The 72,089-nt window shown below is 38.2% G+C and overlaps 1 long non-coding RNA gene and 3 pseudogenes across 4 annotated transcripts in view; all 4 read left to right on the plus strand.

The window, feature by feature from the left end:
* Positions 1–16,673: 16,673 nt before the first annotated feature.
* Positions 16,674–20,659, plus strand: LOC149193153 (fe(II)/2-oxoglutarate-dependent dioxygenase 1-like; annotated as a pseudogene). Its single transcript, XR_016254415.1, has 5 exons — positions 16,674–18,122; positions 19,396–19,495; positions 19,594–19,637; positions 19,934–20,255; positions 20,375–20,659. The product of XR_016254415.1 is annotated as a fe(II)/2-oxoglutarate-dependent dioxygenase 1-like (transcript).
* A 19,777-nt stretch (positions 20,660–40,436) lies between these two features.
* LOC149193154 (fe(II)/2-oxoglutarate-dependent dioxygenase 1-like) lies at positions 40,437–43,214 on the plus strand (annotated as a pseudogene). Its single transcript, XR_016254416.1, has 4 exons — positions 40,437–41,085; positions 42,024–42,128; positions 42,386–42,705; positions 42,827–43,214. The product of XR_016254416.1 is annotated as a fe(II)/2-oxoglutarate-dependent dioxygenase 1-like (transcript).
* A 6,004-nt stretch (positions 43,215–49,218) lies between these two features.
* The window catches only part of LOC149193155 (fe(II)/2-oxoglutarate-dependent dioxygenase 1-like), a 35,079-nt pseudogene continuing 12,208 nt past the window's right edge, over positions 49,219–72,089 (plus strand). The window contains exon 1 of the transcript XR_016254417.1: positions 49,219–51,337. The product of XR_016254417.1 is annotated as a fe(II)/2-oxoglutarate-dependent dioxygenase 1-like (transcript). The remainder of the gene's footprint in view (positions 51,338–72,089) is intronic.
* Positions 51,246–52,354, plus strand: LOC149193156 (uncharacterized). The gene is made up of 3 exons (XR_016254418.1): positions 51,246–51,352; positions 51,595–51,915; positions 52,037–52,354. It is a non-coding gene; the product is annotated as an uncharacterized LOC149193156 (long non-coding RNA).

Genomic DNA, 72,089 nt, shown 5'->3' on the forward strand with positions numbered 1-72,089 from the left:
GCTTCTTATCACATGGCCAAAAACAAAGCCATGTTTTCTTCTTTAAATGATTGTAACACCAAAAATATATATGTTGGTGATGATAGATCTCTTAGTGTTGTAGGGACTGGAACTATTCATCTAGACAATGGTCAGTTTAATGATGTATTATGTGTTCCAACCTTATCTACAACCTTCTATCTGTGTATCAGATAATTCATTCAGGTGAAGGTAAAATCATTGAATTTTCACCTCATGATGTTGTAATCAAGGACCTAAAAGATCCTAAACAGATTTTAGCTACTGGCATTGCTGATGATTCTACAAGGTTGTATAAGTTCCACAACTTTGGGTCATCAAATCTTCCCTCAGTATTTGTTGCTCATAACGATGAAGTGAGCAAACTTTGGCATGAGCGATTTGGTCACTTAAACTATCGCTCCCTTCATCATCTATGTAAAGAAAATATGGTGACAGGTCTTCCTATGGTATCTTGCAGAGATGGTGTTTGTTCCGGATGTGTACTCGGAAAACATCATCGGGACAGTTTTGAAAAACGTGCCTCTTGGCACGCCTCAACCCCTTTACAGCTTGTGCATAGTGATTTATGTGGTCCACTTCCAGTTGTTTCATTCTCTGGCTGCAAGTATTTCTTAACTTTCATTGATGATTTCTCCAGACGCACTTGGGTATACTTAAAACTCAAGAGTGAAGTATTTAACACATTTTTGGCCTTCAAGGCCTTTGTTGAAAAACAATCTGGACATCAAATTCTTAAGCTAAGATCTGATAATGGCGGAGAATATGTTAAAAACACATTCATCAACTTTTGCACTGAGAATGGAATTCAAATGCAACATATTGTTCCATATACTCCACAACAAAATGGTGTAGCTGAAAGGAAGAATCGCACCTTAAAGGGAATGGCTAATTGTATGCTACAATCTAAAGGACTTGGTCTTAGTTTTTGGGCAGAAGCAATTAACTGTGCAAATTACATAATAAATCGCACTCCTACTAAGGCTTTAAAGAATATCACTCCAGAAGAAGCATGGAGCTCAATCAAACTAGATGTAAGTCACTTTCGTGTTTTTGGAAGTGAAGCGTGGGCCCATATTCCAGATGAAAAGCATAAAGCTTTAGAACCTAAGAGTGAAAAATGTACTTTTGTTGGATATTCTGAAGATGTCAAAGGCTATAGACTTATTCCATTTAAGTCCAAAAATGTTATCATTAGAAGAGATGTAAAATTTGATGAAAATATATCGGCCTGCGAGCCTAGTCCGGCGGATGTGCCACCTCTCCCTATCTCTTCTACTTTTGAAAACATTTCTTCTTCAGATGATGAAAGTGAGGATGACAATCCTCCCCCGCCATCTCAGGATCCTCCTTCAGCTCCTCAGCTTCCAAAATGGGTTCGTGCTACTCGAGATGCAGCAGGTGATCTTGCCGGTGATCCTACAGATCAACGACGCACACGTTCTCAGTTTGACAAAGCCTCTTCTTTACTGGCTCAAGCTCCAGTAAATTATGATCCCGACACCTTTGCAGAAGCTTCAGGCCATCCAGATTGGGAAGCAGCTATGAATGAAGAGTATCATTCATTATTGGCAAATGATACATGGGATCTTGTTCCTCTACTGAAGGGACGAAAACTTGTTAGATGCAAATGGGTTTACAGAACCAAGTATGGACCATATGGGAAAGTTGATAAACATAAAGCTCGTCTTGTTGCTAAAGGTTTTTCACGGGTTGAAGGCATTGACTACACTGAAACCTTCTCCCCTGTTGCCAAAATGAACTCTATCCGCCTTGTTCTTTCCCTTGCTGCCTCGTTCAAATGGGAAGTCCATCAGATGGATGTTAAATCTGCCTTCTTACATGGGGACTTGCATGAAGAAATCTACATGGAAATACCCATTGGCTTCATAAAAACAGATTCCAGCCTTGTATGTCGGCTTAAGAAATCCCTTTATGGTCTCAAGCAAGCTCCTCGAGCTTGGTATGCCAAAATGGATAGCTTTGTTTTAGAATCTGGCTTTTCTAGGTGTCATTCTGACAATACTTTCTACACCAAGAAAGTGGGCAAGTCTCTTATCATTCTTGTTCTTTATGTTGATGATCTTATCCTTACCGGTAGTGATCCCAACCTTATAAACCATGTGAAGTCCAACCTTAAAAAGAAATTTGAAATGACAGACTTAGGACACTTACATTATTTTCTCGGTCTTCAAGTCTTGCAATCCAAGGAGGGTATTTCCCTTTCCCAGTCCAAGTATGCTTGTGATATTCTACGCCATTTTCACATGGAAGATTGTAAGCCAGCCCCTTCTCCCTTCCAGTCTGGAGTCAAACTTTCAGTCACTTGTACTTCTCCTGAAGTTGATGCTACCTTATATCGTCAACTTGTAGGAAAACTTTTGTATCTAACCCATACTCGTCTTGACCTTTCCTTTGTTGTTGGCCTTGTTGCTCGGTTTATGCAAAACCCACGTGAAAGTCATTGGAAAGCAGCTAAAAGAATACTTCGTTATGTTCAAGGTACAGTTCAGTTTGGGATTCATTACAGTGCCGAAACACCTCCTCTATTGGTTGGTTCCACTGATTCTGATTGGGCTGGTGACCCTGATGATCGGAAGTCTACTGCCGGTTATGTGTTCACTTTTGGTTCAGGACCTATTACATGGGCTTGCAAGAAACAAGGTGCCATTTCTCTTTCTTCAGCAGAAGCAAAGTATCGTGGTGCCATAGAAGCTAGTAAGGAAGCCTTGTGGCTTCGTCAGATCCTGTCAGAGTTTGGCTTTCAGCAGCAGCATCCGACTACACTTTGGTGTGATAATCAAAGTGCCATTCAGCTATGCAAAGATCCAGTCCAACCTCAGCGCAACAAACACATTGAACTGCACATGCACTTCATCAGAAAGCTCATCCATGACCATGTTCTTGAAGTGCAATATTGTTCAATAGATGATCAAGTTGCAGACATCTTTACAAAGGCTCTCACAGAGGCGAAGTTCACTAAACTTCGATTTATGGTTGGAGTTCAGGAAGTTGTCACTAAGGGGGGATAGGCTCTAGTGCCTCCTTCCTTCTCCTATTGTGTGATATTTGTAAATCCTTCAATCCTATCCCAATTTGTTCTTAAGGGGGGATGTTAGGATATTCCGACACATAGGAAATAGTTAAGTACAACTTGGTCTAGTATAGAGTTAGGTATAGAGTTAGGTAAAGTGTGTTTCTTTACCTTGTACATTTTGTAACTTACAATCCGACGGTCACGATATGTAGTGATCCGACGGTTCATTCTCTCCTCGGTATTACCGACACTTGATCCGTGGCTTGACACCCGATTGGTCCATGATTTCTATTTAAAGCGCATGGAGGGTCATTTGTAGGGTAATCCGTTTATGAGAGAAGCTTATGTAAATTTTCATTCTTTTATTAATAAATTGCTTGAAGTGGCCGCGTTGGCTCAGGCCGTGGACTGTTTCCCTCTTTGAGGGTTTTAACCACATCAAAAATACTGGTGTATTGATCTGCGATCTGGTTGTGAGCGGTGTCCTTTGGTGTTCTGTCTATGGAACTTACCCTGTAAATTCCTACAGTTGTACCCATGTAGTCCCCATATTGTTATTATTGTGCCCCATAGAAGCCCACTATTGTTATTATTGTGCTCTTACATTATTATTGTTATGTCAGCTCTGATTATATTATGACCCCTTAGACTTCTATATATAGAAAAGAGGTCTTGTCATTTGTATCATCCAAGAATTGTTTATTCGTGTAATGTAAAGGAGGTTTCCCCCTCGAAGAGGCTTATTTCTAAGGCGTTGATCTTTCTTTTCTATCATTTTGTGAGTTGGTTTCATAACATTTGATATCAGAGCTTTGGATTCTAGGGTTTCGCTGCTTCAAACAAATCATCATGGCATTTTCGCTATAACATTTTTTCTGCGACATTTCAGACGCTAAAAAAAACCCATTTGGGCTTAAATCGTTCTAACCTCAGGTCCAAATTTCAGAGATTTTCGTGCTATATTTGCGGAGATATGATCTGAGTAAGTTGGCCTTTTTGCAGACTTCTGAATTACATTCCAAACAGGTGACCTGGGGAAAATAGTCATAACTTTTGTTTTGAGCATCAGATTGAAATTTCATAAGAAGTTACAGAAAGAGGATGGACTGTAGTTTCCTGTATATATTTTTCGGATCCTAAGGTCAAAACAGTGACACGTGGCACTTCATACAAGTTCGCTCTTCTTAAAAGGTATATAATCAGGTCATCTTGGGAGATTGTGCATAACTCTTTCTTAGAGAATCTAAATTTGATTAGACTGGTGGAATTGGAAAGAGGACATAGAGGGCTACTACAGGTCGCAATTTCAGAACTTAAAGATCGAAAGTACAGAGTTACAGTGGTTTCAAGATCAAGCTCCTAAAATCAAGAAAAAACGAGATGAGGAAGTTTGATGGCAAGGATCCGGTAAATTGGATACTACAGATGGAGAAATATTTTGATCTACATGGTGTACCACTATTACAAAAGGTATGTATTGCATCTTTGTATTTAGAACAAGATCAATTTTTATGGTATAAAGGGCTTTGTTCTCATAAACAACTTGTTACGTGATCAATTTTCACAGAGGAAATTATAGCACATTATGAGAATATAAAGAGCAACACCTTCTTTAGAGCAACACCACAACAATTGGAAGAAAAAATAGAAAAAGGGCTTTGTTACAAAGTGGAAAGCAAAATTATGGCAACAAGGAATTCTACCCCTCACAACTATAAATATGGAAGTGTTGTTTCTCCTAGCCTTCCACAACCTACAAGGGTTACACCACAACAATTGGAAGAAAAAAGAGAAAAAGGGCTTTGTTACAATTGTGATAGCAAATGCACTAAAGGTCATAAGTGTGCTGAGAAGAAATTATTTTACATAGAGTATGAAGAGGAGGAAGAAAATGATCAAGAAACATCAAAAGAAGAGGATATATGCCAGGACCCAACCCCAGAGAAAGAAGAAATGAATCCGACCATATCTTGTAAAGCATTGGCAAGAATTACCACTCCTCAAACTCTCAAGATAGAAGGACATATCAAGAAGAAAAAGGTTCCAGAACTGAAAGATCACATCAAGAAAGAAGAAATGAATCCAACCATATCTTGTAATGCATTGGCCAGAATTACCACTCCTCAAACTATCCAGATAGAAGGACATATCAAGAAAAAAAATGTTCAAGAAGTGAAAGATCACAATGAGCATCAAGAAATGAATCCGACCATATCTTGTAAAGCACTGGAAGAAATTACCACTCCTCAAACTCTCAAGATAGAAGGACATATCAAGAAGAAAAAGGTGCAAGCAGTGAAAGATCACATCAAGCATCAACAACAATGATCCGGATTTAAACAGGAACGCAATAAAATATAGAGATAACCATAAAGACAGATATGCAACAGAAATAATACTTCATTTCATTACCGTAAAATACTGAAATATGCTTACAAACAGAAATGGAAATAAACTAGCTAGGGCGATGGTAGCTTATCTCTAAGAAGAGATGTGGTGGCTACATGCCTCTGAACTGTCTTACAATGAGGCTCAAGGGCCTTTTTATTATTGAACAATAAGAGAAAACCCTAAACAACCAAAACCCTAACCCGAGGAGATGTAACACCAAGAGTTTGTGGGCCCCGTTGGGGTGAGTTGTACAGCCAACTTCCCGGGGTCGCAAATTGGTCATATTATCTTCGTTTGACGCGCATGATAGCCTGTTGGAAAGATCTCTCCGAGGACTACGATCGAAAAGACGATTTTAGACAGAAGATCGCTGGCAATAGATTTCCCAAAAAACGTCTACCCAAAAAACATCATTTAGGGCCTCAAAATGGCTTCGGAAGTTTAGGACCCGAAAAACTATTAAAAATAGTAAACTGTGCTATAATTAAGGAAACTGAAAACTGAAAGAAGCCGTGGTGGGGATCCAAGTGGAATTAGCGGGTGGCCACCAATATCCACCTAGATCATTCCTCCCCCCTTAGGAAGCAATGGTCCCCATTGCATTGAGTTCCTCCATGAGATGAGGGAACTTCTGCTGAACTTGGTCCCTGGTGAGCCACTTGCCCTGGTGAAGGAGTTGGCCTACTTTGACAACTCGATACAGTTGGATATTCTGCTGGCGAGTGTGCTTGATCTGTGTGTCCATGATTTGATCAGTTGTAGCTTATTCCATGCAATCTGGATTTAACTCTGTGGGTGTGAGTTGTTCTGCAATGTCAGATATGTCTAGTAATGGTGGAAAGTATGGTTGAAGGTGGTCCACATTGAACACTGGGTGCAGGCCAAAGAATGGGGGAATGCTGAGCTCAAATGCATTGTCTCCCACAGCCTTAGTAATGGTGTAAGGACCATATCGGAGTGGTCTGAGTTTCCGATAGGCTCCAGTAAGGCGTTCCTTTTGCAAATGCAACCAGACTTTGTCGCCCACTTGAAACTTGTGTGGCACCCGCTGTTGATCATGTCGCTACTTGTACTTGGCATTTGATTTCTCCAAATGTCATGGACCTGTTGGCGAATATGTTGGATGTGCTCAATGAAGCCGTTTGCCTTATCTGTGTCGGACTGGACATGAGCAGAATCTGCGTGAGTAGCTGCAAATGGCATGGCCACATCGATGGGACATAGTGGCTGGAATCCCAAGCCCACCTGAAAAGGGCTGTGGCCAGTCGAGCTGTGGAGAGCCTGGTTGTAGTTGTGCTGAACATAGGGGAGGCTCTCGTCCCATGTGCGTGGATGCTTTGAGTTGTACATGCGCAGAATGTGTACGATCATCCTGTTGACAACCTCTGTCTGGCCATCAGTTTGAGGATGGAAGGCTGTGGACTTAGTGAGTTTGGTGTCCAGCATCGACCAGAGGCTAGACCAAAATGTACTAAGGAACCTGTTGTCCTGATCTGAAATGATAAACTGTGGGATCCCAAAGTGTACCCACACTCGTTCAAAGAAGAGTTTAGCAGTGGCTTCTGCTGTGATATTCTTCTTGCAGGCTGCCATAATGGCCATCTTCGAGAACCTGTCGACGACCACAAAAACACAGTCATTTCCATGCTTAGTGGAAGGAAGGCCTGACATGTAATCCATGGAGATGGATTCCCAAGGTCGACTAGGGGTAGGCAGCGGGGTATAGAGGCCTTGCTTCTTGATGGTCGGTTTGGCAATGGCGCAAGCAGTGCATGATCTGATGTACTTCCCGACATCTTGTCGAAGATTCGGCCAATAGAAATATTTCTGTAGTACTGCCACCGTTTTTTCGACCCCAAAATGCCCAACAGCCGACTCTAGTGTGCTTCCCAAATCATCTTGGCACGCTTGCTTGAAGGAACACAAAGGTGACCCAGGTGGCATAACAGGTCATCCTGGAGGTGAAAATCTGGAACATGTTGACCCTCCAAGAGTGTCTGGTATGTGTGGCCGAATTCCGGGTCGCTTTTGTAGAGCAGTGGCCAATCAGAAGTCTCATGCCCAAAAGAGTTGAGCACGGTGGTTAACGCCATGATCGGTGGTCGACTGAGGCAATCTGCAACATTATTGGTGCTGCCCTTCTTATACTTGATATTCAAATGGCACTGTTGTAGGTATGTGGACCACTTCTGATGGCGATCATTCTGCAATTTCCCTTGGGTCTGTATGAACTGCAGGGGTTGGTGGTCTGTGTGGATGACCGTTTCCTTCCCCAAAATGTAATGCTTCCATTTTCGGCAGGCCTGCACAATGGAATACATCTCTTTGTCATAAGTGGGATACTTTCGGACTGTGTCTAAAAGTGTATCACTGAGATATGCCACTAGATGCCCGTGTTGAGTAAGGACTGCCCCAATAGCATAGTCAAAGGCATCTGTCTCGACCTAAAATGGTTGTTGCAAGTCTGGTAATGCAAGAATTGGTGCTGTGTAGAGGCGATCTTTCAATTCTGTGAATGCCTTCTGTTGAGATTCGGACCAAAACAATTTTGCTTTCGCTCCTCCCTTGGTGACTTGACTCAAGGGCCAAGTGATATGAGAAAATCCCAACACGAACCTGCGGTAGAAGTTGGCAAGGCTTAGAAAGCTGCGAAGATCTGTCAGAGTGGTTGGAGATGGCCAATCCCGAATGACTTGGATCTTGGCTGGATCCACATGCACCCCCCGTTAATCAATAATGCATCTCAGATACTGAACCTGGGTCATGCCAAAAGTGCATTTCTCCAAATTGGCACATAACTTGTGTTATCGCAGTGTTTGGAGAACCTGTCGAATGTGGTGGAGGGGCTCTTCCCAAGTCTTGCTAAAGATCAAGATGTCATCCAAGTATACCACTACAAATGAGCTGGTGAATGGCTGCAAGATGCCATCCATTAGCCTCATGAAGGTTGCAAGAGCATTCGTCAATCTGAAAGGCATAACCAACCATTCGAAAAGGCCCTCCTTGGCTTTGAAGGCAGTCTTCCACACATCGGAGGGTTTGATTGGTACCTGGTGATATCCTAACTTCAAATCGATCTTGCTGAAATATTTTGCCCCCTTTAGTTGGTCCAGGAGGTCATCAATCCGTGGGATTGGGTACCTATTACGGACAGTGATCTTGTTCAGCGCCTGATAGTCAATACAGAGTCTCCAAGTCCCATCCTTCTTCTGTACCAGCACGATCGGGCTCCCACAGGGCGATGAACTTGGACGGATGTGAGATTTTTGCAGCAGCTCTTGAATCTGCCTCTTGATTTCATCGTTCTCCAAAACAGAGCGCCGATAGATTGGTCCATTAGGCAGCGGCGAACCTGGGGTCAGATTAATGGAGTGCTTGACCTGACAGTGCAGAGGAATCCCTGCGGGGGAGGTGAAGATGTCCTCATACTCCTCAACGACCTTGTCCATCTGTAGTTGTCGTGCGGAGGGGCCCTGTTTGGAGGTCGTGGCCACCGTCTTCTTCTTTTTTTGAGGGCGTATCATCAGGAAAACAAATTTCCCGGTTTTGGAAATGAGCTTACTGCATTGTTTTGCAGTAACCAAAGAGATGGCGGTAGGCGGTGCTACCTCTGGTATCCTGTACAACTTATTTCCCAAAGTAACAATAACAACACGGGGCTTTGACTCATACACAGCATGTCACTTCCACAAGTATGGTTGTCCTAATAACACATCACAAACTTCAAGGGGAGCAATGTCACACAATACCTCATCCGTGAAGGGCTTGATGTTGTATGGAAGGCGACACTGTTGGCTCACGCGAAGATCCCGTCCTTGGTGCAGCCACCTGATGGTGTATGGTTGTGGATGTGCTGTGGTCGGTAAGCCCAGCCATTTCACGACCTCTGCCAAAATGAGATTCTTTTGGCTCCCGTTGTCGACAATGAACTGTAGCAGGGAGCCCTTTACCCACATCGGGGAGTGGAAGAGACGCTCCTCCTCCTCTGGATCTTCAGGTTCCTCCTTCTGGATCTTCGTGGTGGCAACGGTGGCGTTGGGCTCCGTATCGATAATCTGCTTCCCTTTGTCATTCCTCTTATCGGGTTCTGACTCAGAGTCAGAACATGCATCTGATTCTGAAACCTTTAGCTTGGCCACCAGTGACTGCTTGGCCCGACACTCACTTGTGTTGTGAGTGGAGCTCTTATGGAACTCACACCACTTTCCTGTGTCCTTTTTCGGCTTCACGGAGCTGTTCTTTTCTTGCAGCTTTGGCGGGTTGTCTTGGGCCGCCCCGCCTTGGCTTTGTCCTTTGTTCTGCGGTTTGGGGGCACCTTTCCCTTGTTTCGTATTCACAGACCCAAAGTCTTGATTATTTTGTTTAAACTTTTGCTCGACCTTGACGGCATATCGATATGTCGTGCTGAGCAAGGAGATGTTCAGGAATTCTATTTCTTCTTGGATGTACTTGTGCAGGCTGCCACGGTATTTGAGTACCAAATGCTGCTCTGTATCCTTGATACCTAACTTTGTGCGAAGGGTATGGAAAATATTGGTAAACTTCGTTACGTCTTGGTCCCTTCCCTGCCGCAGCGTGGTCCACTTTATGTATTGATCCTCATAGCTTCCGACAAGGTAGTACTGCTCCTTGATGGCATCCCGGAATGAATTCCAAATCGGTGCAACTGAAAATAGTGAGCATGTACTTTCATCCTTCTGCTCGCAGTAGGTTTCCCACCAATCCTTGACGTGAGGGGCTGCTTTGAGAAGAGCGAAAATAATCTTTTCCCGATTGGAAAAATCATGAACAGAAAAATAACCCTCTAGCACATTTAACCATTTATCGATGGCATCTGCGTCTATCTGACCCTCGAATATGGGGATTTCAAAATTAACTTGTACCTTAAATGGTGTGGTGTTTCCAGAGTTGTTGTTGGAAGTCGATGCGTCGCCCCTGGGTAGCCGCTGAAGGATTTGGGCAAAGTTGTCCATCATCGCGTTCCTTTGTTGCTCGAGGGCTTCTTCGAGCAAGATTTTGATAGGATCTCCTGCCCCCTCGTCTTTCTTTTCATCCGCCATGGGAGGCCGTCGGGATTTGCGAGGCTGGTCTTGCTTAGGTTCGAGCAGTTCAAGCCCTAACTCCTTATATCCCGACCTCGTTGGGGACATGCAAAGAAAAACAGAGAAGAAAAGCAGACCGCTCTGATACCACTGATCCGGATTTAAACAGGAACGCAATAAAATACAGAGATAACCATAAAGACAGATATGCAGCGGAAATAATACTTCATTTCATTACTCTAAAATACTAAAATATGCTTACAAACAGAAATGAAAATAAACCAGCTAGGGTGATGGTAGCTTATCTCTGAGAAGAGATGTGGTGGCTACATGCCTCTGAACTGTCTTACAATGAGGCTCAAGGGCCTTTTTATTATTGAACAATAAGAGAAAACCCTAAACAACCAAAACCCTAACCCAAGGAGATGTAATACCAAGAGTTTGTGGGCCCCGTTGGGGTGAGTTGGACAGCCAACTTCCCGGGGTCGTGAATTGGTCATATTATCTCCGTTTGACGCGCATGATAGCCCGTTGGAAAGATCTCTCCGAGGACTACGACGAAAAAGACGATTTTAGACAGAAAATCGCTAGCGATATATTTCCCAAAAAACATCGTTTAGGGCCTCAAAATGGCTCCGGAAGTTTAGGACCCGAAAAACTGCTAAAAATAGTAAACTGTGCTATAATTAAGGAAACTGAAAAACTGAAAGAAGCCCTGGTGGGGATCCAAGTGGAATTAGCGGGTGGCCACCAATATCCACTTGGATCAAACAAGTTCTCCAACTTTTAAAGGATAACACCACTTTGGTGCAAATTGAATGAAACAACAGGTAGATCAACATCATAGTGAAAAATGTTTTGATGTAGGTGATTGGGTATTTTTACTGCTACATCTCAAGCAAGCTATTTATGAGAAGGAAATGTTGGCAATACTACTTGCACTTAAGAAATGGTGACCTTACCGAATGGGAAGACACTTCAAGGTAAAAATGGATCATGATAGTCTTAAATACTTTTTAGAACAACTATTATCTTTAGAAGAACAGGAAAAATGGGTCACAAATATGTTTGGTTATGACTTTGACATCATCTATAAAAAAAGGGAAGCAAAATTTTGTTGCAGATCCACTCTCAAGAAAGGATGAGGATGTGGAAGCATTGTTTTGTGCTATTTCTATTATCCAACTAGATTGGATAAACGAAGCAAGGGATGAATGGAAGAAGGACGAAGAAGTATGGCCACTCATTCAAAAGTTGCAGAAGATCCCAATTCAAACAATATTGCCAGAACTTGAAGAGGAAGGAAAAATCATATTTGAACCTGAAACAGACTCAGAAAAAATAACCCGACAACTACGAAATCGTTCAATTTCAGAGTATCTCATCAAGTGGAAGAACTTACCCGCTGAAGATTCCACATGGGAGGACAAGAATTTTATCCAGAAGCATCAAGAACTACTCAAGCATTGAGGACAACACTTTCTGAAGGAGAGGGGCATGTTAGGCCCTATACTACTAGTGTAACCCCTTATTGCTATTAGTACAACCCCTTTATTATATTGTTGTACCCATGTAGTCCCCATATTGTTACTATTGTACCCCATAGAAGCCCACTATTGTTATTATTGTGCCCTTACATTATTATTATTATTTCGGCTCTGAATATATTATGGCCCCTTAGACTCCTATATATAGAAAGGAGGTCTTTTCATTTGTATCATCGAAGAATTGTTCATTTGTGTAATGTAAAGGAGGTTGCCCCCTCGAAGAGGCTGATTTCTAAGGTGTTCATCTATCTTTTCTATCTTTTTGTGAGCTAGTTTCATAAAACTATGTATATGAAATTGGTTGGAGATACATCAACATATTGGACCAGGAAGGTTATGATCGCATCACTAGTTTTTTCCTAGAACCCTCTACTACCCCCATATAAAAAATTTAAACATTTCTAGAATTGGTCTCTTTCAAAAATCATATTCAAAAGTTTTATCTCTGAGTTTTCTTAGTGAGGGAGCCCCTTGAGGTTGAAGAACACCAGTAGTTCAACCAAAAGAGGTTTGTGGTTACCTCTGGGTTCCTCTCCTCAGCCCAGAGGAATTACAGAGTGCTAACAAGTTCATGAGCTTGAAATACTCTTACAGGTATCACCAAATCAAAGGGTCAGGGAGTTATAAAAGTCATTATTAATCCACGTTTTACAAACATTTCATCACTCCTAAATTTATTAGATGAAACAAAATGACACCATACCTTATGTCATAAACCGCGTTACGTGAATATTCAAGGTTGATATCAATTCAATATTTTAATTAACATTGGTTTCATTTATTTTGCAGGAAATTCAAAGAGCAACAACCATGTTTGGCAGACCAACCATTTTAGGATTGAACCTTTTGTGAATATCATGTGTAGTGTTTTAGTTTCTCATTACTTCATATTCAGCACACAGGTGGAGGTATATGTAAACATAGTTTATAACAAATTTCATGCACATTTTCGCCCTCTACAATGTCATCGAATTATAATTCATGGACAAAGTTTTCTTTGGCACTCCTTTTGACCATCTATGTCATTCACTAACTAAGTATATTACTCTCAACTTGTTTCAAATACCACCACTATATGTGACATGTTAATTAGTCATATATTGCAAGGCTCATGTCAACGTTAAGTCTATGTAATAGGAAAAAAAATTATAGAATTTTCCAACCTACACAAAAGCTCTAATGAAATATAGTTACAATGAGTGTCAACTTTGATTGGGCATTGATATATATATTCAATGGTTAATTTAACACGACAATGAACCTATCAAAACACTTCCAATGGATTTTTTATGTGCCTAGTCAATTTGAGATATGTATTGGAGGATGTTTTGGAATAAGTTGAAACCATCATACCATTTCCCACTGCCATGGTCACTACATGTTGTTACTCTTTCTTCCTCACTACTCTGACCTTTGACCAGAATGAATAACAACGCAAGTGAAAACACCTCATCCTATTGAAACTATGTAGATATTGGACCCTTTGATTCGTTCATATGCCATCGTCATTCGGTTTGAGAATGATTCTGTGTTGACATGTCGAGATATGAGGGTGACAAATGTTTTTACAGATCTAACATGTGGCAGTTATAAGAAGGAATCAATAACCTCCCACCATATTTCTTGTCATACATTTCGTCATTATGCAAATTCTGCTCCATGTTTGTGAGATTATGATCATAAAAAATCGATATTATAAAACGTGGATTGTAAAATGTTAGAATATAATTATACACATCGCCACTTGCCCCATCAATTTTGCTTAATATTTATTATGGTTGTTGCGTATATTGTCGCACAAGCTTATGAGAGCAATCTTGTCCTCCTTAGCCAATTCAGAACATTTAAAAAAAATCAAATAGAAATAATTTTCCAACAAGGAATTTGGCCATCCATACTACATGCAACGCGTTTCTTGTACCAGCGATACTACATGCAACTCGTATAAAAGACTTTCCCATAGATTGTTTTTCATCTTCCTTCATCGCATCACTTTCACCCTTTTTTGTCTACAAAAAGTAGGTCATCTTCCATCTCTGTTGAACCTTTTATAGAGATGACATACCAAGAATTGCTTCATTTGACTCAGCCCTCTCAGCAGGTAAATTGTTCGAACTACTAAACACAAAGTGCTTATTCACAATCTACTTTAACTTCCGCTGGTCTTCCAAATTGACAAGCCACCCAATAAGAGCCTGGGGATTTTGACTTAACACTTGAGGCTGTTTTGGTTGGCTCTCTTGCCTATTGAGCCATTTCATTAATTCAGAAGGGACATGAACATTCGAAAAAGCTTTTGAAAAGGATAGTACACGACTGCGTTCCCCTAGTGACCTGAATAATTAAACAACTTGATGAGCTACAACCATTATATATATATATATATATATATATATATATATATATATATATATCCTTAGAATTTGCCTCATTTGTTTGATTTTCTCCATGTTGACCCAAAAAGGCATAATTAACCAATATTGTTACCTCATAAAGCACACCTCTCAACAAGATCTCCTCGTCTTGACTAGGGAAGGAGGTAATAGGTAGGTTTTTTCCTAGTAGCAACTCCAAGAGAATATCAAAGAAAGATTGATTTTACTTACTGTGTTCTATGGTGAGGTTATTAGGTAGGAATTGAATTTGCTGTGTTTTTAATATCTGTTGGGAGAAGCACAAAAGTGCACCAGTCTATCCAGAGGAGTCTGTCTGCAAAAGAGTCGAACCAATGTTGTTGAGTTCGTGTGGTCATGGATCCGTGGTAACCTATGCAAAGAAAACAAACCTTCGACAATATAAAGATCGTCGTGAAGCGAATGGAGGCAACGAAGGTGAGTAGCAAGGGGCTGAGTGAGTTCCAGGCAGAGATCACCGTTCTTACCAAGGTTAGACATTGACACCTCGTGGGTCTCCTCGGGTAGTGTATCGACAACGAGGAGAAGACGCTGGTGTACGAGTATATGCCCCAGGGGCCGCTGAGTCTGTGTTTGTTTGAATGGGCGATGTTTGACGCTAGTGTTTCAGTACCCTTGAGCGGCTTGCAAGCTGTGAGAACCAAAAGTAGCAGAAGTGGGGACACTACCTTGTGCATCATAGGAGGTAAAGGTACCTAGAGATCTTTGTTGTAGGGACGAAACTATACCATCATTGATAACCATACCATGAGATAGACACATCACTTGCAAAAAGAAATCATTAATCCATTCATCATAAACGGGCTTAACCGAGGTTTCGCTGCCTAGTTAATCCCCATTTTAGACGGTTCGCTGGGTAAAAGCATTGGTACTCGAAGTATATTCCGCAGAGGCAAGAACAACTAGAATAGTATAAGCTGTCGATCACCCATCGACAGAGGAAGCAAATACAAGTGCAAAGGTGGCAATTGAAAAGCTAGCGTAACCTTGCTATAATGACTAGATCCAATAGGTAGCGTGAGCGGTTACAGGATAGAGGATAACAACAGGGAAAGCAACAGAGCCATAGGTGGAGGTCCCTGGGACGCCTTGAGTGGCTCACAAGTTGCGATAGCAATCAAGTCCACAGAAAGAAAGAGGACATGTGTCAAAATTTAATTCAAAGGAGGAGGATGAAAAGTATGTGCTCTTATTCGCTGCAATGAACAATGTTTGCACATAGGATCCCATAGATAAAGATAAGATAAAATAATTATATTTATGTCCAACTAATGACCACAAAGTAGGTCAAAGGCATTGTTGCGTACAATGATGTCCACATAAAGTAGGAGAATCAAACGGTCTCCTAAAAAATCGATACAGTGCATGAAGTAAATCAACATCTGGCCCTAGAGGAGAAGATCTGGGAGCTAATAAGTTTGAGGATTAGATCCATCTCTCATAATATATGAGGCTGAATGAAGAGCACTAAAGAAACTCAACAAAGACTGCTGGCTCGATGAAGAGCTGGTGGAAAGTGCAGATTGTCCACTATATCGTCATCTGGGGTGGTTCACGCATTGCTGAGGTCTGGAGGACCTAGTCCGTCTCCCAGGAACAAATCTGAGATGGATCCGCTGTTCAAATCTCGTGTGGTGGGGTGAGGTCCCACGGATCCTCACTGATCTAGAGTCTAGATACATATTGGTATCAATCGGTCTATTTGTGCCCCTGTCTGAAAGTAGTACCCTAAAAAATGTCATGATTCTCTGTGTGGGGCCTGGTCTGATGGGAGGCTGAAGAATATGTGCTCGGACCCTAAGAGTCCCCTACATATATAGGGCCAAACAACTCTGATCGAAATACCTGAAAAATTCGGCGAGGGTCTGAGTATCCCTAAACAAGCAATGAAACCTTCCTCTGATATCGTAGTAGATAGAGCATCCAAGAATGAAGTGCATCTTAGTCTCCACTTCTTGTAAATGACATACCTGACAGATCCTGTCTTGTGTATCCACCTAGTGGTCCATATCTATCCAAAGTCTCTAAAAACCATAAAGACAATGTCTCCGACATAATTAATATTATCATAAAATCTAATATTAATACTAAAAAATTTAATAATTTGAGGAAAAAATTACATGCCTAGAGATTTCATCCGTGTGAGCTAAAATTAAATAAATCTAAGCTGGTCATATGAAAAGTTCCTCTAACGTCTCGCAAACAAAAGCATCTTATTTAATATTCCCGAGTCATCTTGTCCTTAATGGATTCATGCCTCCGCTTCATCCTCCTCAGCTTTTCATACGGCTCCGAGGCAGCTGTAAGAATCACCTGCCTTAAGCAGCGGCGAGAAACCCTACAGGATTCTTACTGCTGCTTCTTTTTCGTAGGGTTCGAAGCGGGGACTACTTCTTCGGGTTTCTTTCCCTTGGACACCGATTTCTTCTTCGGCTCGGTCTGCTCTTCAGCAGCAGCTTCATCATTTTTCACGACTTCTTCTAAGCGCCCTTTCCCTTTTGCCTTGGAGACTGATTTCTTCTTCGGCTCAGGCTGCTCTCCATCAATGTCATTATCTTTCCGAACTTTTTCTTCAGCGGGTTTCTTTCCCTTGGATTCCGATTTCTTCTTTTGCTCGGGCTGCCCTTCAGTAAAGTCAGCATGTTTCACGACGTCTTCTTCAGCGGGCTTCCTTCCCTTGGATACTGATTTCTTCTTCGGCTCGGGCCAAATTCATCACCTTTGGCTCTTTTTGCGGCTACGGAGTTCTCGTGAGATTGTTATCAGTCTGTCTAGATATGTCTTCTATGAATGTCCACCAGCATTACTTTCGTTTAAGTAACGAAGTTCTCTTGAGATTGTTATCAGTCTGTGTAGATATGTTTTCTATGAATGTCCACCAGCAGGGAAATACTTTGTGTTGCTTTCGGGCGGCCACTCCGACGCCGAGTCAGGGAGGCAACGACTCCTCACTCTGTCAGTACAGTAAATAACGAGGCTTTCTTGGCTTTTCTTGAGAAATCGTTAGGCATTTCGTGTCTGGTTTTGCCTGAATCCCCTGTGAAGACGAGTGTGAGGGAGTGTGCGATCTTCCTGTAATTGATTTCCCTTCGGCGAGGGATGATTTGGTGCGCATGATCGCCGACTCTGCTGCGGAGTTCGGGTGCTTTCAGGTGATAAGCCATGGCGTTTCTTGCGATGTGGCGGAGAGGGCCGAGAAGGAATTCGGTGGATTGTTCGAGCTGGCTGTAGAGAAAAAGGAAGTGATCTCAAGGTAGAGAAAAAGAGGCGAACCGGCTTAAACACTTTGGCCTCATGCCCTGAGGGATGTGGCCACGTCAGGGAAAGAAATCGGTGTCTAAGGGAAAGAAATAAACACTTTGGCCTCAGGCCCTGAGGGATGTGGCCACGTCGGGGGAAGAAATCGGTGTCTAAGGGAAAGAAACCCGCATGAAGTCTGAAACCTTAAATTGCACATAAAATTCCTTTTCACATTATCACAGAGCATTTCTGAAGTTTTATTGTGTTTTCAAAGGTATTTCTAGAAGCCCTACTTGTAATGTGGCCACGTCAGGGAAAGAAATCGGTGTCTAAGGGAAAGAAACCCGCATGAAGTCTGAAATCTTAAATTGCATATTAAATCCCTTTTCACATTATCGCAGAGCATTTCTGAAGTTTTATTGTGTTTTCAAAGGTATTTCCAGAAGCCCGACTTTTAAATACATTAGGACAGAGTTTGTCTGAAATCTTATTGTATTGCAATGAGTATTTAGTGATATATTGTGCTTAGAAAAATATATATATTTATTTCCTGAGCCTTTAGTGCAAAATCTGTTCAAGCTTTTAATCGAAAACAACGGGTTCATAGAACGCAGTAAATAATGAGGTGACTCTTTATTTGGGTCAATATTCATTTTTTTGAAGCCTTGGTACAAAATGTGCTACGGTTTTTAATCCAATCCAAGGTTTACATAATAGAGTTAATATCGAATGACAACTATCACAACTGGGTCTTGGGTGGGTTTTATAAAGTGATTGGTAGATTTAGAATATTTTGAAAATTTAATGGAGAGATCAAAATGATTTTATTCTATTTTTGTTAAAGTCACGGGTAGATTTTATAATATTTTGAAAATTTAATGGACAAATCAAAATGATTTCATTCTTGTCCGTCAAATTATCAAAGGAGTTGTTTTTAGTGTGATTTTTTAGATTTTCTGGTGTCAGAATCCGGCGGAAAAATCTGAAGTGAAATTTGGATTTCTGTTATTTAAACTGGGTTTTACCCATAAGCTTATGATTTCAATAAATTCCGGTCAGATTTTAAAAAAATTAGACCGCAATAGCCCACCAAAAATCTTACTAAAGAGAACTCGATTATCAAAATATTTCTAAATCCACCATCAAATTAAGTTCAGATTCATTGTGTAACTGTGAGATTGATCTAAACCTGGAATTAATATGTCTCTCCAAGTTGTAAAGCTTAAAGTACATATCAGCCCTTCAAATTGAGTTTAAACTATATATTTATGTTTTCAGATATTTAGTCAAAGCCAAATTCTAGGCATAGTTTTAAAAGTCACACAAATGTAAAACAAACCGAATTGATTAGATAATAGGAAAGCTTCATGGCCAAATTCTAGGCCTGGCTTTAAAAGTCACACACTGATGCAGGTTAGTTCATGCAATGTAAGTATCTAAACACAAACACAGAACATGTCGGCTTTAGAGACACCAGTAAGTCCTGAATCTCAATTGAGGAGAGCACAGCCCCATTCTCCAATATGTTCTGGTTAACAAAAACCAGAGCAATTTGGTGACTATCTGGACAGACTGACCAGGGCAATTTGGTGACTATCTGTACAGACTGTCCTGGTTATGAGTTGCAAATTTCTGGTAATTTATGCTTAATTTTAAAATTATTCATAATCGTTCAATCCTCACCGGTTTTGAACTCTGGTATCCAGCTGTGCATTGGGAGATTATTCGAGCGCTATGGAGAAAGTTGCAGGTGAGATTAGGCATGGCTTTAAAAGTCACATACTGATGCAGGTTAGTTCATGCAATGTAAGTATCTAAACACAAACACATAATCTGGTAATTTATGCTTAATTGTAATATTCATAATCGTTCAATCCTCACCGGTTTTGAACTCTGGTATCCAGCTGTGTATTGGGAGATTATTCGAGCGCTATGGAGAAAGTTGCAGGTGAGATTAGGCATGGCTTTAAAAGTCACACTGATGCAGGTTAGTTCATGCAATGTAAGTATTTAAACACAAATACATAGAATATGTTGGCTTAGAGACACCAGTAAGTTCTGAATCTCAATTGAGGAGAGAACAGACCCATTCTCCAATATGCTCTGGTTAACAAAAACCAGAGCAATTTGGTGACTATCTAGACAGATTGTCCTGGTTATGAGTTGCAAATCTATGGTAATTTATGCTTAATTGTAATATTCATAATCGTTCAATATTCCCCGGTTTTGAACTGTGGTATGCAGCTGTACATTGGGAGATTATTCGAGCCCTATGGAGAAAGTTGCAGGCGAGATCCTAGATCATTTACTAGAGGGGCTTGGTGACTGGGACCTATCAAGTTTCATGGCAGATATTGTAGCGAATAATACATCTGTGATATGTATATCGAATCAGAAAGGCCCTGCAAAACCTCAATCAGTCCGTCTGAAGCATTCATATCCTTTTATTCTAACCTTACAATACCAAAACACCTCTAATAGCTTCGAGGTGTACGTGGAACTTAGTTGGGTTTGAGTTTCCCCACAGGCTGGCACTCGCTTGGTTACACTTGGCGACATAACGAAGGTAATCAGTAATTCCTGAAAAGAATTAATAGTGATTAATTTGAATACTAATGAAATTGGAAAAAAATTAGCTGAATGAGTAATATATTAGCCACTGACATTTTATAATTATACTTGCAGGTCTGGAGCAATGGAGAGTACTGTAGGGAGGCCGACTGTGATAAGTGACAAGGCTTGCACTTCCATGGCCCTAATCTACTCACCACCCACAGAGAGCATCATCTGCCCAATGCCAGATGTCTTGAATTCTGATAAGAGGCCGCCTCGCTATAGCTCTTTCTCCTTCAAGGATTATGCATCTCGCCTGCGAAAGCAAAGGCTTTTGTTCAATGATCCAGTGGAACGATACAAGATTTTATAATTGAAGCATGAATGCCAACATATGCTTGAATCATTTTGAATTCAGTGTGATTCGTTTTGTTCGTTTTCGGAGTGTTTCTTTTTAAATCTTGTAAACCACATTCCAATGTTTAGAATGCTTATCGTTGATTTTTAAACATGTTTGGTCTCTTTAGAATAATTTCTAAAAAAATCAACATGTTTGGTCTCTTTAGAATAATTTCTAAGATTTTAAAATCCCAATCTCTATTTTTCCCTAAACACAAATGCAAATATATCCTAGCGGGGTAAAAATAATATATTTAAATTCAACCAGAGACGCTGCGAACTAGCAAGTCCCTGCCAATGAGATCTGAATGCAAATTCTTAAATTAACTATTAGCTGTACCCCATTTAAAATCTCAGAAATCTTTGCAGTTGGTGGTGCTCTTGTCTTCGTCCCTGTGCATGTCTATTAGGGGTCCATGCCGCTGATGTGCTTCGTTAGCAGCAGAAGCATTTTGGGTGGTCACTTCCACAGGAGAAGCTGCACCATGATCTTCCATGCTAATCTCGTGATGTTACGTTTCTGTTAGTTTTGATGTGTAGAATCTGCTGCTCAGCCTCAACAGTCAGAACTGTCAGCCACATGTAAGTTCAGAAGAAACAGAAAATAATTTAAATTTCTGTTATTATCTTTCCAAGCTAATAATGAGATTCAAGCCACTTCAAGCCACTGGGGAAAACATATTAGCTGTTTAATCACACTGAATTGTGTTAACAAGTAATCACAGCCACTGGGGAAAGCATATTAGTGTTTTAATCACACCGAATTGTGTTAACAAGTGATCAAATCCACTATGGAAAGCATAATGAACAAGTGTATACTTTATAATTATATTTACGCAGTGGTCGCACAGTACTCAGTAATCCAACGATCCAACAGATGTAATTGCAGAACTTAAATTACGAGAGTCTTGCCTAGTGACGCAATCCTGTGAACTACTGTTTGCTTGTCGTTGTGTTGGAAATGAGCTCAATTGTTCCAAACCTTCCTGAGTCATTTGCTGCACCTCTGGAGGGTAGAGTATTTTAATAAACCAGACATTGTTAACTAACTCTTGTAAGGACAAACTTAAATCAGAACATATTAATAAAGCACTTCGACAGATTAATCAAAGATGAGAACAAAACATGTCAGTTACCTATCAAACTACAAACAAGAACACTACAATTTAGATAAAAAATAACTGAGCTCAGTGAACATCTATATCTAGCTTTCATATTTTCATAAACACAGTAGACATAAACATGATATGATTATAATCCAAAAAAGGACCTGATTAACCGCTATTAACTGCTGAAATAATTTGATATCTTTTAGTTTGAATCTCCTAGTGCCAGTTAGTGTCGCTGTTTGTAGTGTTCTTTTTAGACAAATATGAGTGAAATTTCATTGTCATCCTGAATACATTTTTTTTCCCGAGAAATGATTGATTTCATGTTGATCATCGCCACCAAAAGCACCATTAATGACTGTGCCATAAACTGCCCCCCAAGGGCCATTTTACATGTGACAGAGGGTCATGCACAGGTCGCCTCTGAAACAAAAATGCGGTTGTCGATAAATTGTCCGATACAAAGCCACCGTGTTATTTTTTAATTACTTAAAAGCCAAATTTTATATTTTAACATTTAAAAAGTCGAATTATATGAATTAAGGTTTCGTTTACAACTCTGGCAGCCATGTAGAGAGGGCCATATAACATTTGCAATCCAGCAATCTTTTGACATATTTTAAATTTCAAATTTCAAATTTGTTCCTTTTCAACTCGCTCAAATATTTAGATTGCATAATTAAGGCATTGTGCAACCATTTAGAGATTGAAACCTTCTACATTTTAGCCTCCGCCAAAGTCATAAGATTTATGAAAGGTTTTCAAAATGCATATATTCCATTAAACAAATTTTGTTATGTCAGAATTATCTATTTTTAGAGAAGGTAATGTATCAAAAGAAGAGCTAGGGCAGTGATCTTGGATAATGGCTTTCCTTAACTAAGGGAAAAATGGCAAAAATCAATTTCAAGATTGGATGGCTCGCTGGGTACAACAGCACCTAAAACAGTACCTAGTGGTGGGCTAGCTGCGCTCAACAGGGGAAAGAGGTCCAATATAATCATGGTTTGAAGTGACCTCATTCAAAAGAAAGGCACATTAATCTTTTTATTTCTGCTAGAACCACTCTTAAGGTTGTACCTAAGAAGATCTGGAGATAAGTCTAGAGTGAAGGTGTTATTTTCATTATAGATCGATGCTCAGGGGGGGTCTTTTCCGTGAGCTATTTTCATGTAGTGCATGCAGGGCTCTCAGTAAATTGGATCTTACACGACCACACCCAACGAACCTATATACATATTTCTGTATAAGTAATCTGGTAGCTCTTCCTAACAATGTAAATCCTAATCAATCCTATTCCTATTCTCTTACTAGCCTATTCGGGGGACTAATTGTGATCTTGTTTCTCCATCGTTACTAAGGACCTAAGGGTCATAATTCAACGTCCAACTTGGATATAATTCATGAAAATAGAACCAAGAAACCACAAAAGTTACTTGTGTTGGGAATGCTGTTTCAGAACTCCAGAAAGCATCTAATTCCAGATTCATTCCTCCACATGACTCTGCCTTGTAGCCAGAGGCGCCTGTCGTCCAGACTGCTTTCTCTTTCCAAATTTCTCCTCGCCCTCGTCCAACTAATACCAAGTTTCAAATTCAATTGCCTTGGCCGGGATGTATTCTAGACAAAACCAACAGTCTTGGGGCGAATGCCTCGATTACCGTTGCCTCTTTCCTTCTGCTCATCAAGAAGGGGAAGGGCTAGAGGTGTTACCATTTGAGTTATATGAAGATGCTTTGCATCAGAGAGAAAACAACTTGTAGTGAGCAAGGACATTACCCAAGATTGTTGTACCCTGCCTTCTACATCCGAATTTCCAAGCAATATGGGAAAGTACAAATTGGGTTCTGGATCCAGAGCCAGTGGATTAAAAACCATAAGCTACGGTAAGGGCAGGTTAAGTGTTGTACTAATGATTTATGCCAGTTAGCTTGTTAATTCATTAGCCCATCCAGCCGAAGCAAATCCAGCGGTAAGGGGATAAATAAAATTTGCAGCTTTATGTCAACGTAAAATTTGCAGCTTTATGTCAAAGCTATTTTTGCAACTTGCAGAAGCAAAGGCCGGGGCAAGCACATTGTTGAATAAATAAAATCCGAGGCAGGCACATTGTTGAATAAATAGAATTTGTTGTCACAGACACGATAGTCTATGAATTTAAACTTCTTAGCCTCCTTTCACCATCATCTTATAAAGCACTCTCCAAAATCCCATTACCTTCATCACCTCCATGGTTACTAAAACCATTAAATCCTCTTTCATTGACCATTCTTTCCAAAAATGTCTGGTCCCCAGTGATCCCCAAACCCCTATAGTATATGGGCAACCTAAAATACACAATAAGGATATCACTCTCTAGCTCATAGTTGGTGCTATTGGAGCCCTCACTCACGCTCTTTTCAAGTTCCTTGTCAACATTCCTGGTTGGTTGCAACCCTTTTATTAAGAATTGCACTAATTTTATCCAAAAAAAAAACTAAACCTTTTCATCTCGATGATAATGAAGGACCAAGTTTTTACTATAAAATGAAATGTTTTAGTTTCTTAAATTTATTTTGAAGTACTATAATTTGTAAAAGGTATGAAATATAACTTAAATTCTTGCCATGTTAGTTTTAGGCATACATGAGACCATTCTCCATTTCACTCTGTTTCTGTTTAAAAAGTGAAAATTATCTATTATTGTATTTGCGATGTCCTTTGCGATGTCCTTAGTAGAGTCATTAGTGACTTACATTAAAACCTTAAGTCATTTGTTATTTATTGTTGGACTTGTCATATCAGTTTGCTTTTATTTTAAATCCCAACTCTGAATTAGTGACTTACATTAAAACCTCAGGTCATTTGTTATTTATTGTTGGACTTGTCATATCAGTTTGCTTTTATTTTAAATCCCAACCCTGAATAGTCCATTTCCAAATTGAAATTATTGTATTTGTTCTTTACTATGATGAAACATCTAAGAGCATCTGTAATGATTTTTCTATCCCATTGTCATGGAGAAGCTTGAATTTTTATGTAGGCACAAACATGACCTTGGTTACAAAATACCCATCAAGCAGTTTGCAGAAGACAATGAAGATTGGAAATGGTATGGGCTCTGGAAACTCAAGTCTCCAATGAGGCTAGAAAGTTTTACATGGTTGATACTAAGAAAAAAGCTCCTTAACTGGGACAATCTACAAAGGAGGTGGTCATGGCAAAGACTAGGCATGACTTTGCTTTGTAGAGAAATGGGGGAATTGTAAAACATCTTTTTCTTATTGGTTACCTCACACGAGAAGTTTTGTATGCAGTTCAAACATCACAGAAGATAAGGGGATTCAAGATGGATACACTATTGCAGAGGCTATACAATCTTGGTTAGATGTTGAAGAGTCAAGGAAGGAACACTACTCCTTGCCATTGTTTGTGATATAGACCAGATAGGTGAAGTAAGATATGCTTCTCTTTTTCAGGACAATGTATTCACACCTATTATGGAAGTTTATGCCAGCAGTCGAATGTATTCAAACTTACTATGTAAGTTTAAGCAAGCGGTCGAGAAAAAGAATAAAAAAAATCATTTTGAACTGGAGTGTCCCATAATGATGTTGTGAGCATTTGTGTAGGTGGTATTCTATACATATCAGATGCGTACTACTTTCCTTTTGAATGTGATCTAAGTGAGGGATCTATTGTAGTTGAACAAAGGACAATTTACCTTTTCATGCTCTTGGCCTTTTTGGAGATGGGTGTTCAAGATATAAAGTTTGTAGTGATTCAAAATTAGTTATTTCGTGATTGGACAAATCCATATATCGTAGGAACTAGAACTTCATGTAGTGGTCACAGGGACTAAGGAATTGATTCCATCCTTTCGACGTTTCTCTTGCCTATAAACAATGAGGGAGACCAATAAAGAGGTTAACTATTTATCCAAACTGGCTTGTGATAGAATAGATGGATTTGTCTGAAATGGATCCATGTCAAAATGACATATTTGTATTAGGTCGTGAAGTAACCTCGCAAAGGTCTTGTAAGTCTTTTATTGAAGTTCTCTTATAAAAGACGATGTTAAAGTATTAAAAGTCTTGGCATTAAGCCCCAAAACCTTGATAAGGTGATCAGGTGATCAAATTTATGCTTGAAAATGAGAGTGTCTAGAACTTGTTGCAATCATTTCCAAATCAAAGTGTTTGTCGTTCTGAATCCAACGATGTTTGTTTCACTTCAATCCGACACCAGGACCTCAAGTTATAGCCCACTAACAGTTTTCCCAAACAAGGAAAAACATGGCAAAATTTGGGTTTTGACCGTGTTTTTTGGGTTTTTGAGGGCTAGTGGCAGGCTGCCACTTGACCTCTCTCCATTGGTCGAATTTATGCAGGTTTTCCATTGGTGGATGGTGTGTATTGGGTGGACCAATAGTAAGGAGCCACATGGGCCAATGGGAGGCAACCACGTGGCCTCCCCACACAGGTCAAAAATATTGGTTGAGGGTCAAGCCACCCTATGGGAGTTGAACTCAAGACCTCCCATCGAGCATTGACAAGCCTTACCACTACACTGTGCATTAGTCCTCGTAACATATGGTTTAAAAACCATATAAAAGGTTTATATGTGGCGCACATGGGGGAGGGGGCCAGGGCTAAGCCCTAACCCATGGCCACCCTGCGCCCACAAGACCACAGGCAAGGGGCGCCAGGGGTTAGGGCTTAGCCCTGACCCACAGCCCGTGCCCACAACCACAAGGACTGTGCCATATAACCGTCACTGGAGTCGAGCGAGAGTTTGATAGGGGCCAACCCTCGGGTCATATGACCCTCCACATATAGTCAGGTGCGCGGAGTTTGGTGAGGGCGCTAACCGGTGAAGGCGTGGAGAATAAGGCCCAACGCTGAACGTGACCTGATGCTTGAAGGAAAAGGGGCCCGACGACAAAGGCGGGCAGTTAGCCCGACCCTTGGCCCCATGGTGCCCATATGGCCACATTTTTCAGTGCTAAGGTGTTATAGGACGAATTAACGGTCCAACAAATTGCACGTGTGGAGGGCGAAATTGTCGCTCAGTGTTTTTCGGGGTGGAATTGTAGGAAAGTTACCCAGAAGGGCGAAATTATAGGAAGCTTAACAATGAAGTTCATGGATGAACTTGTAGCTTATAACCTTTTGAGTTCTTCACCAAATTGAGCTCAAAAAGAAGCTGCCTAGGGTTCTTTTGGATGTTCTAAATCCATTGGTGAACTCTGTTTTCTGTTTTGAGCACATCTAGATGGCCTTTTTGCAAGTTGGAGGCTAAGGGGCGCATGGATCAACCAGGGTTTGGTAGCATTTTCTGAGGGTGTTGAGCATGAAGAAGACCTTGTAGGGTTTAACTCACCTTCATAATTCAGTTGTAGCAGCTGATACTTGCAGGGTTCAGCTCTTGGACATTTTTCTCTCTATTTCAAGTTGAGGGAAGCTTGAATTATGTCATTTTGTTTGCATGTATGCTCATTTTCAGATGAGGTATAGGGTCTTTGTAGGAGACTCCTTGTATTGTTGTAGTTTACATGGTGATTGCAAGTTGTTATGTTGTTTTTATGTGAGAGTTCTTGCAGGAGAACATTTCCTTGAAGGGGAAATAGCCACATGGTCATCAACATACTTTATGTATTTCATTTTTACACTGACATACGAGTGGTCTAGTCATGTCGACAGACCTAGAGATGTAGCACATGAGGGGTGAACTCCATCATCAAACCTTGTGTTTCTCTCTTCTATGCCTACATGAATTATATGTGTTATGTTCATTATGGTTAACTTGCACATGATAACTAATTCATGCTTGAAGGGACATTAAACAAACATTTTGCTTTTGAAGACCCATTTTCATGCTTGCAAAGCGTCAACACTGTCCTAGTTTTTGTTTCATTTGATTTTGGAAAGAGAGACATAATTGACCACCTCCACTTTCAGAGCATTTTGTTATCAAAGCACTAGTTGACCAAATTGCAAGATGGGCAGCAAAAAGAGTATCCAAGAGCTTGAGGAGCGACATTTGGTTCTTAAGATGGAGAACATAGAGTTGAGAAGGATGTTGGAGATAACTGAAGAGGAGAAGAGACACATGCACTTTGTGTTGCAGCGAATGCTTGATGAGCAAGTTGCAGAAAGTGTTACTCTTACACCAGCAAATGAGACCTCTAAGATGAAGCTAGTATGTGGTCATGGTTCAAATAGTGGTTTTGGACCATATGTGGAAGATGATGCATGTGCATTTTGCAAGCATCTCCAAGAAGCACACCCTATGGCAGTGGACAAGAGTGGATGGTTAGATTCATCTACAAGTTGGCCGTCATCGACATTATCAAAAGCAGAGAGGATGCATGACAAGTTTAGAGAGGTAATCAGTATCTCAAGCATAATAACTCTTAAGCATCATTTGAGCAACATACCAAGGGAATAGGTATGAAGTTGCTTTCTAAGATGGGATATGAAGGTGGAGGTCTTGGCAAAAATGGTCAAGGCATTACCGATTATGGCTGACGAAATACTAAAGTACCAGGGATTGGGATATAGTCGAAGGGAGTTTGGAGAGTGCTCCAAAAGGCTTGAGGTACATCAAACATCTGAACATGAAATATCACCATCTTGTGACAACCGTCGAAGTTGCAACTCTAGAGACAGGTATAACTCTCAAGAGTGTTTTCCAATGCATGGAAATTTTGGATACTTGTGGAATCAGTACCCTTGTACATTTTGTGATGTTTCTGACTATTGTGTAGCTGTGTGCGAGCAACGCATAGTAGTGGTTAAAAGAATGAATTAAATTCTAGGCATCAACCATAACAACTTTCTTTTGCATGAGAGAGCTTCTATGTCTGCAAACAAGAAGAATTTTTTCTGCACATTGCAAAGTGCATGGACATGGCACTGAACGATGTTGAAAGTTTCATCCAGAGCTTCATTCAAGAAAAGGTAAGGAGATTATGTTGCATAATGCAAGGGGTTCAAGAGGTAGCAAAGATGACTCTCCAAATCCTAAGCAACCTTCAAAACAAGATGGTGCAAGAAGAGGACCCAAAAGCCCGGAGATGCAAGATTTGGAAAGACTTGTTGTAAAAATGTTTTGTAAATTGTTTGTAAATACTCGTTGTCATTACCTATTTAGGTAATTTAGTAAAGTGAACATCATTGTCACTATGTTCAACAAGTAGATGTTTTCATTGATGTACGTACTGGCTTTTCATAAGTCCACATTGTTCAAGGACTTTTTAGTGAATGTATAAAGTTTGTTGTTCAAGTTGGTCTACAAATTGTCACATGTTCACTAATACAAGTATTCAAAATGACGAACATGACAAACAAAGACCCTAGAAGAGCATGACGAACACTTGAGGATAGTTCTACAATGTCTTAGATAAAACCAATTATACGGGAAGTTGTCAAAGTGTTCTTTTTACCAAACCAAGATTCATTATCTTGGGCACAATATCTTTGGGGATGGTATCGCAGTAGACCCAGTGAAGATTGAGGCCATCATGGAATGACCAACACCAACCAATGTTTATGAAATACGAAGTTTCATGGGCATGACAAGGTATTATCGTAGATTTGTCTAAGGATTTTCGAAGATAGCAAGCCCCATTACCGAGCTCCAAAGAAAGAACAAGAAATTCATTTGGACTGAAAAATGTGAAGAAGCATTCCAAAGGTTAAAGATGTTATTAACGACAACATCAATTTTGAAGGTGCCGGATATGGAACAAGAATTTTTGGTTTGCACTGATGCCTCCAAGGAAGGGATGGGTTATGTGTTGATGCAAGAAGGAAGAGTAATAGTTTATGCATCAAGGAAACTTAGAACCCACGAAGAAAACTACGCAACCCATGATCTAGAAATGGTAGCAATTGTTTATGCACTAAATATTTGGAGACACTACCTTCTAGGAAGGAAGTTTGATCTTAGGACTGACCATTGTGGGCTACAACACATATTCACTCAAGACCACTTAAATGCAAGACAAAGATGATGGTCTGAGTTAATTAGTGAATATGATTTTGATATCACTTACATAAGAGGAATGATAAATAGGGTGGCTTATAATTTAAGTAGGAGGCCCCAGATATTTTTAGTGATTCCCTTAAAGACAAATTTGAGGGAGAAACTACTTGACTTACAATTTAAAGACACCTGTTACCAGGAGGTTAGCAAAAGTTTGAGGGAGGATGAAATGAGGGTCCCAAAATATGAAGAATACTCCCTTGATAATGATGGGCTACTACGATTTCGGGGAAGGCTATATGTACCACCGAATGAAGATATACGCCAATTAATCTTGAATGAAGCACATAACATAATATGCATGGCACACCCTGGTTTTAAGAAGATGATTGCGGACCTAAAACCACTCTTTTTTTGGAAAGGGATGAAGAAAGACATCGTGAACTTGGTAACAAGATGCTTAGAGTGTTAACGAGTAAAAGCTGAACACAGACATCCAACAAGGCTATTGCAACCCCATGAGATACCAAAATCTAAATGGGAAGTTATATCGATGGACTTCATTGTGGGACTACCAATGACTTCAAGAAGACATGATTCCATATTTGTAGTGGTGGACACGTTGACCAAGAGAGCCCATGTCATACCAGTTAAGACTACATATAAGGCACAAAAAATAGCCAGAGTTTTTATTAATGAGATTATGAGATTTCATGGAGTGCCTATGAAGATCATATTTGATAGGGAAGCAATGTTTACATGAAGGTTTTGGACCAGTTTCCAAGAAGCTTTGGGAACTCAATTGAACTTCAGCACTGCTTATCACCCTAAGACAGATGGGTAGATAGAGAGGACTAATCAAATCCTTGAAGACATGCTTCGGATGAATGTGATGGACCAACAAAAGAAATGGGAGGAGTTTTTACCCCTCGTGGAATTTGTTTACAATAATAGTTATCAGAGTTTCATCAAGATGGCGCCATTTAAGTTCTTATACGGAAGACCTTGTAGAACACCTCTCAGTTGGGACCGACTAGAGGACCGACTATTAATAGGACCAAAAGTGGTGTAAGAGATGGAAGAACAAATAACTATGATTAGAGGAAGGCCAAAAGAAGCACAAGATCGACAAAAGAGCTATGCTGATGTTCATCGGGTAGGCTGAAGTTATGAAGTGGGAGATGGGGTGTTTTTGAGAGTAAGGCCCCAAAAAAAGCTTTATAAGATTTGGAAAGGGAGAAAAATTGTCTCCACAGTTTGTAGAACCTTTCGAAATCTTAGAAAGGAAAGGGTCTGTGGCATATAGGCTTTCCTTACCTCCATATTTAGCTTGTATGCATGATGTGTTTCATGTTTATGTTTTGCGTCGGTATATTTCAGATCCTTCGCATGTTTTTGACTTTGGTCATTTGCAGGTTTCAGACAAGGGAACAATGATGGGCGAACCAGTGCACACATTGGAACAACGAACTTTGTAGCTTAGACGATGGTTAGTGGACCAGGTTAAGTTCCAGTGGGATAATTATAGTTCCCATTCAGCTACTTGGGAGGACACCAGGAGATGAGTTTTCCTTACCTATTCCAAGGACTTCGAGACGAAGTCTAGTATTAAGAGGGGGTGTATGTAGTGCCCCGCTCTAGTCGTCTGATAGTGATATGACATCAACATTTATTTAGCCTTAAGGGCCACACTTTATTCTTTGAGGGCCTCAAGTTGAGGATCCAGACACACGACTCTATTATTAGTGGTTGTGATGTTTATGTATGTTCTCCATTGATATTATGATAAAGATAACATTAATGGTTATGTATGTTATCTATTGGTATTATAATGATTGTAGCATTAATGGTCATGCATGTTCTCTATTGATATCATGATGATGATAGCTTTGACGGATATGTACGTTTTCTATTGATGTTACGATGTTGATAGCTTTGATGGATATGTATGTTTACATTGATGTTATGATGATGATAGCCATGATGGATGTGTCCCCTATGTTACCTACTTGCATTAGTTTTGGTTCACAATAAACAATGATGCGAATGACTAGGTGATGTTGATGATGCTATTATGACAATGACCAACACTGAGAAACTTTATTACTGATGATTATTGAGTATGACAAAAAACCATCAGAGACACTCACATATGACGAGTTAACAACACTTGGTTTGATGAAAATTTATATTTTGTCTTTGAAATTCTAAGTCAATTTTGAAACCTGCTATATATGTTTATCTATATTCTGATGATATGTTAGTGGTTGTAGACACAGATTGGTTTCTTGGTCGAATGACTCACATATGGGTGATGGGGTTGTACAATTGGATGGAACTGCATGGGAGGGGTGGGACAATGTCCCTAATCGCACCCGCTAGCACTCCCGCCGTGACTTGCGCTGGAAAGGTTGAAATACTTTTTCCTTGAAGATCACGATGTCATGTGGGTAGGTTCCAAATTTGGGTCGCTCATGAGGATTTCCCTGGGGGGCGCGCATCAAGGCGGATTCCTTGATCCTCGACACCATTAGTCTCACTATAGCAGGCAACATAATAGATGATAATGGTCTCTGTTGTTGCTCCTATACTTTCCCCTCGTAGCCACTGAATGTTTGAAGGACAAGTGGTGTGGCGTCCTTCGAACTTTAAGGGAATTTCTTGAAGGGCATGACCAACTTGGCACCCTTGGCATCACAAATAAACTATTAGGCGTGACACTCTTGGAACTTCAAGGGAAGTTCTTGAAGGACACGACTAAACTTGGCACCCTTGGAATCATTAAAAATAAATAAATTAATAAATATAATCAAGATATGAAAAACCAGATAAATTCACATCAAGGTAAATGATGTTAGAAACCGAGGTAATTAAATCAAGAATAAAACTTGGGTTAAGAGGATCATAGGAAGAAATAAAATAGTTTACCTTAAAAACTCTACCCTTTCCATATTAGAAAAAATTAGATAGATAATGTAAATTAATTAGGTAAAAAGGGGAAAGAGAGACATAAACATAATGATAAATATTAATTCTAAAATAGTCAAACATAATTAAGAGAAGAGGATGGTGAATTAAAATAAGATTAATAAATTAAATTTTAGAAAAATTTAGAGAACCTTCATGTGACAATAACCAACATAAGAATATCCATCTAAGAGATAACTTGAATTAAATTAGGGAGTAGATAGGGGATCAAATCTTGACTTATCAATTGACTTTAATAATAAACACAAATTAAGGAGTAAAAAAGGGGATCAAGAGACAATTATGAGAAGAAATATGGATCTTGTTGAGGTGAAGAAAAATATTATCTTTAAATTAAAATTTAAGTAAATAATTTTAGAGATCCTTGATGAGAGAGTGACATATGGGTGAGTGAATAATCAAACTATTGGATTAACAAAAAATAATTAATTATGCATGAAATGCCAAGTGCCACCTATGAGGACTCTTATAAAAAAAGGGGCAAGTCATGGGAGAATGAAATTTTCTTTACCCTACCGTTGGATGGATGAGACTATGTCAGAGTAGTGATTATGAGCTATAGTGAGTTTGGTGAGGTAGATGACTTTAGAGAGGGGACTCTTGAGCCAAAGAGTGTTCTCCTCTACTAGCTAATACATTCCTTCGTTGTACAAACCCATTGCAGCGCGGGGGTCCGTGGGGAATGAGAATACTCAAGGAGTAGGTTGGGAGGTCAACCATTGGGTCATTGCATTCGGATTAAGCATGTCAAAATTCACACTTGGAGGCGATCGACAACAAAGGAGGACAAATAGCGGCAAGTCAAGTTTGAATCTCATGTCCTTGTGAACGATACCTATGTTGTTATAATATTTTTTTGTATGACTTCATTATGGTCTTAGTCATAGAAAATTTTAGGGGTGAATTTTCGCCCTTGGGCTAAATTAAGGGGTTTTATATTTTTATTGGGCAAATATTTTGTATCATAGTACATTGTTACAAATCACCTCAAATTTATTTTATAAAAAAATTAGGTATGGAGGTTCGCCCACCTTATTTTAAGGGAGAGGGTAAAAAAAGTAAATTTAGCTCTTGAAATTAGGAGTTACAATCTTCCATTCACCCTCATTTTCAATAAAATGTATTTATGATAGTTATAAATAAAAATATAAATACAGTGGAGGTATGGTATATAAATAAAAGCTCTTTTTATACTTACTACAAAGGTATGGTAAACAAATAAACTAAAGGTATGGTAAATAAATAAAACCTCTTTTTATATTTAGTCCATAACCCTTTTTTATTTAAGAAGATTAAAAAAAGAGGCTTCATTTAAGTGAATCCTATGGGCCAAATACCATATTTATAAAAGATGTATGGTAAATTAATAAAAATATAAATAAATAAGAGGTATGGTAAATAAATAAAACATTTTTTTATATTTACTTCATATGTCATCTTATATTTATGAACACTCAAGTGTGTAAATAAATAAAAATATAAATAAAGTGGAGGTATGGTAAATAAATAAAACCTCATTTTATACTTCAAAGGTATGGTAAATAAATAAAAATATAAATAAACTATATGTATGGTAAATAAAAAAAAGCTCTTTCTATATTTAGTCCATAACCCTCTTTCTATTTGAAAAGGCTCAAAAAAGAGGTTTTATTTAATTGAATCCTATGGGCTAAATACCATATTTATAAAAGAGGTATGGTAAATTAATAAAAATATAAATAAACGAGAGATATGGTAAATAAATAAAACATTTTTTGTATTTATTCCATAAGCTACTTTATATTTACCAACACTCAAAAATGTGTTATATTTAGGTGAAGCCTATGGGTCAAATACCATGGGCCAAATTATTATTAATACCATACAAAAAAACATTATTAACCCTAATATTAGTAATAATAAAAATAAATATGACACATGGTACTGATTTATGGTATTCACATGGAATGCAGTGTATTTAAAGGGGGAATTAAACTAGCATAGATCCATTTTTACTCTGGATCAAATATTGTGATATGCAAACTAACATAGAGTGAAAAAAATATTTGATCCCTCTCGGGGCTTGGTAGATCAAGAGTAAAAATGGATTGTGTAATTTAATGTCACTTAAACATTTTAATTTGATTAAAATATATAAAAAAAATCAATTATTAATTTTATTAATTTTTATAAATCACTAATAGTAGTTTTTAAGCTCCAGGTTTATGATAGCCCATAGACTATTTAAAGGGAAAATTCTATCAGCTTAGATCCATCTTAATTCCGGGTCTACCAAGTGCTGGGAGGGATAAATAGATTTTATCCCTCTAAGAGTGGTAGATGTGGAGTTAAGATGGATATAGGTTGGTTTTTATGATAATGAAGATATTAAATAGACTTAGGAAATTATATTGTAAAAAAGTCTTAAGGGAAATGGTTTAAAGCTACATTTAGTTACTTCACAAAATTTAGTAAAAAATACCGATATCTCCATTAATATTGGCTTTTTTGATTTAACAAAAAAAATTCAAAACAATGAAATCTTAACTCTTTTCCCATCACACTCGCAGAAGAGAGATAGTCGCTGCCCATATTTCCCACCATTTTTCAAACATTCTCAATATGATATTTTCATGACAATGTTAAGGTACTGATCTTGGATTAGTTGTTTGAAAAATATGCTGGTTTGTACAACCTTTCATTTTCTCTGCTATTCTTAGTTTGTCGTAATGATCTGTAGGGGTTGGGCCACTGCATCATATTGTCCTAAAAGACGAAGATTGTGCACCAAAAAGGTAATTAATCCACATGTTACAACACTGTTAAAAATAGCATGAAGGTAGTGAATTATGCTAATAAGAAATTTAGATTGGGAGAGACGTAATTAAATTTTATTATTTAATTGAAAATTTCCAATTAAAATAATAATAAATCTACGTCTATATATTTATATATTGATTGGAACGATTCTGACAACAGTCACTTCTTTCCATTAGATCCCCTTTAGGCCTTTGGGATACCTACTACTTCATTATATTATATAGTTGGGGCTTGCTACTTGTTGGCGTGTTGGGGTAAACAAACTTCTTCTTCTTCCTTCTTTTTTATATTTATCTTGCAGTTGGAGTCTATGGAATAAGAAAGAAATTTGATAGCTTAACAAAAGTGGTAGCTTGACAAAAGTGGTAGAGAAAACATTAAGCTCTCATACTATGACAAACATGGCCACTAAAACTTGCAACATTGTTTGTAGGAAGTGAAAATTATGTTTCTTTTTTCCAAACATGTATGTTAGTATATTACAGTTTAATGAATATGTTTTATTATTATCATATATGATTTCATACTTTAACAAAACATCCGCTAAGATTTCACAATGTTTTATTATTCAGTAAAAGATTTTCCAAGATTTTATAATTCAGTGAAAGATTCGCCATGACTTTACAAGATAATATAATATGGTGTAAGATTCGCCAAAAAAAATATACATACATATTATATTAGTGATAAAATTGCCTCCCATTTTCCCTATGTATCACCGGGATTCGCCCATTTATTATACATATAAATTTAGGGTGGTTCTTAAAGTTTTCCCTGGTTTTAGTTAATAATATGTAAATTAGATAATATGTTCAGTGAAGTGAAATTCTGGACCTCACCATATAGGGTTTTTATTTTTATTTTTTTAAAAACTAAGAAGACAACCATAAGAAACTAGCGTTGGGAACTCAAAAATATTAAGCACTTATATGCAACATCCCTGAATTTCATTGCATTTAACATATCATCTATTTAACATGTTATTAACTAAATTCATAATGAATTCTTTTTTTTGGGATGTGGTTCATAGATACCTTGGTCAACGGGTGGTCGCTACGTCCACGAAAAAATTTGGGCTGATCGACCCCAAAGGGAATCTAGCTCTGCGGCTACTAGTAAGGCCTAACCCCAAGGACTTCGGGCAGAATGGACCCTGTGGCCTTCCCGAATGACGAGGCATTGATTTTGACCAACTGAGCTAGGCCATAATGAATTCATATAAAAGAACATTATAATAACATAGGTACTATTCACCAAGAGACTTCAATCTTGACTTGCCGCTACTTTCATTCCTTTGTTGTCGTTTGCCTCCAAGTGTGAATGTTGATGTGCTTACTCCGAATGCAGTGACCCACCGGTTGACTTCCCAGCCTACTCCTTGGGTACCCTAGTTCCTCGCGGACCGCTGAGCTGCAATGGGGTTGTACAATGGAGGAAATGTATTAGCTGGTAGAGGAGAGCACTCTTTGGCTCAAGAGTCCCCTCTCTAAAGTCTTCTACCTCACCAAACTCACTATAGCTCATAGTTACTACATTGACATAATCTCATCCATCCAATAATAGGGAAAAGAAAAGTCCTTTCTCCCATGACCTGCCCCTTCTTTTATAGGAGTCTTCATAGGTAAGATTTGACATTTAATGTGTAATTAGTTATTTTTGTTAATCCAATAGTTTGATTATTCACCCACCCATGTGTCACGCTCTCACTAAGAATCTCCAAATTTTTTTACTTAAATTTTAGTTTAGAATCATATTTTTCCTCTCCCCCCAACAAGACTTCTTATTTCTTCTCCTAATTGTCTCTTGATCCCCCTTTTCTACTCCTTAGATTGTGTTCATTATTAAAGTCAATTGATAAGTCACATATTGGGTCCTCTATCTACTCCTTAATTTAACTCAATTTGCCTCTTAGATGGATATTCTTATGTTGGTTGTTGCCACATGGAGGTTATGTAAATTTCTTTAAAATTTAATTTATTAATCTTATTTTAATTCACCACCCTCTTCTCTTAATTAGATTTTAACTATTTTAGGATTAATATTTATACTTACATTTATGTCCCTTTTTCCCCCTTTTACCTAATTAAGTTACATTATCTACCTAATATTTTCCAACATGGGAAGGGTAGAGTTTTTAAGATAAAATATTTTATTTCTTCTTATGATCCCCTTACCCAAATTTTATTCTTGATTTAATTATTTTGTTTTTGACATCAATTACCGCTTGATGTGAATTTACAGGGTTTACATATCTTGATTATATTTATTAATTTATTTATTTTTAATGGTTCCAAGGGTGCCAAGCTGGTCATGCCCTTCAAAATTTCCCTTGAAGTTCCAAGGGTGCCACGCCTAATAGTTTATTTGTGATGCCAAGGGTTCCAAGTTGGTCATGCCGTTCAAGAAATTCCCTTGAAGTTCCAAGGGTGCCATGCCACTTGCCTTTCAAGCACTCAATGGCTACGAGGGGAAAGTATAGGTGCAACGACGTAGACCACTATCATCTCTTATGTTGCCTACATAATGAGACTAATGGTGTCAGGGATCAAGGAATCTGCCTTGATGCGTGCCCCTCAGTGAAATCCTCATGAGCGACTCAAATCTGGGACCTGCCCGCATGACATCGTGATCTTCAAGGCGAAGGTGTTTCAACCTTTCCAACCCAAGTCACGGCGGGAGTGCTAGCAGGTGCGATCAGGGACACTGTCCCACCCCTGCCATGCAGTTCCATTCAATTATACAACCCCGTCACCCATGTGTGGGTCATTCGGCCAAGCAACTAATTTGTGCCTACAATCACTAACATATCATCAGAGTATATATATACATATATAACAAGTTTCAAAATTGATTTAGAATTTCAAAGACAAAATATTAATTTTCATCAAACCAAGTGTCATCAACTCATCATATGTGAGTGCCTCTCATGGTTTCCTGTCATACTCAATAATAATCAGTAACAAAGTTTCTCATTATTAGTCATTTCCATAATAGCATCATCAACATCAACTAGTCATTCACATCATTGTTCATTGTGAACCAGAACTAATGTAAGTAGCTAACTTAGGGGACACATCCATCATCGCTATCATCATCATAACATCAATGGAACATACATATCCATCAAAGCTATCATCATCGTAACGTCAATAGAAAACATACATATCCATCAAAACTATTATCATCATGATATCGATAGAGAGCCTTCATATCCTTTACTGCTATTATCATCATAATTTCAATAGAGAACAAACATAACCATTTATGCTACCATTATCATAATATCAATATAGAACATTCATAACCATTAATGCTATCATCATCATAATATCAACGGAGAACATACACAAACATCACAACCACTAATAATAGAGTCATGTGTCCGGATCCTCAACCTGAGGTCCTCAAAGAATAAAGTGTGGGCCTCAGGGCTACATAAATGTTAATGTCATATCACTGTTAGTCAACTAGAGTGGGGCACTACATCAACCTTTTCGGCTTGAGACAATCTTCAGTTTGGTCTCATTCTTGCATCGTGTCCGGGAATTTGCAGACTCGATAAAGAGTAGGGATCATTACCCTTACTTCTACTCCCTCACGCCGGGCTAGATGTTGGTTTACAAGAATTTCAGATTTCTTAGAGTCAGTGGGCATTTAGTTGGATCGTCTCCCTCATTTCCGATATTCCTTGGATGCTCTTGGTCACCTTCTACCTACTAGACAAGAGTTGAACAAGATCATCAGGGAGGACATCTACAGGCAGTTCGTCTAGGTCACTTGGGTTAATCCTCTGGGAGGGTTGCGCCCAAAGATGGCCTTCTACGCTGAGCACTTCTTGGAGTTGAGAAATAGGTTCATTATTCGACCCTAGTATATGTTTCACCACTGGATGCATGCTCTTCACATTCCTCTAGGCCAATGAGAGTAGGTTCTCATAGATTTCGGGTGGAGACAGACCACCAGATTGATAGGCCAGAGAAAATCTGTCAGGCATGTCATTTACAGGAATTAGAGACCGAGGTGCACTTCATTTTTGGATGCCCTATCTACTACGAGATCAGAGGAAGGTTCCATTGCTTGTTCAGAGACTCTCAAACCCTCACAGACTTTTCCAGGTATCCCGATCAGAGATGTTTGGCCCTATATACGCAGGAGACTCTTAGGTTCTGAACACATATTCTTCAGCCTCCCATCAGACGATACCCAACACAAAGGATCACGACATTTTTCAGGGTACTACCTGGGGCACAAAGAGAACGATTGATACAGTTTCATATCCAGACTCTAAATCAGTGAGGATCTTTGGGACCTCACCTCGCCACACGAGACTTCAATAGCTAAACCATCTCAGATCTGTCCTTGGGAGACAGACTAGGTCCTCCAGACCTCAACAATGCACAAACTCCCCTAGACAACAAATTAGTGGACAATTTGTACCTTCCATTGACCCTTCATTAGGTCAACAAACTTTGTGAAACTTTTTCAATGCTTTTTCGTCAATCTCGGATATGCACAAACTCCCCTAGACAACAAATTAGTGGACAATTTGTACCTTCCATTGACCATTCATTAGGTCAACAAACTTTGTGAAACTTTTTCATCAATCTCGGATGTTAGGAGAGATAGATCTGGTCCTTTTTGTCAAAGTATTCCATACATTGTATCTTTTATGTTCCTACATTATAACTTTTATATTCATGCATCACATTTTTTATAAAAGACCGTTTCATTTTGCCACATTTTACATTTTATGGACATCATCGTAATCCAAGTCCTTTTGACTTACTTTATAGTTATTAGTTAAACATAAATTTAATCCTCTTATGAGAGGTAAAAAAAAATTAAATATACATCTAATTATCTTATGAGGGCAAAAAAAACATAATTGTTGGAATACGGCCTTATTTAATATTCCCGAGTTATCTTGTCCTTTGTTGATTCATACCTCCGCGCAGCTGTAAAAATCCCATGCCCTAAGCAGCGGCAAGAAACCTACGAGATTTTTACTGCTGCTGCTGCTGTTTCGTAGGGTTCGGAGCCGGGATTGCTTCAGCCGGTTTCTTTGGCTTGGGCACCGATTTCTTCTTCGGCTCGGTCTGCTGTTCAGTGCAGTAAATAACGAGGCTTTCTCGGTTTTTCTTGAGAAATCGCTCGGCATTTCGTGTCTGGTTTTGCCTGAATCCCCTGTGAAGACGAGTGTGAGGGAGTGTGCGATCTTCCGGTTATTGATTTCTCTTCGGCGAGAGATGATTTGGTGCGCAGGATCGCCGACTCTGCTGCGGAGTTAGGGTGCTTTCAGGTGATATGCCATGGCGTTTCTTGTGATGTGGCGGAGAGGGCCGAGAAGGAATGCGGTGGGTTGTTCGAGCTGGCTGTAGAGAAAAAGGAAGTGATGTCAAGGTAGAGAAAAAGAGGCGAACCGGCTTGAAGACTTTGTCAGAAATATATGGCCTCAAGCCCTGAGGGATGTGGCAACGTCAGGGAAAGAAATCGGTGTCCAAGGGAAAGAAACCCGCATGAAGTCTGAAATCTTAAATTGCATTCACATTATGGCACATCAATTTTATTGTGTTTTCAAAGGTATTTCAAGAAGCCCGCCTTTTAAATACATGAGGGACAGAGTTTGTCTGAAATCTTATCGTATTGCAATGATCTTTGTATTTAGTGATATATTGTGCTTCGAAAAATATATACGTTTATTTCCTGAGCTTTTGGTGCAAAATCTATTCAAGCTTTTAATCCAAAACAACGGTTAGTAAATAATGAGGTAACTCTTTATTTGGGGCAATATTCATTTCTTGAAGCCTTTGGTACAAAATGTGCTACAGACTTTAATCCAATTCAAGGTTTACAGAACAGATTTAATATCGAATGAAAACAATTAGATGTCAATTTTTTCACAACTCTATCCCGCGGGGTTTTAGAAAGTGATCTTTACATATTAAAATATTTTGGAAATTTAATTATCAAAATGATTTCACTCTTGTCAGCTAAATTATCAAAATATTTCGAAATCCACAATCAAATTATGTTCAAATTCATTGTGTAACTGTGAGATTGAGCTAAACTTGGGATTAATATGTTTCTGCAAGTTGTAAGGCTTAAAGTACATATAAGCCTTTCAATTGAGTTTAAACTATATATTTATGTTTTTAGATATTTAGTCAAGGCCAAATTCCAGGCATAGTTTTAAAAGTCACACACAGATGTAAAACAAACTGAACAAACTGAATTGATTAGATAATAGGAAAGTCTCATGGCCAAATTCTAGGCATGGCTTTAAAACTCAAGTTCAGGCAATGTAAGTTTCTAAACACAAATACAGAACATGTTGGCTTAGAGACACCAGTGAGTTCCGAATCTCAATTGAGAGCACAGACCCATTCTCCAATATGTTTTGGTTAACAAAAACCAGAGCAATTTGGTGACTATCTGGACAGACTGTCCTGGTTATGAGTTGCAAATCTATGGTAATTTATGCTTAATTGTAATATTCATAATCGTTCAATCCTCACCAGTTTTGAACTCTGGTATCCATCTGTGCATTGGGAGATTATTCGAGCGCTATGGAGAAAGTTGCAGGCGAGATTAGGCATGCCTTTGAAAGTCAAACACTGATGCAGGTTAGTTCATGCAATGTAAGTATCTAAACACAAACACATAGAACATGTTGGCTTATAGACACCAGTAAGTTCTGAATCTCAATTGAGGAGAGCACAGACCCATTCTCCATTATGTTCTGGTTAACAAAAAATAGAGCAATTTGGTGACTATCTGGACAGACTGTCCTGGTTATGAGTTGCAAATCTATGGTAATTTATGCTTAATTGTAATATTCATAATCGTTCAATCCTCACCGGTTTTGAACTCTGGTATCCAGCTGTGCATTGCGAGATTATTCGAGCCTGTGGCGAAAGTTGCAGGTGAGATCCTAGATCATTTACTAGAGGGGCTTGGTGACTGGACCGATCAAGTTTCATGGCAGGTATTGTAGCGAATAATGCATCTGTGATATGTATATCGAATCAGAAATGGCCTGCAAAACCTCAATCAGCCCGTCGGAAGCATTCATATCCTTCTGTTCTAAGCTTACAATACCAAAACACCTCTGATAGCTTCGGGGTGTACGTGGAACGCTGTTGGGTTTGAGTCTCCCCACGGGCTGGCACTCGCTTGGTTACCCTCGGCGACATAATGAAGGTAATCAGTAGTTCCTGAAAAGAATTCAATAGTGATTAATTTGGATACTAATGAAATTGACAAAAAAGGTAGCTGAATGAGTAATATATTAGCCACTGACATTTTATAATTATACTTGCAGGTCTGGAGCAATGGAGAGTACGAGAGTACTACTGTAGGGAGGCTGACTGTGATAAGTGACAAGGCTTTCACTTCCATGGCCCTAATCTACTCACCACCCACAGAGAGCATTATCTACCCAATACCAGAGCTCTTGAATTCTGATAAGAGGCCTCGCTATAGCTCTTTCTCGTTCAAGGATTATGCATCTCGCCTGCGAAAGCAAAGGCTTTTATTTAATAATCCAGTGGAACGATACAGGATTTTATAATTGAAGTCTGAGTGCCAAACATATGCTTGAATCAATTTGAATTCAGTGTGATTCGTTGTGTTCGTTTTCGCAGTGCTTCTTTTTAAATCTTGTAAACCACATTCTAATGTTTAGAATGCTTGATATTGATTTTTAAACATTTTTGGTCTCTTTAGAATAATTTCTAAGACTTTAAAATCCCAATCTCCGTTCTTCCATAATCACAAATACAAATATATCCTCTCACATAAGATGAGTAGCGTGGTAAAGATAATATATTTAAATTCAACAAGGGACGCTGCTCAGCCTCAACAGTCAGAACTGTCATCCACATGTAAGTTCAGAAGAAACAGAAAATAATTTAAATTTCTGTTATTATCTTTCCAAGCTAATAATGAGATCAAGCCACTGGGGAAAACATATTCGCTGTTTAATCACACTGAATTGTGTTAACACGTGATCAAAGCCACTGGGGAAAGCATAATGAGCAAGTGTATACTTTATAATTATATTACGCATTGGCCGCACAATACTCAGTAATCCAGTGATCCGACAGATGTAATTGCAGAACTTAAATTACAAGAGTCTTGCCTCGTGACGTAATCCTCTGAACTACTGTTTGCCTGTTATTGTGTTGGAAATGAGCTCAATAGTTCCAAACCTTTCTGAGTCGTTTGCTGCACCTCTGGAGGATAGAGTATTTTAATAAACCAGACATTATTAACTAATTCGTGTAAGGACAAACTTAAATCAGAACATATTAATAAAGCTCTTCGACAGATTAATCAAAGATGAGAACAAAACATGTCGTACCTATCAAAGTACAAACAAGAACACTACAATTTAGATAAAAATTAACTGAGCTCAATGAACATCTATATCTAGCTTCCATACTTTCATAAACACAGTAGACATAAACATGATATGATTAAACAGTATGGCACAGATTTCGCAAAAAGGATGGTTGTTTTGGCCAGATAATTTTACATAATATATCATCTTGATGATTATAGTCCAAAAAAGGACCTGATTAACTGCTATTAACCGCTGTAGTGCTGAAATAATTTGATATCTTTTAGTTTGAATCTCCTAGTGCCAATTTGTATCGCTGTTTGTAGTGTTCTTTTTAGACCAATATGAGTGAAATTTCATTTTCATCCTGAATCCAATGTCATCTTTCAAAATTATGGCATTAGTGGTATTTGGCTTCCCCAAGTAACTACATTTTTTTTTTCCCTGAGAAATGATTGATTATGGCAACTTTGTTTAAGCCATCTTTTTGTAACTTGGGCGTTATGATAAATAAAATTTGCAACTTTCTGTTAGGCTAGGTGTAACACATGCCGACATCATTTTATTAAGTCACCAACAACGTTGACGGACACATGCATGAACATTTTGGCATGGGACTTCACATGAGGGGCGCGTGCTTGAACATTCCATTATCGATAGCATGCCATGCGTCCACCATAAATCTCCAGCCACTCTATTCTCCGCCTCATTCATCGTCAGTTTCCAGCAACGCAGGAGGAATATCATCCCCCTGGCAAACGAAAAGAATAGGTATCCCCCGAGGCATAATAAATGAATGTTGCTACCTTGGGAGAGGAGAAGAAATCAAAGTATCTTGATCTAGAGAGAGCTCTGCCCATGCACAAGATCCAGATATTATCACTTGCTCATTTTTGCGAAATAGCAATCTAGCTTACTTATAATGTTGTCATAGTCATTATGATACCAAAACTCTTAACAGTCTTTCAGAGATGGAGATAAACCCGCAAGCAAAAAGGCAATAGACAATAACCTTCAAAGGGTAAGTAAGGTTTTATTCTCAATTCCGTAAACTGGTTTTCAGAGTCACTCACCTAATCAAAAGGGTAATATCAAGTTCCTCGATAAAAATGTTGAGTATGCTAGAGTAGGCTGCTGAATCTTTATTTTTATCAGTGTCAGAGGCCTAAGTTCACTCTAAACTTTGAGATAGTGGTATCTTTCGAGCATGGGTTCTTGACCTGCAGCTGTTCAACTTTGCTAGGTTTGACCTGCTAAATGGTTGTTCGATAAACAATAGTTGGGGTTTTTCCAAAGAATACATATGTTTCCATACCTCCTATGTCTTCATTAGAGATGAGCCAATGACTGAAAATGACCGACAAAAGGTCCTGTCCTGGTGTGTCGTTGTGAACAAGACTTTTGACAATTGAGTCAGTTGAATCAACACGATGAATTCGGCTAGTTGCCATGACTAGAGTGAATTGGTGCCACTGACTATCATATAGAGATTAGCGACCATTCAAAGAAAATGTTCTGAATTGGGCAGCACGAGACTTACATTAACTAATTATGTCTAAATAGTGAAAAGTTCAAACATCGGGGAAAATACATCTCAGATGTTAATAGAGTCATTTTAGTAAAACATTGGTGGAAAAATCTCTAGGATGCAAATGGAGTTGTGGGTGTCAGACTAGGTCTTTGTTTAAGGTCAGGTAAGTTAACGTTGGGCTTCATTTTAGGTTTTAGTCAATAAAATGATGTCTACTTTATTGCAGAATTCTATTCCCTATAGGGTTATTCTTTCACCTGCTTGTCTTAAAGCATTCTGCATGCTACCTCTTCATTCTCCACTTGCAATGTTATTAAGGCATCCTTCTATGCCTAAATGTGTTATTTTGCGATCTTGATACGATCATACTTGTATTTTGGCAAGTTTGCCAACATTCTTTGGTGCCTTATGTGTGGGTTACGGCATTTATTCTAGTTTCTTTGTATGGTTTTTTCCTATATAATAGTTGGGTTAGGGCAAGTGGCATCAAATCCTTCGCCATTATTTCACCCCCTTGCTTTGCTCGACTTGGGTTTTGATTACCTCTATCTCATCTTTTGTTTCCTGTCAAAGGTTTTCTTGCTTGTCTAAATATGACAGAGTATCCTAAATATGTGCCAGTGCAAAGGAGAATCCTAAAGATGGCCACAATTGGCTTTAGTAAGGAGAAGTCCCCAGGGTACTCAATCCTCTACTCCAGTAATGATAAGTTCCCAAGATGCTTGATCCTCTACTCAATTCAAGAACTTAAGCTCAATCCTATTCTAATAAGGAGAAATCCCCAAGGTACCCAATCCTCTACTCAATTCATGAAGAATTTGAATTCATTCTTAAATGATTAAAATAATCACAAAATGTTTTACTTGTTTATTCTCAATCCTATGTGAAAGTTACCATCAATGAAAGAGCTTTGGTTTAAGGTAGAGATGTAATTGATCAACAACGAAAGTATCTAAATGTTACATTAAAGCATGGTCGAGATGTCAACTGACAAAGATCTTCAAGTGCAAGCAAGGCACCACACAAAGGAAGGGTGAAAGATATTGCTACTCTAGCTATCTAAGATAAATCTTGTTAGCATGGATGTAGAGCATTGAGGTGTTCTTGTTTTATTTTGGTGAGGAGATAAAGCGCTTAGGGACAACAATGACAAATGTGGCAAGTGTATAACACCTATTACAGGGAGACAAAAGCGGTGGTAGGCAGTGGCAGTGGTACATGCATAAAAGTAGTGGACAATGTTTTCGAACTAATGCAACTTTGCAAGCCATAGTTTTCTCATAAAATGTTTGAGAATTAATTTGAAGTGAAAGTAGCATTAGTTCATTTCAGTTTCAAATTATCTTTCATTACTTACACTTATCCTAGCTTTTGCCTTGGTATGCGGGGAAATAAGACGATGATTTCACTAATTGGTTAAAAGGAAAAATATTTCATTAATATAAAATGAACTTTAGTTTAAAGGGAAATAAGGTTTCATTGGTTTATGTGTTGAAGTAATATGCACTGGAAAATGATTACTATAGTCCCTACAACCCTGAAGAGGCAGGGACTGATAACGAAACGACATGGATAAGGTATTAAAGTTAATGCTATATTCAAAACACCAGCAGGTTAGTTTAATAGTTCATTGTGTAGAAATTAATAGAAATTTGCTACAACTGATGTATTTGAATTAAAAACAAGAGATAAAAAATTTCCTCTACTATTCTGCAGAATTGAAATCACAATTTAGAAACACATACAATGACATGCAACCATCAAAACCACAAGAACACAATGATTTTACAGGGGAACCCAACTGGGAAAAACCCCTTGTTAAAATTGGCAACTAGGGCCAAACTCCATGAGGATCTCCTTATTCATAGCTGATAATATTTTATCTAGATTCCTCTCGTCGAGAGGTGTAGGATTGATCTAAAGATCATCCGATTCCGATAAGTATTTATGGAGATATGAATTTATTTTGATTATGGGCTAATTGTCAAAGTCGGCCAGTAACTTGTGTAGGCTCAGAAGCCCAACAGAGACATCTATTCATCACCAACGTTTGCATATAAATAGAGGATGTCTCCTCCTCATTTGGACACTTCACTTCTCATCACATCTCTCTCTCTCCTGCGTAGAAAAGAGTCTCTTCTCTCTCCTGCGCAGAAAAGACTCTTCTTTCACGTGTGGAAGGAAGGATGCAGATTTTAGGGCTGCAACTGCAGATCGGAACTTTGATCAGCGTTGACCATCATTCCCTCTCTCTGGACTGCACAGTAGGTGAAACTGACTCTCCTTGGAAGGCCACATTTTTTGGTGAAGGAATCAAGGTGATTTGACCTCCGGTTTGGAAGATATTGACTGCCCTAGTTTAGGGCTAATGCCGCTGATCTAGGGTTTTGCTACCGCTGATATAAATTAGATTTTTGTACTATTTCTCTCTGCTTAATTATTGAAGATAAAAGAAGATTTGATCAAAGGGTTTCCCCATATTGGGGTTTGTTCCTAGCTAGCCGCCACATCTTGTGTCTCTTGTCTTGGCTTGTTTTCTGTTGATCGTTTAATGGTCTATCTGCACTTTACTTATGTACATGTGATTGCAAATCTGTGGATAGTAATAAGGAAGATAAGTAAATTGCTCTAAGCATAGAACATACTTAATCTTAACATGGTATCGGAGCCAAGGTGAAGACAAACCCTGAGCAAGAGCAAAAGCAAGAGCAATCATCGAAGAGAAGATTGGCAAGGCTATCCTAAAAGAACGCTCCTCAACACACTTCCCTGCTGAAGACAAACTCCGAGAGAAGTATGACTACCATGGATGGAAAATGTCTCTCGATCTAACATTAGAAGAACATGAAGTGTTGAACCATGTGAGAGGTGGAATTGTTGAACCTCCATCAAATGCATCTGCTGCTGCTAGGAACAAATGGACCAAGGGGGAAGTAAAAGCTAAGAAGATCATCTAGGACTCTATCAACAAAAATTTGGTGGCCTACATCTCTGACCTGAACACCTCCAAAGAAATCTATGATAGACTGGTGAGTTTATTTAAAGTTAATGATGCAAATCAAGTTTTGTTCCTTAGAAATAAGCTGAAGGAAATTAAGAAGGACAAAGATGAAAGTATGCAAGCATATTTCTTAAGGATCACTGAGATCAAGAACGATCTCTTATCTATTGGGGAAATAATTCCTGATAGGGAAATGGCACTCACAACTCTTGGAGGATTACCATCTGAATGGTACGTGTTCAAGACTACTCTTCTCAACAATAACGTAATTCCTGGATTCGAGGAATTAATGGCAAAATGCATTTAAAAAAAAACAAGGATGGAAGAGCAAGAAATGTCCATACCTAAAGGTCCTCCCTAAGAAAAGAAATAATTCCGGGGCTAAATTCAAAGGAAAGGCCGAACCTAAGGTTGGAAAGAAAGGACGATATTATATTTGCAATAAAGCGGGTCACTACGCAAGGGAGTTCCTTGATAGAAGGGACTCACATCGGGGCGATGATCAAAATCCCTCTCATGGCAATCAAAGGAATGGCAGGAGAGATGGGTCTCGTCCTCTTTGTCAAAGTATTCCATACATTGTATCTTTTATGTTCCTACATTATAACTTTTATATTCATGCATCACAATTTTTTTATAAAAGACCGTTTGATTTTGCCACATTTTATGAACATCATAGTAAGAGTCCCTTTGACCTACTTTATAGTTATTAGTTAAACATAAATTTAATCATCATATGATAGATAAAAAAAATAAACATAAATCTAATTATCTTATTAAAGCAAAAAAAACATAATTGTTAGACTACGGCCTTATTTAATATTCCCGAGTCATCTTGTCCTTTGTTGATTCATACCTCCGCGCAGCTGTAAAAATCCCCTGCCCTAAGCAGCGGCAAGAAACCTACGAGATTCTTACTGCTGCTGCTTTTTCGTAGGGTTCGGAGCCGGGACTGCTTCAGCCGGTTTCTTTGGCTTGGGCACCGGTTTCTTCTTCGGCTCGGTCTGCTGTTCAGCAACTTCGTCACCTTTCACGACTTCGGCTACAGTGCTTATCTTTCCCCTTGGAGACTGATTGTTTCTTCCGCTCTGGCTGCTCTCATCAATGTCATCATCTTTCCGAACTTTTTTTTCAGCGCGTTTCTTTCCCTTGGACGCCGATTTTTTTTTTTTTCTGCTCGGGCTGCCCTTCAGAAAACTCAGCGTGTTTCACGACCTCTTCTTCAGCGGGTTTCTTTCCCTTCGAAACCGACTTCTTCTTCGGCTTACGGCCTTCTTGGGCTTCGAACTTTCGTTATTTAAGTAACGAAGTTCTCCCGAGATTGTTATCAGTCTGTCTAAATATGTCTTCTATGAATGTCCACTAGCAGGGAAATACTCTGTGTTGCTTTCGGGCGGCCCCTCCGACGCCGAGTCCGGGAGGCAACGACTCCTCACTCTGTCAGTACAGTAAATAACGAGGCTTTCTCGTTTTTTCTTGAGAAATCGCTCGGCATTTCGTGTCTGGTTTTGCCTGAATCCCCTATGAAGACGAGTGTGAGGGAGTGTGCGATCTTCCGGTTATTGATTTCTCTTCGGCGAGAGATGATTTGGTGCGCAGGATCGCCGACTCTGCTGCGGAGTTAGGGTGCTTTCAGGTGATACGCCATGGCGTTTCTTGTGATGTGGCGGAGAGGGCCGAGAAGGAATGCGGTGGATTGCTCGAGCTGGCTGTAGAGAAAAAGGAAGTGATGTCAAGGTAGAGAAAAAGAGGCGAACCGGCTTGAAGACTTTGTCAGAAATATATGACCTCAAGCCCTGAGGGATGTGGCAACGTCAGGGAAAGAAATCGGTGTCCAAGGGAAAGAAACCCGCCTGAAGTCTGAAATCTTAAATTGCATTCACATTATGGCACATCAATTTTATTGTGTTTTCAAAGGTATTTCAAGAAGCCCGCCTTTTAAATACATGAGGGACAGAGTTTGTCTGAAATCTTATCGTATTGCAATGATCTTTGTATTTAGTGATATATTGTGCTTCGAAAAATATATACGTTTATTTCCTGAGCTTTTGGTGCAAAATCTATTCAAGCTTTTAATCCAAAACAACGGTTAGTAAATAATGAGGTAACTCTTTATTTGGGGCAATATTCATTTCTTGAAGCCTTTGGTACAAAATGTGCTACAGACTCTAATCCAATTCAAGGTTTACAGAACAGATTTAATATCGAATGAAAACAATTAGATGTCAATTTTTTCACAACTCTATCATGCGGGGTTTTAGAAAGTGATATTTACATTTTAAAATATTTTGGAAATTTAATTATCAAAATGATTTCACTCTTGTCAGCTAAATTATCAAAATATTTCGAAATCCACAATCAAATTATGATCAAATTCATTGTGTAACTGTGAGAGTGAGATTGAGCTAAACTTGGGATTGATATGTTTCTGCAAGTTGTAAAGCTTAAAGTACATATAAGCCTTTCAAATTGAGTTTAAACTATATATTTATGTTTTTAGATATTTAGTCAAGGCCAAATTCCAGGCATAGTTTTAAAAGTCACACACAAACTGAACAAACTGAATTGATTAGATAATAGGAAAGCCTCATGGCCAAATTCTAGGCATGGCTTTAAAACTCAAGTTCAGGCAATGTAAGTTTCTAAACACAAATACAGAACATGTTGGCTTAGAGACACCAGTGAGTTCCGAATCTCAATTGAGGAGAGCACAGACCCATTCTCCAATATGTTTTGGTTAACAAAAACCAGAGCAATTTGGTGACTATCTGGACAGACTGTCCTGGTTATGAGTTGCAAATCTATGGCGATTTATGCTTAATTGTAATATTCATAATCGTTCAATCCTCACCGGTTTTGAACTCTGGTATCCATCTGTGCATTGGGAGATTATTCGAGCGCTATGGAGAAAGTTGCAGGCGAGATTAGGCATGCCTTTGAAAGTCAAACACTGATGCAGGTTAGTTCATGCAATGTAAGTATCTAAACACAAACACATAGAACATGTTGGCTTATAGACACCAGTAAGTTCTGAATCTCAATTGAGGAGAGCACAGAGCCATTCTCCAATATGTTCTGGTTAACAAAAAACAGAGCAATTTGGTGACTATCTGGACAGACTGTCCTGGTTATGAGTTGCAAATCTATGGTAATTTATGCTTAATTGTAATATTCATAATCGTTCAATCCTCATCGGTTTTGAACTCTGGTATCCAGCTGTGTATTGGGAGATTATTCGAGCGCTGTGGCGAAAGTTGCAGGTGAGATCCTAGATCATTTACTAGAGGGGCTTGGTGACTGGACCGATCAAGTTTCATGGCAGGTATTGTAGCGAATAATGCATCTGTGATATGTATATCGAATCAGAAATGGCCTGCAAAACCTCAATCAGCCCGTCGGAAGCATTCATATCCTTCTGTTCTAAGCTTACAATACCAAAACACCTCTGATAGCTTCGGGGTGTACGTGGAACCCTGTTGGGTTTGAGTCTCCCCACGGGCTGGCACTCGCTTGGTTACCCTCGGCGACATAATGAAGGTAATCAGTAGTTCCTGAAAAGAATTCAATAGTGATTAATTTGGATACTAATGAAATTGAAAAAAAAGGTAGCTGAATGAGTAATATATTAGCCACTGACATTTTATAATTATACTTGCAGGTCTGGAGCAATGGAGAGTACGAGAGTACTACTGTAGGGACGCTGACTGTGATAAGTGACAAGGCTTTCACTTCCATGGCCCTAATCTACTCACCACCCACAGAGAGCATTATCTACCCAATACCAGAGCTCTTGAATTCGTTCAAGGATTATGCATCTCGCCTGCAAAAGCAAAGGCTTTTATTTAATAATCCAGTGGAACGATACAGGATTTTATAATTGAAGTCTGAGTGCCAAACATATGCTTGAATCAATTTGAATTCAGTGTGATTCGTTGTGTTCGTTTTCGCAGTGCTTCTTTTTAAATCTTGTAAACCACATTCTAATGTTTAGAATGCTTAATATTGATTTTTAAACATTTTTGGTCTCTTTAGAATAATTTCTAAGACTTTAAAATCCCAATTTCCGTTCTTCCATAATCACAAATACAAATATATCCTCTCACATAAGATGAGTAGCGTGGTAAAGAAAATATATTTAAATTCAACAAGGGACGCTGCTCTAGCAAGTCCCTGCCAATGAAATCTGAATGCAAATTCTTAAATTAAATATTAGCTGTATTGTTAAAACCTCATTTAAAATCTCAGAAGTCTTTGCAGTTGTTGGTGCTCTTGTCTTCGTCCCTGTGCATCTCTATTAGGGGTTCCATGCCGCTAATGTGCTTCGTTAGCAGTAGGAGCATTTTGGGTGGTCACTTCCACAGGAGAAGCTGCACCATGATCTTCCATGCTAATCTTGTGATGTTATGTTTCTGTTAGTTTTGTTGTGTAGAATCTGCTGCTCAGCCTCAACAATCAGAACTGTCATCCACATGTAAGTTCAGAAGAAACAGAAAATAATTTAAATTTCTGTTATTATCTTTCCAAGCTAATAATGAGGTCAAGCCACTGGGGAAAACATATTCGCTGTTTAATCACACTGAATTGTGTTAACACGTGATCAAAGCCACTGGGGAAAGCATAATGAGCAAGTGTATACTTTATAATTATATTACGCATTGGCCGCACGATACTCAGTAATCCAGTGATCCGATGTTAAGCTCTATTGATTTTTTCACAATTGCTGCCTACAATTATGGAATTTAAATTGCAGTCTTTTCTTAACTTATGGAAACCAACTGCAGTAGTTTCCTTAAGTTAATAAAATCAACTGCAATTACTAAATTTATAATTGGGAGCTACTAAAGTGGTCCATCACTTTGATTCGAGTTCTCTGTCTTGATTTGTGGGACATCTAACACATAGCTATTAGAAGCTTGATGGAAGCTTAGCTATATGTTCATCTGTTTGGTCCCCAAGCTCATCTCTCAATCCCCTTCAGTTTTTACACCATCTAGCTGAGATAGCAGAGCTTGGAAGTGCCTTCAGAATTTTGTATGTTTTTCTTTTGCTTGAATTGAAGCTGGAGTGCTGAAGAAGAAGCAAGTGGACTGTGGCCTGCATCAAAACATCACTAGTGGCTGGAAGTAATTCGTATCCCTGGGCATTAAGTTTCAACGATTCTTTTCAGTTATTCCGCATATGGAATCGCTGTTACAGTTTTTCTAACATTTGGTATCAGAGCCTCTATTACCTCTACCTTGGTGTGCTCTTGCCGCCCTTTTGTCTTTCTGTGCACCTCAAGGGCGTCACAGTCGAGCTGCATGCGCTCCCAAGCCAAATGGTATATGACTTCAAGGGCGTCACAGTCAAGCTGCATGCGCTCCCAAGCCAAATGGTATATTACTTCATCGAATTTGTCATGCTGGAAATGGCAATACAGAGCACATTGAGTTTCATGGGCTTATCCCAACCCATAATAATTGTGTTTCATGGCGGTATCCTAGATGCAAATTTGAGGAAATCATATGACTTTGGTTTTTGGAATTACCTTTTCGTTTCTGTTTTAAAATTTTAAAATTCTCTTTTTTATTTTGTTATATGTTTTAAGGTTGAAAAACATAAAGGGAGAGTTTTTTAATTGGAAATGGTATAGAGATTTATTCAAAGCCGATAACGGGTGTGTAATTAGAGTGTTTTTTTGTGGGGGAATTTTAAAGTGAATTAGAGTTTTGGATTTAATGCAATACGTTTTTCATTTCTGTACAAATTCATTCTATCTTCAATTATAGACAATTCTTCTACTTCTTTTCCCTTATCCTGAGGGAAAAGGGCTGCCAAATCGCTGCTGTTGACTAATCACTTTCAACAACCGGAAACCTGTCTACAGCCTAAACTTGTATTGCTGTGGATGATATCTGAGTATTTTTCTGCTCTTGCTGGAGGGTTTGGATGCCTTTAACACGTTCCTTCTCTAATTAATTATGTATTCTACGTTTTTTGTTTGAAATTTATATGGGGCAGAAATGCCTATCTTTGTGTTTTAATTTTGAGTTTTTGCTTTTGAATAACATAGCCATCAGAAGTGGCCCTCTTTTGCTTGCCTTTTCTCTCTCCACACTCGCACATTGGGTGCATGTGGTGGGGACGTCATGAGCATATAATTGACATATTTTAATATATCAGACACATGATGGTATAGTCTAGTACTTCTTTTAATGGTTTTGAAACATGTTATTTTTGTTAAAATGCCCTCTCGTGAATTACATGATAGGCATACATGTCGACAAGCTGATTATTTTATAAATGAATATGTTTAAAGTAAATGGCAAGGTCAATATATGACCTGATTCATTCAAGAACATACACATGACATGAAGGCTCTCACCAAAGTCTCGGGTATGAACATGAAATGTTTTGTGAAGTCTATTCTTTTTGATATGAGTCATGTTAAAGGAAATAGTTTATGCATTCTTAAATATTTCAATATTTGAAATGGTTTAGCCTTTTGTTTTGAACATTTCAAATTTGCAGTTTTTGCAAATTATTTAAAGAAAATAGATGATGATGTATTATAAATTGATTGGTTATGTGAGAATTATTACAGTTATATGGAGTTTATTAAAATGTTATTTTTGACTTACTCTTTTCAGTAAACATTATTTTTCATCTCTGCTTAAGTTTTGTTTATGCAACAAAATAATGTATAGTGATCCATATAATTTTAATTAATTAGAGAATAGCCACAACATCTTTAATTAAATAAAATTATATATTTTGATTGGTTAAATCACATAAAGATTATTTAGACATTAAATTGTAATTAATTACACTGAATATAATAAATTTTATCCCACGGGAATCTTTATTATATTTATGTAATTAATTAGGATAAAATTTCATAACATACCAACAGGAGTTATGAATTAATAAGTTTTATCATAAAGTTTTATTGAATCTGTTTGAATTGAAAATTTAGCCCACAGACAATTTTTATGTCATTTGATTCAGTTCTTTTTAGCATGATTTACATTGGTAAAACATGAAAGTTTATTAAGCCTCAATTTTAACATAAACATGTGATTCTTTATTTTGATGCAGTAGTACAACCTGCAAATTTCTATGAAATTCGTTGTGACATTCCCGAACTTAAGGGAGATAACTATAAAATTTGGAAGGAGAGGATTCTCCTTCATTTAGGGTGGATGGACATAGATTATGCTATCAGGAAAGATGAACCATCGACACTCACTAATACCAGCACTGCAGCGGACATCACGCTTTATGAACGATGGGAGCGATCCAATCGTCTAAGCATGATGTTCATTAAGACCAAAATTTCAGTTGGTATTCGAGGTTCCGTTGATCAGCATGAAAAGGTCCGAGACTTGTTGAAGGCCATTGATGATCAATTCGTCTCTTCAGACAAGGCACTAGCAAGCACCCTAATCATGAAATTCTCATCCCTAAGGCTCACCAGTGTGAAAGGTGTGCGCGAGCACATCATGCAGATGAGGGACACTGTGGCTCAATTGAAGAAACTCGAGGTTGAAATATCGGAGTCCTTCCTAGTGCACTACATTCTGAACACCCTTCCGCACCAATATGGACCTTTCAAAATCTCATACAACACACATAAGGATAAATGGTCAATTAATGAACTCATGACCATGTGTGTTCAAGAGGAAGAGAGACTGGTGATGGAACTGGGAGAGAGTGCAATGCTGGCAACGCGTGGAAAGGGCAAATCTCAAGCCAATCGGAAAGGGAAAGGTAAAGTACCTCCCCAAGCCGATATCAAGAAGGTTTCCAAGTGTTTTTTCTGTAAAAAGAAGGGACACATGAAGAAGGAATGCGCCAAATTTCAGAAATGGCTTGCAGACAAAGGTAATTTAATCTCGTTTGTTTGTTATGAATCTAATATGGTTAACGTTAATATTAACACATGGTGGATTGATTCTGGATCAACAATTCACATTTCGAATTCCTTGCAGGGTTTGCAAAACCTAAGGAAGCCAGTGGGAAGTGAGCAAAGCATCTTATCAGGAAACAAGATGGGCTCGCATGTGGAAGCTATAGGAACATGTTATTTAACTTTAAGTAGTGGTTTTGTTTTGGAATTAGAAAAGACTTTTTATGTTCCAAGTTTTTCTAGAAACTTGATTTCAGTTTCAAGGCTTGTACCTTTTGGATATTCCTTAAACTTTTCAGAAAAATCTTTCAGTTTATTCTATAAATCTGATTATGTTGGGAATGGTATTTTGTCTAATGGTCTTTACTGCATTAATTTACAAAACAATGTCACTTATGATTCAATGCATGTTCACACTGGCACTAAAAGATGTGTTATTAATGAAGATTCTTCTAAATTGTGGCACCGGAGACTAGGTCATATCTCCATAGATAGAATTAAAAGATTGGTAAATGAAGGAATACTTAATACTTTAGATTTCACTGATTTTGAGACTTGTGTGGACTGCATAAAGGGAAAGCAGACCAACAAGTTAAAGAAAGGTGCCAATAGGAGTTCGGACATATTAGAGATCATACATATTGATATATGTAGTCCAGACATGGACTCACATGGTCAGAGATACTTTATCTCCTTTATAGATGATTACTCACGATATATGTATCTCTACATGCTTCATAAAAAGAGCGAAGCATTAGATGCCTTTAAGATCTTTAAGGCTGAAGTAGAGAAACAATGCGGCAAGCAAATTAAGATCGTGAGATCAGATAGAGGTGGAGAATATTATGGTAGATACACAGAAGATGGACAAGCACCTGGGACATTTGCTAAGTTTCTTCAAGAGCATGGGATTGTTGCCCAATACACCATGCCTGGTTCACCCGACCAGAATGGTGTAGCAGAAAAAAGAAATCGAACATTGTTGGACATGGTGCGGAGTATGCTTAGCAACTCCAATCTTCCTAAATCCTTGTGGACTGAAGCACTTAAGACGTTAGTGTATATGTTAAACCGAGTTCCAACTAAGGCAGTTCCTAAAACGCCATTTGAATTATGGAAAGGTTGGAAACCGAGTTTGCGACATATGCGCGTTTGGGGATGCCCGTCTGAAGTGAGAATTTATAATCCACAAAAGAAGAAGCTGGACCAAAGGACCATTAGTGGGTATTTCATTGGATATGCTGAAAGGTCTAAAGGTTACAGATTTTATTGTCCATCTCACAGCACTAGGATTGTGGAATCAAGAAATGCAAAGTTTCTTGAAAATGACTTGATCAGTGGGAGCGATCAAACCAGAAACATAGTTTCTGAGAAGGATCATTCAGAATCTCAACCTTCCACTTCAAGTGATAGATTGGTTATTATTCATAGCACCCCTCAAGTACAAACTGGTGTTGAACAACCAATTGTTGAAGTTCCACAAGCTGCTGACGATATTCCAGTAGATCAAGGAGTTCAAGAGTTGCCAAGAACTTTTGATCAACAAGTTGAACCACATACTTTTCAGGGAGATGATGGTACAACATTAAGAAGATCTACTAGACCAAAGAGATCAGCAATTCCTAATGATTATGTTGTGTATCTACAAGAATCTGACTACAACATTGGAGCCGAAAATGATCCCGAGTCCTTTTCACAAGCCATGAGTTGCAAAGAATCAGAACTATGGTACAATGCCATGAAGGAAGAGATGAATTCCATGAAGAGTAACGAAGTCTGGGATCTTGTTGAGTTGCCTAATGGTGCAAAAGCCATTGGATGTAAATGGGTTTTTAAGACAAAGAAAGACTCATTGAGCAACATTGAGAGATACAAGGCAAGACTTGTTGCTAAGGGATTCACTCAGAAAGAAGGAATTGACTACACGAAGACCTTTTCTCCTGTACCTAAGAAAGATTCCTTGCGCGTTATTATGGCATTAGTAGCCCATTTTGACTTGGAGTTGCATCAAATGGATGTGAAAACGACTTTTCTTAATGGAGATCTAGAGGAGGAGGTTTACATGAAACAACCTGAAGGATTCCCCTCTAGTGATGGTGAGCAATTGGTTTGCAAGCTCAAGAAGTCATTATATGGTTTAAAACAAGCATCCCGCCAATGGTATTTGAAATTCCATAATGTAATTTCTTCTTTTGGTTTTGTAGAAAACATTATGGATCAATGTATATACCTGAAAGTTAGTGGGAGTAAAATTTGTTTTCTTGTTTTATATGTGGATGACCTTTTGCTAGCAACCAATGATAAGGGTTTGCTACATGAGGTGAAACAATTCCTCTCTAAAAATTTTGATATGAAGGATATGGGTGAGGCATCTTATGTCATTGGCATTAAGATCCATAGAGACAGATTTCGAGGCATCTTGGGTTTGTCACAGGAAACCTATATTAATAAAATTTTAGAGAGATTTCGGATGAAGGATTGTTCACCAAGTGTAGCTCCCATTGTGAAGGGTGATAGGTTCAATTTGAACCAATGCTCGAAGAACGACTTTGAAAGGGAACAAATGAAGAACATTCCATATGCTTCTGCTGTTGGAAGCCTAATGTATGCTCAAGTCTGCACAAGACCTGACATTGCATTTGTTGTGGGAATGTTGGGACGATATCAGAGTGATCCAGGTTTAGACCACTGGAGAGCTGCAAAGAAAGTAATGAGGTACCTTCAAGGAACCAAAGACTACATGCTTATGTATAGACGGACGGACAACTTGGAAGTAATTGGCTACTCAGATTCTGACTTTGCTGGATGTGTTGATTCACGCAAATCAACATCAGGATACATTTTTATGATGGCCGGTGGAGCTGTATCATGGAGGAGTGCCAAGCAGACCTTGATTGCCACTTCCACTATGAAAGCCGAGTTCGTCTCTTGTTTTGAGGCTATTTTACATGGTGTATGGCTTAGGAGTTTCATTTCTGGGCTTAGAATTATGGATTCTATCTCTAAGCCATTGAGAATATATTGTGATAATTCAGCTGCTGTTTTTATGGCTAAAAACAATAAAAGTGGGAGTCGAAATAAACACATCGACATTAAGTATTTAGCTATAAGGGAACGTGTTAAAGAAAAGAAAGTGGTCATTGAGCACGTCAGCACTGAGTTAATGATCGCTGATCCTTTGACTAAGGGCATGCCACCGTTTAAATTCAAGGATCATGTATTGAATATGGGACTTGGTTCCATTATGTAGTTTCTCATTGTATGGACAATGTTATGTTAATGAAATTCTTAATTATTGTGATGTTTTTTCTCATATTTATGTGCACTTTAAGTTGATTTGAGAAAATTCATTTAAGAAGGACCAAGAATAAACATAAGGTTTATTCATTAAGATATTGTTGCCACATAAATTATAATAAGAATAAATGCATAGTAATACATGGAAGATAATACTCATCATTAGAGGACTTATCGCCATGATTCATGTATCTATTACTTAATACAGATTATCAATGGTTTTTAAGTTGACACATTAAGTTTGGAAGTATGGACCAAGTGGGAGAATGTTAAGCTCCATTGATTTTTTCACAATTGCTGCCTACAATTATGGAATTTAAATTGCAGTCTTTCCTTAACTTATGGAAACCAACTGCAGTAGTTTCCTTAATTTAAGAAAATCAACTACAATTACTAAATTTATAATTGGGAGCTACTAAAGTGGTCCATCATTTTGATTCGAGTTCTCTGCGTTGATTTGTGGGACATCTAACACATAGCTATTAGAAGCTTGATGGAAGCTTAGCTATATGTTCATCTGTTTGGTCCCCAAGCTCATCTCTCAATCCCCTTCAGTTTTTACACCATCTAGCTGAGATAGCAGAGCTTGGAAGTGCCTTCAAAATTTTGTATGTTTTTCTTTTGCTTGAATTGAAGCTGGAGTGCTGAAGAAGAAGCAAGTGGACTGTGGCCTGCATCAAAACATCACTAGTGGCTGGAGGTAATTCGTATCCCTGGGCATTAAGTTTCAACGATTCTTTTCAGTTATTCCGCATATGGAATTGCTGTTACAGTTTTTCTAACATCCGACAGATGTAATTGCAGAACTTAAATTACAAGAGTCTTGCCTCGTGACGTAATCCTCTGAATCACTGTTTGCTTGTTGCTGTGTTGGAAATGAGCTCAATAGTTCCAAACCTTCCTGAGTCGTTCGCTGCACCTCTGGAGGATAGAGTATTTTAATAAACCAGACATTTTATGAGAGATTCTTCAGCGTAAATCACATATTTACGCTGAAGAATCTCTCATAAATTGATATGGATCACAGAAGCCTCAATTCGACAAACGAGACATTATTAACTAACTTGTGTAAGGACAAACTTAAATCAGAACATATTAATAAAGCTCTGCTTAAATCTCTGCTTAAATCAGAACATATTAATAAAGCTCTTCGATAGATTAATCAAAGGTGAGAACAAAACATGTCGTACCTATCAAAGTACAAACAAGAACACTACAAATTAGATAAAAATTAACTGAGCTCAATTAACATCTATATCTAGCTTCCATACTTTCATAAACACATTAGACATAAACATGATATGATTAAACAGTATGGCACAGATTTCGCAACAAGGATGGTTGTTTTGGCCAGATGATTTTACATAATATATCATCTTGATGATTATAGTCCAAAAAAGGACCTGATTAACTGATTAACCGCTGTAGTGCTGAAATAATTTGATATCTTTTAGTTTGAGTCTCCTAGTGCCAATTTGTATCGCTGTTTGTAGTGTTCTTTTTAGACCAATATGAGTGAAATTTCATTGTCATCCTGAATCCAATGTCATCTTTCAAAATTATGGCATTATTGGTATTTGGCTTCCCCAAGTAACTACATTTTTTTTTTCCCGAGAAATGATTGATTATGGCAACTTTGTTTAAGCCATCTTTTTGTAACTTGGGCGTTATGATAAATAAAATTTGCAACTTTCTGTTAGGCTACGTGTAACACATGCCGACATCATTTTATTAAGTCACCAACAACGTTGACGGACACATGCATGAACATTTTGGCATGGGACTTCGCATGAGGGGCGCGTTCTTGAACATTCCATTATCGATAGCATGCCATGCGTCCACCATAAATCTCCAGCCACTCTATTCTCGGCCTCATTCATCTTCAGTTTCCAGCAACGCAGGAGGAATATCATCCCCCTGGCAAACGAAAAGAATAGGTATCCCCCGAGGCATAAAAAATGAATGTTGCTACCTTGGGAGAGGAGAAGAAATCAAAGTATCTTGATCTAGAGAGAGCTCTGCCCATGCACAAGATCCAGATATTATCAATTAGTTTGGCGGCTTGCTCATTTTTGCGAAATAGCAATCTAGCTTACTTAGAATGTTGTCATAGTCATTATGATACCAAAACTCTTCACAGTCTTTCAGAGATGGAGATAAACCCGCAAGCAAAAAGGCAATAGACAGTAACCTTCAAAGGGTAAGTAAGGTTTTATTCTCAATTCCGTAAACTGGTTTTCAGAGTCACTCACCTAATCAAAAGGGTAAATATCAAGTTCCTCAATAAAAATGTTGAGTATGCTAGAGTAGGAGTGGTATCTTTCGAGCATGGGTTCTTGACCTGCAGCTGTTCAACTTTGCTAGGTTTGACCTACTAAATGGTTGTTCGATAAACAATAGTTGGGGTTTTTCCAAAGAATACATATGTTTCCATAGCTCCTATGTCTTCATTAGAGATGAGCCAATGACTGAAAATGACTGATAAAAGGTCCTGTCCTGGTGTGTCGTTGTGAACTTGTAGCTTATAACTTTTTGAGTTCTTCACCAAATTGAGCTCAAAAAGAAGCTGCCTAGGGTTCTTTTGGATGTTCTGAATCCATTGGTGAACTCTGTTTTCTGTTTTGAGCACATCTAGATGGCCTTTTTGCAAGTTGGAGGCTAAGGGGCGTATGGATCAACCAGGGTTTGGTAGCATTTTCTGAGGGTGTTGAGCATGAAGAAGACCTTGTAGGGGTTAACTCACCTTGTAGCGGCTGATACTTGCAGGGTTCAGCTCTTGGACATTTTTCTCTCCATTTCAACTTGAGGGAAGCTTGGATTATGTCATTTTGTTTGCATGTATGCTCATTTTTAGATGAGGTATATGGTCTTTGTAGGAGACTCCTTGTATTGTTGTAGTTTACATGGTGATTGCAAGTTGTTATGTTGTTTTTATGTGAGAGTTATTGCAGGAGAACATTTCCTTGAAGGGGAAATAGCCACATGGTCATCAACATACTTTATGTATTTCATTTTTACACTGAAATACGAGTGGTCTAGTCATGTCGACAGACCTAGAGATGTAGCACATGAGGGGTGAACTCCATCATCAAACCTTGTGTTTCTCTCTTCTATGCCTACATGAATTATATGTGTTATGTTCATTATGGTTAACTTGCACATGATAACTAATTCATGCTTGAAGGGACATTAAACAAACATTTTGCTTTTGAAGACCCATTTTCATGCTTGCAAAGCGTCAACACTGTCCTAGTTTTTGTTTCATTTGATTTTGGAAAGAGAGACATAATTGACCACCTCCACTTTCAGATCATTTTGTTATCAAAGCACCAGTTGACCAAATTGCAAGATGGGCAGCAAAAAGAGTATCCAAGAGCTTGAGGAGCGACATTTGGTTCTTCAGATGGAGAACATAGAGTTGAGAAGGATGTTGGAGATAACTGAAGAGAAGAGACACATGCACTTTGTGTTGCAGCGAATGCGTGATGAGCAAGTTGCAGAAAGTGTTACTCTTACACCAGCAAATGAGACCTCTAAGATGAAGCTAGTATGTGGTCATGGTTCAAATAGTGGTTTTGGACCATATGTGGAAGATGATGCATGTGCATTTTGCAAGCATCTCCAAGAAGCACACCTTATGGCAGTGGACAAGAGTGGATGGTTAGATTCATCTACAAGTTGGCCGTCATTGACATTATCAAAAGAAGAAAGGATGCATGACAAGTTTAGAGAGGTAATCAGTATCTCAAGCATAATAACTCTTAAGCATCATTTGAGCAACATACCAAGGGAATAGGTATGAAGTTGCTTTCTAAGATGGGATATGAAGGTGGAGGTCTTAGCAAAAATGGTCAAGGCATTACCGATTATGGCTGACGAAATACTAAAGTACCAGGGATTGGGATATAGCCGAAGGGAGTTTGGAGAGTGCTCCAAAAGGCTTGAGGTACATCAAACATCTGAACATGAAATGTCACCATCTTGTGACAACCGTCGAAGTTGCAACTCTAGAGACAGGTATAACTCTCAAGAGTGTTTTCCAATGCATGGAAATTTTGGATACTTGTGGAATCAGTACCCTTGTACATTTTGTGATGTTTCTGACTATTGTGTAGCTGTGTGCGAGCAACGCATAGTAGTGGTTAAAAGAATGAATTAAATTCTTGGCATCAACCATAACAACTTTCTTTTGCATGAGAGAGCTTCTATGTCTGCAAACAAGAAGAATTTTTTCTGCACATTGCAAAGTGCATGGACATGGCACTGAACGATGTTGAAAGTTTCATCCAGAGCTTCATTCAAGAAAAGGTAAGGAGATTATGTTGCATAATGCAAGGGGTTCAAGAGGTAGCAAAGATGACTCTCCAAATCCTAAGCAACCTTCAAAACAAGATGGTGCAAGAAGAGGACCCAAAAGCCCGGGAGATGCAAGATTTGGAAAGACTTGTTGTAAAGATGTTTGTAAATAAATACTCAATGTCATTACCTATTTAGGTAATTTAGTAAAGTGAACATCATTGTCACTATGTTCAACAAGTAGATGTTTTCATTGATGTACGTACTGGGTTTTCATAAGTCCACATTGTTCAAGGACTTTTTAGTGAATGTATAAAGTTTGTTGTTCAAGTTGGTCTACAAATTGTCACAGTTCACTAATACAAGTATTCAAAATGACGAACATGACAAACAAAGACCCTAGAAGAGCATGACGAACACTTGAGAATAGTTCTACAATGTCTTAGAGAAAACCAATTATACGGGAAGTTGTCAAAGTGTTCTTTTTACCAAACCAAGATTCATTATTTTGGGCACAATATCTTTGGGGATGGTATCGCAGTAGACCCAGTGAAGATTGAGGCCATCATGGAATGACCAACACCAACCAATGTTTATGAAATACGAAGTTTCATGGGCATGACAAGGTATTATCGTAGATTTGTCTAAGGATTTTCGAAGATAGCAAGCCCCATTACCGAGCTCCAAAGAAAGAACAAGAAATTCATTTGGACTGAAAAATGTGAAGAGGCATTTCAAAGGTTAAAGATGTTATTAACGACAACATCAATTTTGAAGGTGCCGGATATGGAACAAGAATTTTTGGTTTGCACTGATGCCTCCAAGGAAGGGATGGGTTATGTGTTGATGCAAGAAGGAAGAGTAATAGTTTATGCATCAAGGAAACTTAGAACCCACGAAGAAAACTACGCAACCCATGATCTAGAAATGGTAGCCATTGTTTATGCACTAAATATTTGGAGACACTACCTTCTAGGAAGGAAGTTTGATCTTAGGATTGACCATTGTGGGCTACAACACATATTCACTCAAGACCACTTAAATGCAAGACAAAGATGATGGTCTGAGCTAATTAGTGAATATGATTTTGATATCACTTACATAAGAGGAATGATAAATAGGGTGGCTTATAATTTAAGCAGGAGGCCCCAGATATTTTTAGTGATTCCCTTAAAGACAAATTTGAGGGAGAAACTGCATGACTTACAATTTAAAGACACCTGTTACCAGGAGGTTAGCAAAAGATTGAGGGAGGATGAAATGAGGGTCCCAAAATATGAAGAATACTCCCTTGATAATGATGGGCTACTACGATTTCGGGGAAGGCTATATGTACCACCGAATGAAGATATACGCCAATTAATCTTGAATGAAGCACATAACATAATATGCATGGCACACCCTAGTTTTAAGAAGATGATTGCGGACCTAAAACCACTCTTTTTTTGGAAAGGGATGAAGAAGGACATCGTGAACTTGGTAACAAGATGCTTAGAGTGTTAACGAGTAAACGCTGAACACAGACATCCAGCAAGGTTATTGCAACCCCATGAGATACCAAAATCTAAATGGGAAGTTATATCGATGGACTTCATTGTGGGACTACCAATGACTTCAAGTAGACATGATTCCATATTTGTAGTGGTGGACACGTTGACCAAGAGAGCCCATGTCATACCAGTTAAGACTACATATAAGGCACAAAAAATAGCCAGAGTTTTTATTAATGAGATTATGAGATTTCATGGAGTGCCTATGAAGATCATATTTGATAGGGAAGCAATGTTTACATGAATGTTTTGGACCAGTTTCCAAGAAGCTTTGGGAACTCAATTGAACTTCAGCACTGCTTATCACCCTAAGACAGATGGGTAGACAGAGAGGACTAATCAAATCCTTGAAGACATGCTTCGGATGAATGTGATGGACCAAAAAAAGAAATGGGAGGAGTTTTTACCCCTCGTGGAATTTGTTTACAATAATAGTTATCAGAGTTTCATCAAGATGGCGCCATTTAAGCTCTTATACGGAAGACCTTGTAGAACACCTCTCAGTTGGGACCGACTAGAGGACCGACTATTAATAAGACCAGAAGTGGTGTAAGAGATGGAAGAACAAATAACTATGATTAGAGGAAGGCTAAAAGAAGCACAAGATTGACAAAAGAGCTATGCTGATGTTCATCGGGTAGGCCAAAGTTATGAAGTGGGAGATAGGGTGTTTTTGAGAGTAAGGCCCCAAAAAAAGCTTTATAAGATTTGGAAAGGGAGAAAAATTGTCTCCACAGTTTGTAGGACCTTTTGAAATCTTAGAAAGGAAAGGGTCCGTGGCATATAGGCTTTCCTTACTTCCATATTTAGCTTGTATGCATGATGTGTTTCATGTTTATGTTTTGCGTCGGTATATTTCAGATCCTTCGCATGTTTTTGACTTTGGTCATTTGCAGGTTTCAGACAAGGGAACAATGATGGGCGAACCAGTGCACACACTGGACCAACGAACTTTGTAGCTTAGACGATGGTTAGTGGACCAGGTTAAGTTCCAGTGGGATAATTATAGTTCCCATTCAGCTACTTGGGAGGACACCAGGAGATGCGTTTTCCTTACCTATTCCAAGGACTTCGAGACGAAGTCTAGTATTAAGAGGGGGTGTATGTAGTGCCCCGCTCTAGTCGTCTGATAGTGATATGACATCAACATTTATTTAGCCTTAAGGGCCACACTTTATTCTTTGAGGGCCTCAAGTTGAGGATCCAGGCACACGACTCTATTATTAGTGGTTGTGATGTTTATGTATGTTCTCCATTGATATTATGATAAAGATAACATTAATGGTTATGTATGTTATCTATTGGTATTATGATGATTGTAGCATTAATGGTCATGCATGTTCTCTATTGATATCATGATGATGATAGCTTTGACGGATATGTATGTTTTCTATTGATGTTACGATGTTGATAGCTTTGATGGATATGTATGTTTACATTGATGTTATGATGATGATAGCCATGATGGATGTGTCCCCTATGTTACCTACTTGCATAAATTTTGGTTCACAATAAACAATGATGCGAATGACTAGGTGATGTTGATGATGCTATTATGACAATGACCAACACTGAGAAACTTTATTACTGATGATTATTGAGTATGACAAAAAACCATCAGAGACACTCACATATGACGAGTTAACAACACTTTGTTTCATGAAAATTTATATTTTGTCTTTGAAATTCTAAGTCAATTTTGAAACCTGCTATATATGTTTATTTATATTCTGATGATATGTTAGTGGTCGCAGACACAGATTAGTTTCTTGGCCGAATGACTCACATATGGGTGATGGGGTTGTACAATTGGATGGAACTGCATGGGAGGGGTGGGACAATGTCCCTAATCGCACCCGCTAGCATTCCCGCCGTGACTTGCGCTGGAAAGGTTGAAACACTTTTTCCTTGAAGATCACGATGTCATGCGGGCAGGTTCCAAATTTGGGTCGCTCATGAGGATTTCCCTGGGGGGCGCGCATCAAGGCGGATTCCTTGATCCCCGACACCATTAGTCTCACTATAGCAGTCAACATAATAGATGATAATGGTCTCTGTTGTTGCATCTATACTTTCCCCTCGTAGCCACTGAATGCTTGAAGGACAAGTGGCGTGGCGTCCTTCAAACTTTAAGGGAATTTCTTGAAGGGCATGACCAACTTGGCACCCTTGGCATCACAAATAAATTATTAGGCGTGACACTCTTGGAACTTCAAGGGAAGTTCTTGAAGGACATGACTAAACTTGGCACCTTTGGAATCATTAAAAATAAATAAATTAATAAATATAATCAAGATATGAAAAACCAGATAAATTCACATCAAGGTAAATGATGTTAGAAACCGAGGTAATTAAATCAAGAATAAAACTTTGGTAAAGAGGATCATAGGAAGAAATAAAATAGTTTACCTTAAAAACTCTACCCTTCCCATATTAGAAAAAATTAGATAGATAATGTAAATTAATTAGGTAAAAAGGGGAAAGAGAGACATAAACATAATGATAAATATTAATTCTAAAATAGTCAAACATAATTAAGAGAAGAGGATGGTGAATTAAAATAAGATTAATAAATTAAATTTTAGAAAAATTTAGAGAACCTCCATGTGACAATAACCAACATAAGAATATCCATCTAAGAGATAACTTGAGTTAAATTAGGGAGTAGATAGGGGATCAAATCTTGACTTATCAATTGACTTTAATAATAAACACAAATTAAGGAGTAAAAAAGGGGATCAAGAGACAATTATAAGAAGAAATATGGATCTTGTTGAGGTGAAGAAAAATATTATCTTTAAATTAAAATTTAAGTAAATAATTTTGGAGATCCTTGATGAGAGAGTGACATATGAGTGAGTGAATAATCAAACTATTGGATTAACAAAAAATAATTAATTATGCATGAAATGCCAAGTGCCACCTATGAGGACTCTTATAAAAAAAGGGGCAAGTCATGGGAGAATGAAATTTTCTTTACCCTACCGTTGGATGGATGAGACTATGTCAGAGTAGTGATTATGAGCTATAGTGAGTTTGGTGAGGTAGATGACTTTAGAGAGAGGACTCTTGAGCCAAGGAGTGTTCTCCTCTACTAGATAATACATTCCTTCGTTGTACAAACCCATTGCAGCGCGGGGGTCCGTGGGGAATGAGAATACTCAAGGAGTAGGTTGGGAGGTCAACCAGTGGGTCATTGCATTCGGATTAAGCATGTCAAAATTCACACTTGGAGGCGACCGACAACAAAGGAGGACAAATAGCGGCAAGTCAAGTTTGAATCTCATGTCCTTGTGAACGATACCTATGTTGTTATAATATTTTTTTGTATGACTTCATTATGGTCCTAGTCATAGAAAATTTTAGGGGTGAATTTTCGCCCTTGGGCTAAATTAAGGGGTTTTATATTTTTATTGGGCAAATATTTTGTATCATAGTACATTGTTACAAATCACCTCAAATTTATTTTATAAAAAAATTAGGTATGGAGGTTCGCCCACCTTATTTTAAGGGAGAGGGTAAAAAAAGTAAATTTAGCCCTTGAAATTAGGAGTTACAATCTTTCATTCACCCTCATTTTCAATAAAATGTATTTATGATAGTTATAAATAAAAATATAAATACAGTGGAGGTATGGTAAATAAATAAAAGCTCTTTTTATACTTACTACAAAGGTATGGTAAACAAATAAAAATACAAATAAACTAGAGGTATGGTAAATAAATAAAACCTATTTTTATATTTAGTCCATAACCCTTTTTTATTTAAAAAGACTAAAAAAAGAGGTTTCATTTAAGTGAATCCTATGGGCCAAATACCATATTTATAAAAGATGTATGATAAATTAATAAAAATATAAATAAATAAGAGGTATGGTAAATAAATAAAACATTTCTTTATATTTACTTCATATGTCATCTTATATTTATGAACACACAAGTGTGTAAATAAATAAAAATATAAATAAAGTGGAGGTATGGTAAATAAATAAAACCTCATTTTATACTTCAAAGGTATGGTAAATAAATAAAAATATAAATAAATTATATGTATGGTAAATAAATAAAAGCTCTTTCTATATTTAGTCCACAACCCTCTTTCTATTTAAGAAGGCTCAAAAAAGAGGTTTTATTTAATTGAATCCTATGGGCTAAATACCATATTTATAAAAGAGGTATGGTAAATTAGTAAAAATATAAATAAACGAGAGATATGATAAATAAATAAAACATTTTTTGTATTTATTCCATAAGCTACTTTATATTTACAAACACTCAAAAATGTGTTATATTTAGGTGAAGCCTATGGGTCAAATACCATGGGCCAAATTATTATTAATACCATACAAAAAAACATTATTAACCCTAATATTAGTAATAATAAAAATAAAGATGACACATGGTACTGATCTATGGTATTCACATGGAATGCAGTGTATTTAGAGGGAGAATCAAACTAGCATAGATCCATTTTTACTCTGGATCAAATATTGTGATATGCAAACTAACATAGAGTGAAAAAAATATTTGATCCCTCTCGGGGCTTGGTAGATCAAGAGTAAAAATGGATTGTGTAATTTAATGTCACTTAAACATTTTAACTTGATTAAAATATATAAAAAAATCAATTATTAATTTTATTAATTTTTATAAATTACTAATAGTAGTTTTTAAGCTCCAGGTTTATGATAACCCATAGACTATTTAGAGAGAAAATTCTATCAGCTTAGATCCATCTTAATTCTGGGTCTACCAAGTGCTGGGAGGAATAAATAGATTTTATCCCTCTAAGAGTGGTAGATGTGGAGTTAAGATGGATATAGGTTGGTTTTTATAATAATGAAGATATTAAATAGACTTAAGAAATTATATTGTAAAAAAATCTTAAGATGAATGGTTAAAGCTACATTTAGTTACTTCACAAAATTTAGTAAAAAATACCGATATCTCCATTAATATTGGCTTTTTTTGATTTAACAAAAAAAATTCAAAACAATGAAATCTTAACTCTTTTCCCATCACACTCGCAGAAGAGAGATAGTCGCTGCCCATATTTCCCACCATTTTTCAAACATACTCAATATGATATTTTCATGACAATGTTAAGGTACTGATCTTGGATTAGTTGTTTGAAAAATATGCTGGTTTGTACAACCTTTCATCTTCTCTGCTATTCTTAGTTTGTCGTAATGATCTGTAGGGGTTGGGCCACTGCATCATATTGTTCTAAAAGGCGAAGATTGTACACCAAAAAGGAAATTAATCCACATGTTACAACGCTGTTAAAAATGGCATGAAGGTAGTGAATTATGCTAATAAGAAATTTAGATTGGGAGAGACGTAATTAAATTTTATTATTTAATTGAAAATTTCCAATTAAAATAATAATAAATCTATGTCTATATATTTATATATTGATTGGAACGATTCTGACAACAGTGACTTCTTTCCATTAGATCCCCTTTAGGCCTTTGGGATACCTACTACTTCATTATATTATATAGTTGGGGCTTGCTACTTGTTGGCGTGTTGGGGTAAACAAGCTTCTTCTTCTTCTTCTTCTTCCCTTTTTTTTTTTTCTTTTTTATCTCGCAGTTGGAGTCTATGGAATAAGAAAGAAATTTGATAGCTTAGCAAAAGTGGTAGCTTGACAAAAGTGGTAGAGAAAACATTAAGCTCTCATACTATGACAAACATGGCCACTAAAACTTGCAACATTGTGTGTAGGAAGTGAAAATTATGTTTCTTTTTTCCAAACATGTATGTTAGTATATTACAGTTTAATGAATATGTTTTATTATTAACATATATGATTTCATACTTTAACAAAACATCCGCTAAGATTTCACAATGTTTTATTATTCAGTAAAATATTTTCCAAGATTTTATAATTCAGTGAAAGATTCGTGTTATGAAACTAGCTCAAGAAAAGATAGAAAAGATAGATCAACGCCTTAGAATTCAGCCTCTTCGAGGGGGCAACCTCCTTTACATTACATAAATGAACAATTCTTGGATGATTCAAATGACAAAACCTCATTTCTATATATAGGAGTCTAAGGAGTCACAATATAATCCAGCCGACCTAGCAATAATAATATAAAGCCACAAAAATAACAATGGAGGGATTCTATGGGGCACAGAAATAACAATATGGGGGTAATAGGGGCACAACAATATAAATAAGGGGTATAACTACAATAGTAATGAGGTAATCACTAGTATTATAGGGACCCAACATGCCCCTCTCCTTCAAAAAAGTGTTGTCCTCAACGCTTGAGTAGTTCTAGATACTTCTGCATAAAATTCTCATCCTCCCATGTGGAATCTTCAGCGGATAAGTTCTTCCACTTGATAAGATACTCTGAAATTGATCGATTTCGTAGCTGTCGAGTTCTTGTTTCTGTGACTGCTTCCGGTTCCAATATAATTTTTCCTTCCTCATCAAGTTCTGGCAATATTGTTTGAATTGGGAGCTTGTCACCTATAACCTTCTTTAAACATGAAACATGGAAGACTGGGTGCAATCGAGAAGCTGCAGGAAACTCCAATTTGTATGCCATAGTACCAATCTTTTGCAACACCTTGTACGGACCATAATACTTTGGTGATAATTTATTATCCTTCTTAGCTTGCTTAAGGGACATTTGCTTATATGGTTGTAGCCGTAGGAATACCCAA

The sequence above is a fragment of the Pinus tabuliformis genome, chromosome 2_2, assembly GCF_031772625.1.
Source record: "Pinus tabuliformis cultivar Carrire ecotype Pingquan chromosome 2_2, CPIR1, whole genome shotgun sequence".
NCBI classification, from domain to species: Eukaryota; Viridiplantae; Streptophyta; class Pinopsida; order Pinales; family Pinaceae; genus Pinus; species Pinus tabuliformis.